At 33.6% G+C, this 60,654-nt stretch overlaps 8 protein-coding genes across 9 annotated transcripts; 1 reads left to right on the plus strand and 7 right to left on the minus strand.

Moving 5' to 3' along the window:
* Positions 1-1,284: 1,284 nt before the first annotated feature.
* LOC122596067 lies at positions 1,285-14,059 on the plus strand. Its single transcript, XM_043768580.1, has 6 exons — positions 1,285-1,388; positions 2,838-3,043; positions 4,436-5,194; positions 8,236-8,356; positions 12,033-12,092; positions 12,536-14,059. The coding sequence occupies exons 3-6, from the start codon at positions 4,473-4,475 to the stop codon at positions 13,733-13,735; spliced, it is 2,103 nt and encodes a 700-aa protein (XP_043624515.1). The 5' UTR covers positions 1,285-1,388; positions 2,838-3,043; positions 4,436-4,472; the 3' UTR covers positions 13,736-14,059.
* A 2,319-nt stretch (positions 14,060-16,378) lies between these two features.
* LOC122596624 lies at positions 16,379-20,225 on the minus strand. Its single transcript, XM_043769235.1, has 3 exons — positions 19,565-20,225; positions 17,676-17,860; positions 16,379-16,926 (listed from the first exon to the last, which is right to left on the minus strand). The coding sequence occupies exons 1-3, from the start codon at positions 20,049-20,051 to the stop codon at positions 16,567-16,569; spliced, it is 1,032 nt and encodes a 343-aa protein (XP_043625170.1). The 5' UTR covers positions 20,052-20,225; the 3' UTR covers positions 16,379-16,566.
* Positions 20,226-21,654: 1,429 nt separating this feature from the next.
* Positions 21,655-23,190, minus strand: LOC122594955 (probable glycosyltransferase At3g42180). Its single transcript, XM_043767238.1, has 3 exons — positions 23,057-23,190; positions 22,444-22,801; positions 21,655-22,326 (listed from the first exon to the last, which is right to left on the minus strand). The coding sequence occupies exons 2-3, from the start codon at positions 22,786-22,788 to the stop codon at positions 21,655-21,657; spliced, it is 1,017 nt and encodes a 338-aa protein (XP_043623173.1). The 5' UTR covers positions 22,789-22,801; positions 23,057-23,190.
* A 3,276-nt stretch (positions 23,191-26,466) lies between these two features.
* Positions 26,467-27,610, minus strand: LOC122597579 (probable glycosyltransferase At5g11130). The gene is made up of 2 exons (XM_043770155.1): positions 27,253-27,610; positions 26,467-27,141 (listed from the first exon to the last, which is right to left on the minus strand). The coding sequence occupies exons 1-2, from the start codon at positions 27,595-27,597 to the stop codon at positions 26,467-26,469; spliced, it is 1,020 nt and encodes a 339-aa protein (XP_043626090.1). The 5' UTR covers positions 27,598-27,610.
* A 1,773-nt stretch (positions 27,611-29,383) lies between these two features.
* LOC122597580 (probable glycosyltransferase At3g42180) lies at positions 29,384-30,796 on the minus strand. The gene is made up of 3 exons (XM_043770156.1): positions 30,654-30,796; positions 30,202-30,559; positions 29,384-30,052 (listed from the first exon to the last, which is right to left on the minus strand). Exons 2-3 carry the CDS (start codon positions 30,544-30,546, stop codon positions 29,384-29,386), a joined length of 1,014 nt encoding a protein of 337 aa, XP_043626091.1. The 5' UTR covers positions 30,547-30,559; positions 30,654-30,796.
* Positions 30,797-33,864: 3,068 nt separating this feature from the next.
* On the minus strand, positions 33,865-35,617 carry LOC122597581 (probable glycosyltransferase At5g20260). Its single transcript, XM_043770157.1, has 4 exons — positions 35,441-35,617; positions 35,154-35,299; positions 34,669-35,026; positions 33,865-34,539 (listed from the first exon to the last, which is right to left on the minus strand). Exons 1-4 carry the CDS (start codon positions 35,615-35,617, stop codon positions 33,865-33,867), a joined length of 1,356 nt encoding a protein of 451 aa, XP_043626092.1.
* A 3,821-nt stretch (positions 35,618-39,438) lies between these two features.
* On the minus strand, positions 39,439-43,159 carry LOC122595892 (heptahelical transmembrane protein 1-like). 2 transcript variants are annotated; one of them, XM_043768364.1, is made up of 4 exons: positions 42,575-43,159; positions 41,175-41,267; positions 40,660-40,708; positions 39,439-40,393 (listed from the first exon to the last, which is right to left on the minus strand). In XM_043768364.1, exons 1-4 carry the CDS (start codon positions 42,823-42,825, stop codon positions 39,710-39,712), a joined length of 1,077 nt encoding a protein of 358 aa, XP_043624299.1. In that variant the 5' UTR covers positions 42,826-43,159; the 3' UTR covers positions 39,439-39,709. The 2 variants fall into 2 exon arrangements, with proteins under 2 accessions (XP_043624299.1, XP_043624300.1); XM_043768365.1 differs by having other exon boundaries at positions 39,439-40,384; positions 42,575-43,157.
* A 2,207-nt stretch (positions 43,160-45,366) lies between these two features.
* LOC122595990 (probable sucrose-phosphate synthase 1) lies at positions 45,367-53,081 on the minus strand. Its single transcript, XM_043768483.1, has 13 exons — positions 52,752-53,081; positions 52,559-52,648; positions 51,602-51,843; positions 51,086-51,149; positions 49,891-50,589; positions 49,183-49,299; positions 48,952-49,083; positions 48,697-48,873; positions 48,544-48,597; positions 48,391-48,453; positions 47,391-48,311; positions 47,172-47,299; positions 45,367-45,879 (listed from the first exon to the last, which is right to left on the minus strand). The coding sequence occupies exons 1-13, from the start codon at positions 52,929-52,931 to the stop codon at positions 45,600-45,602; spliced, it is 3,147 nt and encodes a 1,048-aa protein (XP_043624418.1). The 5' UTR covers positions 52,932-53,081; the 3' UTR covers positions 45,367-45,599.
* Positions 53,082-60,654: the final 7,573 nt, after the last annotated feature.

Genomic DNA, 60,654 nt, shown 5'->3' on the forward strand with positions numbered 1-60,654 from the left:
ATCGAACAACTATCATAAATCTTTCAAACAAACTAGTTATTCAAAATTAAACAAAATGTTTATTTAAAACTTTTCAAAAAAGTTAAAAAACAAATACAGTCATACGCGCGTCATAAAGCAATTAGAAACTTAAAGAGATATGCTAAAATTATATAGTTTATAAATAACATCATAATAAATATAGATTTATAAGATACATGTAGTGCTTTAGTAAGAATCAAAACATATTATTTATGAATAATGATTTTACTATATAAAATCTCATAGCTCTAAAACGAACAACAGACACTTTGAATATAAATAAATTATTTATTTAATAAATCTTTTCATATGCTTCATAAACCAAACTCGAGCCCAATAGTTAAAAATTTTGGAGGACCTAAAAATATGAAAGTCTCAAGCCATTGCCTAATTTGTTATAACTATTGAGCCAACAGTGGCCATAATATATGAAGATTTGTAAGGGCCAAAACACCATATGTTATAAAATTATCATTAGACACTCAAGACAGTATGTTATATTAACCAAGGGCAAATCACCTGAGTTTAATCTATTATTATTCGTACATTACATTAATCTTAGCTACATTTTTTCCATTTATTTTTATTCCCTTTCTCTTCTCACTGCTACCACCCCTACCGTTGTATCGCCTACACCACCATCACTACCACTGTTCTTCCCTACTAACGCCGCCATCACCATTGACAGAAATTATGATTCAGAGTGAAACTCGTCCTTAAGGCTATTAATATAGGGTGAGTGATATGGTTAATAAGTGTTAAGGGATAATCGCTCGGGTGATCGGTGATCGAGTGATCTACCTGATAGGCTCCTACCTTAACAGTCATGAGTCTGTCATGGACTGACTAGTGGATAATGGTAGTGGTGGACTGGTGGTTATGGCGGTAGATGATGGTGGCGGTGATGGTTGTGACGACGACGGATGATTAGAAGTAGCGAAAGAAGTAGAATTGAAAATACGTGGATGAAATTTATCCTATCCTTTATAAATTAAAATTTTTACTTAAATGGCAAATATAATATGTGAGCAAATAACTATTAAACTTCAAAGTTCATAATTGTAAACTTGTAATAGATACACTAGAGATGGGCTTAAACTTATTATGTTATGGGCTGACTTTCAGAATAATCCAATACAAATACATGCTAAAAACCCAAATATAAAAGGCCCATATCATACCATGAGGATTGAAGACCCAGTTATTATACTTATACATTTGGCCGATATTTGCACAACCGGATAATCCATTTATCCAGCTACATTTAAAAAAAAAAAGAAGATAAAATCAAAAATATACAACAAAAAGTACTGTAATATTTTAGCCAGAGTTGCTAGCGCGACAATAGTAGAAGAAGAATAAACAAGGTTAGTATAATTTTGTATTATTTTCATTTATATATATCTTGTATTTATTTATTAATTATTACGCATGAATACTATATGACTTGTTTGTATATATAGGTTTTTTTATTATTATTCTATAAAGTGTATGTATAGTGATTTTTTTTCTTTTCTTTTTTAGGGTTTTGTGAATGATGATGAAATTTGTTAATTAATGAATTTAAGGTTTCAATTGAAATTTTAATGGATAAAGATGTTAATTTTTTTTTTTAAATTGTTTTAGAGATTATAAGTATGAAATTAAATAAATTTAGGGTTTTATTGTGTGTTTGTGATGAGATGAGGCTGCTAGGTGCATAAAGCATTAATTTTTTAATTTTTTTTGATAAGTTGATATACGTGTAATACTATAATATCTTATATATATATAGGTGATGTATATACACACACACACACACACACACACACAACTGTATAGGGAAGAGTTTGGCAGATATGGATAAAGGTGTAAATTGAGTTTAATATGGATAAAAAGATACTGAGACAATATTGGGGGATTCACTATCGAGACCATTAGGCCGTAGCACCATATGATGTTTCCCGTCTGTCTTGCTGTCTAGGAGCCATAAAGGAAACCGAAAGCTGTTTTCTTTGAAACTAATGCTAGATGAAAATTCAGAATTTGATTAGGGTTTTGAATGGGTAAGTTGTTTGCAAAACCCATTTGAATAGCTTACTACGGTGTATATATTAACACCAAATGTAACTCACTTAATTGGCCCCAAAATACGAAAAGTCCTTTTTTATTTGCTTCAAAGTTTCAATACATTGGACTTAGAATAATGAATTGATACAATTATTATGGAAGAGTGTAAAAGTGATTTTCAAATGTTGAAAACCTATTAAGATGAGAATTGTTAGACAAAAGTGATTTTCAAATGTTGAAAACCTATTAAGATGAGAATTGTTAGACTCGTACGAGTCTAGTCAATAAACACTAAATTGAGTCGACTCGGTTACTTTACATATACTTGATTTACATCTAGAACTTATGTAAACTAGAAACAAACTTCAACTCCCTAATGAACTAGTGTCGGCAATACCACTTGACCACAAATGGTGATATGTAAATCAGTTCTTTGTAGGTTTGTAGCTAACTAGAAAAATACAAATTTCGTGAAGGTGTAGCTATTGTTTTTAAGAGGCTACAGGTTTCGAGGGTATTGATATGTAAAATTGTAAATAGTCTTTTAAAAGTTCCTTTTGAAAACACATGTGTACTTGGTTGCTAGAGTTGAGTTAGGGGTTTATGGAATTAGGAAACATTAATTATTCATATCTTTGACAATATAATCCAATCCGTGTTTTATATTATGCGTATACATGAGTACATCTATCTTGAATACTTTTTGTTTTCTTTTTGGTGTCGCACTTTGGACATGGATTACATTTTGATATTTTTTCTTTCTGCAGGTTTTTTGTGGTGGAATTTGACCATATGCATCTGATGTATTTGAAACTGTAGCAAATAAATCTTAGCACTAGTATTATTTTGCGAGAAAAACAGTTTGTAGAAGCTAACTTGCAGAAAATTTAAATCTTTTGTAAATCTGATCTGAGAGGGATTGCAACAAGGAACTAGTTCAGCTTAATGCCTGACAGACGTATTGGGAAGATTGGTATGGCCGTCATTTTATCTTCTAAAAGGGCTTGAATAAAAAAGTTTGAACCCCATTTTTTTTTTTATTGAGGATTGTTTTGAGTAGTTGTCTTTGCCTTTTTTAGTCATGCATGCATGCTTAGGTTGAATAAACCAGCTGAATGTTATCTTTTATTATTAAGTTTGTCACATTATGTTTGCTTCGAAAGACTTGGGAGTCTAACGACTACATGAACACTTATAAATCTCATATAGAATACTTTTTGACACATTCTAAAACTTTTTATCTGAAAGAACCCGTTTAATATATGCACCGTTAATGCCATATATCCGTAGCTGTAAAAAATTGTCTATAGCTTGATAGGTATTGACCGTCCAGTATGTGCATGTCCAATTTGCAAGTTTTTTAATTCTTCTAGCATTAAAATATGAGAAGCAAGCGGTTTGTCATACTCATTACAGATAGAGCTTTAGTTTTTCTTATTGATGGCCAAAATTGGTTCTAGAAATTAGATAGTGTGGTCAAATAACTAGTCTAAAATGTTTCCAACAAACTATAGCAGCTATCAGTACTCAGTAGTTTCTAATATGTAGATTAATCTGTTTTTCAAACAAAGGCACAACTGATGCAATCGGTTTTATAAATACGAGCCACAGATATATGGGAACAGGGAACTAAAGCTTAATCATCATACCTACTTTTACTTCTCAGATGCACTGTTTTGAATTAGCATATTCAGATTTATGGCCATGAGGCAATCCACCAAGAACTAACTCAAAGCCAACCAATATCATGCCCAAAAGTGCACATTTCATTTTAGTCAGAACTCTGATGGATATACATATTCAAGAGCCAACCTTGTGACCATTGACATATAACTTAACTGAAACAAACTATCCTGCTAAATGTGAAACTTTCATCAAGGTATTTTCATAAAGCCAATGACTAAGAAAAAAACGAGAAGGAAATACATATTATTACCTTAGTTTAGCTATCTTGCACCAAACTGAACAAAACTGAAAATGGGACGAATGAAAGTTAATTGAAGGAGAATGTTGAAGGGGGTGGAAGTTTTCCAAGGAAAGATAGGGAGGGGGAGGAATGAAATAATATATCCGTGAGCTATAATGATTAATGTTTCTTTCTTGAATCCCTATAAATTAAAAATAAAATTCAAACTGTTTTTCTTTTTTATTTTTCTATGGAATTGATTACCAGTGACCGTACATGCCGAATTGTAAATTGTAAAGTGAAGCCTGTATATTGCAATGTATAAAACGAGTTTAGATAATCTTTACTAGCTGAGCGATTCTGGAGCTTTAATGAAATTTACTAAAACGTTTCTAAGATACATTGAAGGACCGTGGACCTGTCAGTATACTGATGTAAGGTTTAACTTTCTTCTTTCAGTTTTTGGGTAAAATTAGACATCTGCCTGGTTGGTGTTATGTTGAAGGATAATTGGGAAGAGAAGCATGGTACCAACATACCGGTTCACGGAACTTTTTCACAAGAGTTTCCAGGTACTCCTGTCGGCAATATGAGACTTCAACCTCTTCAAGGATGTCCTCATAATGATCGTCTTGCTGGGTCATCAAGCAGAACAAATGTAGCAGCTTTTACTTCTTCTAAGTCAATGCCTGATAGTTCCATTCCTCCATCATCAAACTTGCAGTCTATTGCTCAACTGGCATCTATGGAACCTGTGAGCTTCAGGCATCAGCTTGACAAACAATTTCATCAGCAAAATCATGATTTAGAATCTAAAGTGAGTTCCAATGAAGCGTTAGATGGTTCTAATTTACAAGATTTGATAAAGTTTCTCTCTGCCAATTATGGACCCATGAAAACACCACTTGAAGTGGGAACTCCTGAATATCTGAAACTTGTTGAGATCTTACAAAAGAACTCTGGTCAACCTAACGGGCTTTCAGGCCAGTTGAGTGCCAGAGGGAATTCTGGTGAAGATGTATCTTCTATTTCCATAGATAGTCAAGAAAACATAACTGGGAATGGCATGAAAAATTATTCTGATCTTAATCCTCCCACGATAGATGAACAGAAGCCACCTTCTCAAAAGGATACTCGTGTATCTGCTGAAAAACTGTGGGAGGGATCTCTTCAACTAAGTTCTTCTGTCACTTTGTCGGCGGTCACCTTCTTTAAAAGGTCTTGCCAATTTACCTTTAGCTATTTAAAGATTCTTTTAGCCCTATTAATTAAGACCAGGAGTCATTTTTCAAGAATTGTTATTATTGGAAACTACTATGTTTGTTTCAAGTGGAATATAGCTTTTAGTTATATTCAAAATTTCTCTTGCTTTTGTCTGGATTTAACATGCATTTTGGATGATGTATGAGTCGTCTTATGTTCAAAATGTCTTGATTGTACATTATTTAGGGTTTATTGATGTCCCTTAGAATGCTGGCCCATTTTCTTTTGAGGCAAGAGATTTTAAGATTAGAAACAAACATTGTGTATGTTTTTCATGTTTTATGAGTTGTGTGTTGAAGATTAGAGATTCTCACATTTTCTGTCAAATTATACCATTTGAGCGGTGCTGTAAAAGGCTTTTAGAGTCACTTGATGCCTATAAGTTAGCAAACACACCAAGAGGTTCAGTTTGATTATATGACATATTATATTCATAAGAACTAGCCATTAATGTTCGCGTTTCCTGTTTCTCTATAGTTGGTACGCTAGACCTAGAGAATGCAATCTAGGCGCACTATGGTTGATACAAGAATGAGACTATTGGTGCCATTTTATGTTGATATAGACCTTTTCTTGATGACTCTCGATTGTTCCTGTTGGATAGAGATAGAGCATTTCTAAGATGACAAGGATAAGGGGTGGACAAGGATTGGTGACTTTGTTAACAAGTCTCCTATTAGTGGGGATTGATATCTACTTACTATGTCCATACTTTCAGCCTAATATATTTCAGAATGTGAGAGAGAGAAGGAAAATTTTGACTCCCTCTCTGCAGGTCCGTATGTTGTAGCGCTACAGTTTGGGTTTCTAGTTTTCTAGAGAACCTCATTTCTTTGGTACCAATGTTTGGAAGCGATAGATTATAGCATAGGTCATGAGATATAGCACCTTGTAAAGTTTATTGCATAGTTTGGTATCAGGTATAAGTACCACCCTGAGACTGTTCATTGTAAAGATTGTTCACTATGCTTAGATTAATTGCCTGTAACTAACTACTAAAGATTATAAGTAGTTCAGCCCACTATCATGATGCTTGTCAATGTCATTTGGGATTCTAGCGATGCTTAAGTAACATTTGTCCAACTAGCTATTTGCTTAGAGCTTTGTAATTTCTCAGGTGACAAACTGCACAATATTTATATTCTGAAGTCTGAACACAAAGTTAACAATAAGAAAAAACCAAGTGCTAAGTTTCAGATCAGTAAGTAAAACAAAGGGAACCACATACTGCATCTCCATTGAAATGCTCTTGAGCAAGTTGATGTTTCCATAATATCTACAGGAAGAAGTTAAGTGTGTATATGCTGAAACACTTTGTTGGTATATGTTTTCTTTTTCCATATGTTGAAGACTCATTTTGATAAACTGAAGCTTAATTATCACAACATGGTCCATTTGTCACTGTATTTTCATGAAGCCTGCTAACAAAGTATGACCAAAATATTCTGGGATAATTTTTCTCTGTTGTCCTAGATAGTCAGCCTTTTAGTGGCAGCACAAAAAGAAAATCTAGCAAACTGTTTAGCATTTATATTAAGCAGCTGCAGGCCGTCAACTCTTAAATCTAAGGAAAATCAGGAGACTGAATCTCTTGAATTATCAGTTAAAATATTATCACTGATTCACTGTTTGATCAACTTTTATATATCTTGCTTTTTAATGACTAAACTTTTTGTCTCCATTATATAGATGTCTTCTATTTGGTGTTCCAATCCTGTATGAAATAGTCTAATCTGAGCCATGGCCCTTTGCATTTGAAAGATTCATTTTCTAGTTTGATAATAATTCTTTAAGTAATTACAAACTGTAAAGTACAAGTGCACATTGGAGTCCACGTTATTTAATATCGTCGTACTGGAGTCTACTGCATAAGAAATGTACACCTCAGATGTGTAACTGGTTTAACTTGATATTCTACAAATTTGGAACACTGAAGACAAGTGTTTGCAAAAAAAGTTGGACATATGGGAAAGTATGTTATATTTTAATGCCATTTGTGTGCAAAAAACATTAGTTGATGACAACATAGTTGTAAACTAGGATGCCACATTAACTTTAGGTGATGGCAACATAGTTGTAAACTAGGATGCCGCATTACCAAAGAAACTGAACCTCAATGTGCAACACACATGCTATGTTTATACAGGATTGGAACAACAGTAAATTACAGGACTGAAACCACCTGGGCATATGTCCAAAGTGCGTAAATTTGTTCATTCAAGTATTTTACAGGTAGAGGCTTGATTGTCTATTCATGACTTGAAATAATACTTTTAACAGAAAACCCAGTAATATAGATTTATAAGAACGGAAGGACCTATTGCCTTAAAACTTTACTTAATAGTTGACTCTTTGACCCACCCAGATCCCTGAGAATACAAGGTATATATGGTTGGCGCTGTAGAATAAGATATATATATTCTGCTAGTAGATCCGGTGTATGTTGCAGTGGCATCTGATGTTAGGTCATAGATACGCTGATAGCTTGGTGATTGTCATTGTCATGATGATGCTGAGATATCATGAAAGGATGCTTAAATTCCTTTTTGGCTCTTTGCTGTCAATTATATCAACTCAAAATAAGTATTAGAACCCACTTGTAAAAACTTTACACCCGTAATCAAATGATTAGGTTTGAGACTTCAAGGGGGTCATTCTTTTCATTAGTTATAGGAACTCATCATAAGATATCTACTAATTTTGTGTAACTTTTTAGGCTTTGGCTTTCTTTGTGTTTGCTGTTTGGTTTACATTGTCTTATCCTCCATTGCTCGTAGATATTTAACTATTGGCAAAAGAAACACCTCGTTTTGGATCATCAATCTTTGTTGAATCTGTGCGTGCAATATTGATGTCTTGGACAACTAGGGCTCTAATTAAGTTAAAGTTTAAACTTAATTGATGATTGCTTATTTAGAGATAATAGGCTATATATGTCATAGTCTTGGAGTTGAGTTATGTAGAGTTTCTTCTTATGGGTAATTGTTTCTTTGTAGTGGTGAGAAATTGGTTGGTAACAACTGGCCTGAACTCATAGAAGTTAAAGGAAAAGTAAGATTAGACGCTTTCGAAAAATATGTTCAAGATCTTCCTCGCTCACGGAATCGCGGATTAATGGTAAGATGTTGTTATTATTTTTACATGAATTAGTCTACTCGTTCTATGCATTTTATGTGTTCCACCTATAACTCGAACTGGTAGTTCCAACCCACTCGTGAATAGATTGACGGTCGGTACATGCCATCTTTATGTTTAACGGGTCAAACATGCTAAAAAGTGGGTCTAACACTCTAACGTGCCTGAAGTATTTAATGCATAAAATCTCCTAAGATTTTTCACGTAAACAGATTAGGTAATTACTAAAATAGTATAATTTTTGTAATCATATAATTAACAAATATGTTATCTTGGGTGAAATGGTTTTAAGCAAACCAAACCCTACCTGGCCCATCTCAACCCGCACCAAAAGTTGGCCTTTTTTACTCAAATCCTTGCTGATCTGTTACCAAATCTGCCAGACCCACCCATTCTACCACCTCAACCTCTAGTTCTATGATTTTTGATGATAGATTACACTCCTAATGCTAAACATTAGAAAGACTTTGCTGTTGAAATTGTTCTTTATTGGTTTAACTTTACTTGATGGAAATCAACATGTAAACTTACCATTAATTTTATGCTAATTATTCCCTGGTCACTTATTTATCAAAAGCTATTGAATATTATAGTGGGTTATACTTATATATACATGCATTCATCTTTTCTAAATGTCATGCGTGTTAAGTTGGAATTTCCGTAACACTGATAGAGATGGATGATTCCTACTCCCTAGTTAATTGATTTGTGGTCCACTAATCAGATAAGCTTATTATGAAATGTGCTAACATGTTGGGATTTTGAAAGGCACGTAGAGATGGAACTGCAACAACGTTTAATTTGAGAATTGGGTATAGTATTTCATACTATAGTTAACTTTACTAATGGATGTTTACATAATTATGTGTCCAAATCATATTTAGGACCAATATGCCCATGTTAACTCCCTTATTACTATATGTATAAAGATAATAATGTGTACATACACACAAGTCTTTCGTATGTGTATGGAAATAAAGAACTCATCCCCTAGGACAAACACATATTTGAAATTTGCTGTAAAAATGATTTTATGCATGAATTATAATTTAAAGTACACAAGGTAAGTTCCCAGAGATCTGCTGAGTCATGTGTACCTCTGCAATAGTTGAATTTACCCGAAGTTCATGTGTGGTCAGCTCGCTAATACTAACAGGGGGATGTGCTATTGGTTACTTTCTAAATTAACATATCAAGTTAAAATCAACTAAATCTATTGTTGTTTCATATTTTGAAAGATAATGATTGGGATGGGTTTCACGCCGGTTAATTCAATGAAAATCATGGTTTATCCCAATGCAGGCTACAGATCAGTTACCATGTGTCTGGAAAAAATATACATGGTCATTATTTGACTATCTTACCCATATTGATGGTCATGTTAACTAAATGACTGTCCAAGTATCCTATAACAAAGAAATTATCAACCTCCAAGCTGAATCAAAATCACAGATGATTGCTTATATACATAATGATGGGCATATCCTAAAAAATCACATCAAATCTGCTTGTTAGACAAGATAGTTATAGTTAAAAGTATCAGGACTAAAGGAGCTGCTGAAACGGTCTTTTTGTGGCTCGCATGGTTTCTAAATGTCAAATTATTCACGCTAAAGGGATCTGCTCTCTGTTATTAAATTAACTTTTGAAAACGAATAGTTTAATTAGATTACAATAACAAGAAATTATAATATCTTCATTGAGCATCTCATGCAATTTAAACGTTGAAGCATTTTAATAGTTCTTAGGCTCTGCCTATCGATTCCTTTGGGGAAAAGAGGCAGAAAATATGCTGAAGACTTGCTTTAGAGGTCTCACTCATTGTAATATTGTATGGGGAAGAAGTGGACTTTAGAAGCACTCCTAATGAGTTAACAGTATCAGATTTTTTTATGGATCGGTTTACAACCTTTAAAGTGAAATAGTTTTCAATTTAAATAAAAAGATCCTCTTTCATAATTCCCTTGAATTCTAGTGGAGAAATGTATTCTATGATTGTAAAATGATTTTTTTTTTCCAGATTCCTCGGAATAAATAGATGTGTCAAAGAAATAGAATAGGGTCCTACGTCAAATAACTTACAATGGAATTCGGGACTTGCCCAATAAAAACTGCAAAACACACAAGGGAAGTCCTAAAACAGCTGGGATGTGTGTTTAACTAAGAAATATCCAAATCTTGTGGTTGTACCACTTTGCTGACCAACTTTTCACGTTTGAAATGAGTTTGCATATGTGCAACGGTAACACATGAACTTAGTCAATTACTCAAGGTACCAATCAACGTGGTAATTGATTGATTGGTTGATTATTGATCAAAGCATTTGATATAAAGTAAAGACTTATTAATCTACCTTAATTCAATAAAAACATCAATGTAATAAAAGCATAAGTGACTAAGTGAGATATATTTTAAATTGGAAGAAGGTAGTAGAAGAAAGCAAGACATAAGAACTTTGTTGATGCAATGATTTCAGAAGTTAGGCTGTCACCCCTCTGTATTGCAAGGCCGTATTTTTCTCCAATCAAGGAAATGTTATATTTTAAAACTGGTTCTATCAATTTCTCTATCGGATCAATGGAAGAACCTGACGGTTTTAAATCTTCACATAACCAATCATATAATGACTACAGATATAGATGCTGAAATTAAACCGATGGTACAAGATGCTCAACTTTCCTACATGTTTCATTCTTTTCACCCTTTGTCTTCGTCCGTCCAGTCAGCGCGTAGCGAATGTAAAAAGCATTCATCCTGGTTTCTCTTCCTCAAAAAATGTCATATCAATTATAACCAGTTAATGTAACACCATGGGCATAGCTTGAAAGGTCACACACTCTCAAGCTCTGACGTAACTCTACAAGAACCACGCCACACTAAACTTCCCCATTAACATCTAAAGTTAAGCTTTGTCCGGTAGTCCCTTGACCTGTGTAGTTTATCTGATTATTACAACCTCAAAAGATTATAAGCAAATCCAAACACTATGCTGTACTCATGATTATTATTGTTTTTACATAATAAGTTTAAAATCGGACATCCAAAGTTTCAAACACACCCAAGTAATTTAGCGGGTGAAATATGAGGTTCATCTCTCTTAGGTTGTATAAAACTGCAGAGAACGCAGCAATTAAAACCTATGCATCTGCATGCCTATAGTATGTAGACGAGGCATGCAGTTAAAGTTGAGATGTTATTTGTTACTTGTAGACCCAGAAAGCTAAACAAATCTGAATATTGCAGTTAAAGTTGTTTATATGTGTTCAAAAGGGTACTATGGAGGGAATCCCTTAATCCACTGTACGGCATTGGTACCCACGTATCCCATCCACAAGGTACCATAGTGCCCGACTAGCCCAATCCCCATATTCCATAGCCCAGTTTTGAACCTGGGACTCAAGGCTATATTGGTCAACTCCTTCACATGTGGGACAGGGTTATCACATGTTGTTATTTGTGTATGACCATAATATCCAGAGGAAGGCAAGGCATCACATTCTGAAAGCTCCCTTTAGTTTGCATTACTTTGGTCCCTGATTAATGAGTTCTTTACTTGCAATTATATTGCTTCTTTTTTTGCCCCTTGTTAGGTAAATAAACACCTTCTTGCTTATTTAATTATCTCTTATTACTAACTTTCACGTAAATGATTTTACAGGTGATCTCAGTACATTGGAATGAAGAATCATCAAACATTGGGCTGGTTGGTATGAAAGAGGTGTGTGCTCTTTAAGCATTTCATAAGCCTAGTACTCCAGTAGATGACACTTCACTTAACATAATTGATTGGCTGAAAGTTAGAGGGCCCAATTCGACCCATTTACTTCTTAACGGACCCATTTGGATTATATTTTATCTATAAAGGTTTCAATGGGTTAGTAAGAAAAGTTGGCTTAAAAAGATACAGGTCAAACAGGTAGAGAATCACCTAAAGTGTGGAGTGCATAGAACCTCCCAAATCATTTTAGTAACAAATAATATTTTTAATGAAGTAATATAACCTGTAATCAACTGATACTAAGCATTGATATAATATTAACCAGACCTGATGTATTGCAAAATTTACCATAATTGACCTTGAGTCTATGACCAGACCTACCCAATTTGCCACCACTAGCATAACGGTTGCGGCTAATTTTCTTCATTTTCCTTCTATTTCAGGTAGCCAAAGGATACAAGAAAAGTTCCAGGGTTGGATTTGCAAACCTTTCATCGGGTATAGATCTATACATATGTCCTCGTAGTGATCCTATTATCACAATTCTAGCCAAATATGGTTTCTTCAAAGGTATGGCAGTTATTGATGACAAGCCTGATTCAATGATTGGTTGTGTTGTGTGGCGTAAAAGCCGACCTGTAAATCCTGTTGGGAACACATCAGAAGGTAAAAGTAGCCCAGATTCTATTCAACTTTTGAATTCCCCACCTGGTTTTTCCATCAGTCAAGGCTCAGAAAAGAAACCCTCACCTGAAAAGCTACCTCCAGAATCCAGTCAACATGACACACGTCTGACTTTACCATTGACAACAAACAGTGAAACTAGCAAGAACGTTGCATTTACTGAATTTGACCATAAGGGGGCTAATTCTTCATCTAGTTCTAGCCTGCTACAGATTTCAGTTAGTTCTGACCCGTCTAATATGGTTAAGAAAAGGCCTTTCGAGGATGATGATCTTCCTGAGTTTGACTTTGGTATTTCTAGTGGAAAGTCTACTCATGTAACTCGGCCTCTAAATCCTGCTAGTTCTGAGAACAACAAATTAGCATTTGTCGACTGTCAAAAGTTAGATAGTTCTCTTTCACCTCAGCTCCCTTTGGTTGCTAGTTCTGAGAACAACAAATTAGCATATGTCAACTGTCAAAAGTTAGATATTTCTCTTTCGAACCAGCTCCCTTTGGTTAATGGTTCCTTAGAGCAGTCGTCGAAAAAGATCAAACTCTTTGAGGATGACGAGGATGATATGCCTGAATGGTGTCCACCAGAGGTTCAACACCAAATGCCGTCACAAAGTACAAGCACAAACTTCCAGACTTTACCTCCATGCCCACCACATCTGTCGCTTCCCCTGCCTCCGCCTCCGCCTCCGCCCCCACCTCCACGTCCTATCCCTCCACCGTCAAGAGCCGACACAAATTCATCATTCTCTTACCAACCATTCCGACCTGCAATCAGTTCTCTACCACCCACTTTTGTTGGACCTCCACCACTGCCGCCAATGCCACCACCGCCGCCGCTACCACCACTACCTTTTAACTCGTTAGGTGGGTTCAATTCCAATCAAGTCTCATGGCATCGGCCAGGTTCTTTCAATGTCAATCTGCCATTTCCACCATCTAATGGAAGGCACTCACAACCTTGAAACAAAGGACCGGAGATGCTAAGTTTCAGTCTGTGTCTATGTTTGTACATAAGTGGAACTTTTTTTTTTCTTCAGGAAAGTCATAGATTGGAAGGTGTATTCATAAATTTCATGTTGTAGATTTTTTTTCCATCAACCCTGTTTGTCTTTTCGCCTTCTTTTTTTTTTTTTTCTTTCTTTTTCTCAGAAAATGTGAAATAAGGTCTTTTAAGATTTTCAGATTTGGAGAAGTATATGTTTCTTGTTGATCTTTTCATTCTTTTGTAAGCACTAATATGGGTAATTCCATAATTGTGGTATGAAACGGGCTAGTTTGACCTTTTATGTCCAAAGCTTCCTGAAATAATTAGTTGATCAATAAAAGCTCTCAAATATTATTGAAAATAAAATTTCCGGGTTTTTATTTATAACTAAGATGAATCGAGATAGCACTGTTTAAGTAAAACCTTGAAGCTAAAAATAATGTATTAAGATCCTCTAAAAGTTGCCAACTATAGAGATGAAGTTAGACAATCATTAGCCCTTGGATTACAATCAACGTTTAAGATTCAAAAATCAAATTTTAATCTTCGTTTTTGATTTTCATTTTAGGGTTTGAGATTTTTTCAATTGATCCAACTTTAAAGGATACTTATCCAAAAGTAATTAGCAAGTCTGAGTACATAATATAGATAGATTAGTTATTTAGTTTATAATTTAGACATCAAAACAAAATCATTTGATTATAAAGATTGTATGTTGCCAATAAATTTGACATGCAATTATTTCCATATTTAATACAAATATAACAAATTTTTTTATAGGTAGAAGAAATTATAACATTTTTAGAATTAGTGTGCTCACCTCGAGTTTAAAAAGTTTGCTCTACCGATATGTTTTTGAAGCTGAAATCATACCTTTTTATCATAAAATATACAGCTGAAATCATACATGTTTATCATAAAACATACAACTATATAAGCATGTAAAAACATATAAAAATTCAAAATTTCCTCACATGGATTCAAATTCAATTCCTTCGATAACATTTAAGAAATACATCTAATTATAAGTTTGATTATTTTTTGTTTTATGTCACTCGTTAAGCATTTAGTTTTTGTCTGTTCCTCTTTAACATCAAAAATCAATATCATCAATATTAGATCAATCATTCCTATATTTTAACAAAACATTGAACAGTATCCTTGAGTATTTGTACTTTTGTAGCATTCATATTCAAACGAATAATTTTAGAACTCAGTTATTAAAATTGCAAAAAGGGTCAACATAGGAGTCCACATAGTAGTCACGTAAAACTTTTGAGTGAATTTTATATTTCCCCTTATTAAACTCTACAAATATCAAATATACTCATCTCATTTTAAATATATTAAATTTATCCAATCTAATTACTAAAATATTAAATTTCCCCAAATCATAAATTTAATTACAACTAAAACTAAAAAATCAATAATAATTATCTCCAAACCATAAAATTACTACAATACTCTCTCAAAAGTGTTAAAAATTCCTGTTTATTTTCATTCTAGTAGCTTACCTGATCAAATCACCAATTATATTCATAATTATGTTAACACTTTTCTTTATAGTTTAGTTAATTGTTTTTTTTTAATTATTATTTTCATTAGAGTAATTGATAAGTTCTGAATTTACCATTACATTGTTGACCACTAATCTATAGTATGTTGTCACAAACATATTTGTTAAAGACGTACAAGATAATTAATTTAGTAGTTTATAAAAGTTTGGGTGCAATCGTGTAGATTTCATGATTAGGCCAACAAAGAGCTTTTTTTTCAATCACATAAACCAAGTATGTTCTTGTATTTGGCATTTCCATAATTATGGATTTTAGAATTCTTTGTATATATACATGGTGCCATTGAAAATAAAGAAGTTGCAGATTCATGATGTTGAGTGTTTCTTTTCTTTCAAAATAAGCAGATCGCTTGGCTTTTAAGAAGACATTGTAGTCATTTTGTGATTAAAAGATAAATATTATGGATTTTTTATATTTAAATCTAATTAAATTAGTGATTTGGGGAAATTTGATATTTTAATATTTAGGTTGGATAAATTTGATATTTCTAATGTTGAATGGGTATATTTGATATTTGTAAATAAGGGAAAATATGAAATTCACTAAAAACTTTATTTGACATGGCATCAGGCTATGAGTAATTAAAATCCTACTATCCTCACACCTCACTTAATAATAACTGGGTGACTTCTGATCACTTGGCCCATGTTTTTGTAAGCAGCCGATTTAATCTGCTAAATATAAAACTTAACAATTAGCAACTATCAAAATGACCACATTTATTTTGTTGTTTTCATCCTGTTACTCTCCAGTCAACTATCACAAATAGTTGAAATGGGTTTTTACAAGGCTATGTTTTGCCAAGGTTTTTTTTGGACAGTGGCGTTTTTTAATCGCCCTATCAACTGACCAGTTTGGGCTAGGACCAATGCTTTTTGGGGCCTCAGGCTACCTGTTTTGTTCATCTATAATATAAACCAAAGATGGACAAATCAAGTGAAATCCCACCGTGGCGCCGAGATACAAACGAGTTTAAAGTAACTAGAAATACGAATAACCAACAAAAGAACATATCATTTACACATGACAGAAACGCAAACACGTTAACCTAACAAATGATTAGAAAGATATAAACCCAGAGCGTAGGTTTTATCATTTACATTGTCAATTTACAAGCTCTACCGACTATTTGACCAAATCATACTATGATATTATAATCCACAGAAGAATATGGAACGCCCAAGAAGGGAAAGTCACAATTATGTAGTAACAATTTTATGCAAACATAAACCTAAAGATCACCATCCTCCACAGCATGCCAGTCACTTGACTCTTCACTTTCTGAACGTCTTTCACGATAAGTTGACCGAATTGTTTTCGAACTTTCACTAAGACGGACCCAATCACTATTTTCACTTGCTGAAGAAAGCCTGGTACTTTGAACATCACTGAAAGATTCATCCTCCTCACGATTCTCGGTTTTTATCCTATTTGTTGCATTGCCAGTCTCAGTAGAGGTTCCAGTTACTTGATGAAGTGGATTCTTGATTACTTGACTACCCGTTTCATTGGGAGTGTCCTCTGAAATCCCTGTGGGTGTATTCTTCTTGTTTCTGAGTTTTTCCAGGAGTACCTCGCGCACGTGAACAACCTATAGTGGAACAATCGAGACAAACTCAAATTAAGAAACATGATTGAGCATAAACTGTGGTCCATTTATCAACAATTTGACTAAAGATGTCTTAAGGGAAGTGTTGTGACTCTTAATCAGATATCTAAAGACCATTTTCATATGAAAGTATAGAGTAAATACATATTAAGACGAGTCTCATAGTCCGGAAACAACTAAAATGGTGTTCGGATGTATGTTGTAAGAAAACAGCTTCTAGGAGATGCTGTATGCTTAAGATATTTGAAGTTGTAATAATCGAATATTAAGTTGTACGATTGTACACATTTTTTTATTTATGAGTCATTAATAATTAACCCTGATAGATAATTAAACCAATAATGGTCCAAAAAGGACATTGTGAGAAAGGGAGATCTCTTGTATTATAAAAGGGGTAAAAGTTTATCGAAAGGTTATAAAAAGGTCAATATATCACATTAACTTGCAGTTTGTTAATCAGTTTTCTTGCTGCTGACATGAACTATTTATGCAAAGTGATTATTCAATTACCAAATAATCAGAGAACCAAAAGTAGTATATGCTTAGACAAACATTAAAGGCTGGTTATTACAACTTTGAAAAATCCGAACACCCCCTATGCTATATCAATTTGAAGCAATGCAAAATTTTCAAATTAACTCTTTCATTGAATGCAAATATAGAAGAAATGTACAACATGCAAATAATGAACATAACAGGAACACAGCTACCATATGAGAATATCATCTTACCTCTGGGGTTGATAGAAGCCGATAGCCATCCTCATCTAAACGTGGAAGCAATAGAATGAAATAGATCATCCAGAAGTGTTCTTCACTCACGTCATTCTGAACTGTGTTCCTCAAAGAAGCAAGGTTTGGTACCAACTGTTCAATGGCTGAGGCGTGATCCTTCTGAGCAGGGGACATATTGAAATCTGTGATCAGACCAAAAGTGTTAGCAACCCAGAGAAAAACAGTTTTAGGCAAATTTCCTGTACTTTGTGTATTGTAACATTATAAAATTTTATACCATGTCTACAAAAGCAGCATAAGTTTTGGCCTAATTGTTTTATAAATAGTAAGTAATACATATGGAAATCAACACCATGACAGATTGGTTAGAAACTCTAAAAGCAGTAAACAACAAGTTGCATGATAGTTTTCTAGTTTTTTAGAAATAGAACCACATAAAAAGTACAAAACATACAAAATCAAGAATATCAAGAGAAGAGTAATAAAGAGTTTAAAAGGAATATTTTCTACTAATATTAAAAAGCTTCATTTGAGTGATAAAAGCGAGCGTGTTATGATATAAATTGTTAGGTAAAACATGTAGTTCGTATAAAAAGTGTATATTTGTACTTCAATGATTCAGTAAGCTTTTATGAAGATCTATAACTTAAAGGTTATGAGTGACCTTCAGGCCATTCGACCAACTTCCTTTTTGGCTGTTTTTTATAATTTTTCCCCACTTGAGCCATTGAGATAAAACAACAATTTTCCAATAAATATTAACGAGTATTTGATGTAATTGCATACAAAAAGATCATGGTTCTATTTCACGCACTAGGGCATGCTACGGCTAGAACTACAAGTGCTAAGGCTGGTCTGACATTAACCCTTTTTAGACACCTTCAATTAAAATCTTGTTTATCAACTGAACTAATATCATTTTGCAGGCTCATAATACATCCAACATATATGATCATATATATTCTTTCAGTGCAATATGATACAACCAGATACAGGCTCCACCCAGTGTACTATTATCAACTAAACTAACATCACTTTATACTATGTAAGTTCATGATATACCCGAATAACAATGATCATATATAGTCATCCAAGAAATTATCATAAAATTTCTACCCAAGGATGTTCATATATTCATATGTAGACCTCCAAAAACACACTAACTATTAATAGAGACAAAATGTACACGAGAAGATTTGTATCGATATCTTTGCTCTCTCTCAGTATTCATGATACATCCATATAACAATGATCATAACTAGTCACAGAAATCTATATCACAAACTTTCAACAAATCATAACCAAATACATCCAAGAAATGATCATAAGTAGTCATTACAATAAAAACGTAGATCAATATCTTGCTCTCTCAACCAAACTAATATCACTCTATAGCATCGTCATTCATGATACATCCACTTAACAATGATCACAACTAGTCATTTAACCAAACGCTCTACAATTCACACCCATATACGTCCAAAGAAAATGATGATGACTTGTCATCAATTAATGTTAACTTGTTAGAATCTTGACACAAATTCATAAACTGATCTTCTACCAAAAATTCATGATGATCATATCTACACAATTAACGATGACTCGTTAGGATCCTATTATACACTTTATTCCCTCCCTAGTCCTGAGGTCCCGAAAGGAAATGCCTGGAAGGATTGACACACGCACACACGTACAGACATACAAACGCGTATACGCGCATACACAATCATATCTACCAAATTAACGATAACTCGTTACGATCATATACTAAAACTTCTAAATCATAATTTGATCATATATACATTCATATCTATATATTCATACTGCAATCCACATATACACAAAAACATAAAGTCTACAAAAAAGTTCAACAAAAAAAATCAAACCTTTATCTTGCAAAGACAATGGGAACTCAATCCAACATTCGGGCCGATTCGAAACCGTCTTAACAAAATCGACAACATCTTTAGTAATTCCAACATCATCATCATCATCATTTTCATCATTTTTTTCAAACTGAAGAAAATTTGAAGCAAATTTAGTAATCTCAGTAACAGTTTTCTTGGGTGATGATAACAAATTCTTAAAACTGCCACCAATTTCCGCAAGATCATTTTTTAAACCTTGTAAAGAAGAAGATGACGGTGACCCATCACCGGAAACCCCATCACCGGAAAGATGATCCGGTGATGAAAAAGGTTGGTGGGGTGGTGGGGCAAGAAAAGTGGCAACGTTTTGTACATGGCGGTTGATGGTTTGTTTGAAGCTGCCGGAAAAATCAGATTTTCCGGCGGCGGTGGGGGATGACGGCGGTGAAGTGTCGTCGTCGGAGTTGAGTGGGTTGGGATCGGAAAAGCAAGAAAAAGATGACATGTTTGTTTAGGGCTGCTTTTTGGGGGATGATTGTGATGATGAAATGTTTATGCTGTGATAAAAATATAGAAAGATTTATGTATATCTATATCTATGATATTGATTCATTCATTCATAAAAAATTAAAAAAAATTAGGATGAAATATTTTGAGTGAGAGTATCTAGGGAGGTTGTTTTTGGATTTTGTTTGGAGTGTAAAATTTGTTTTGTTTATACTTCAAGAAACTAACAAGTTATTATAGGTTGATATGTAATTAGATACAAGTCAAAAAAACAGTCAATATAACTCAATATCAAACTTAATACTCTTAATGTAACATCACCTATATCATACTTCAAATTACTAACATTAAAATCAATTCTTCCCCACCCATCAAATTAAAACTAAATGTCATCAATGTTCTATTTATATTATAGGATTGGCTAACTAGTACCTTAATGCACTAATTAAAAAGCATTTAATAAAACATTTAATGAAGTCCAACTTTCTTAAAATATGAAAATATGTATTAATTATTCATTAAAAAATAGAAATCGCTAAGTTGAATTAATACACATTATATACAATTTTTGATTAATAAGGAAATAACAAGTTTATCAAATGCTTCTTAACTAGTGCACTAGGGGCACTAGTTAGCAAATCCCTTATATTATATACATTTTAGAAACCAGATGACTAACATATATTTTTTTATATATACGATTGATTAATAAACTGAAATATTAATATGTATCATTACAAACTTGTCAAAGTTTATACGGTGGCAGGCCCATCACATAGATTTTATGTATCCTGCTCGATAATATAAATGATGCCCACTAAACCAAAAAAAAAACCTTACGGTTTACGTTTGGATATGAGATTTGCTTCGAAAAGTCAAAAACGTCAAAGATAGGATGGAATCGTTAGTATATATTATACATTTATATTTGTAGTTATTTATATTTACAATATAATTTAATTCTAAAGACTAAATGTATCAGACTTTGATTAAATTTGGGTTTTGACTACCCACTAGGCTTGGACTTTGTAAAAAATTGGTGCCCTTCAAATTCTGAGGCCCTACTCTCTTGTGCCGCTTACACTTGTTCAAGGTCGGGGCTGTATAGTGGTTGACCAGCCTGTACACATAGATGTGTCATTCAAAAACATTATATGAGTAATTTCACAACTAAAAAGTACGAATGACATGGTCATTCCATTGTGTTTGTGGTCTGTTGGTGCCTTTGGAAAGTGAGCAACAACAAGGTATTTAATCACGCGAAGGTTTGTGTTGAGAAGGTTTTTCAAGATGTTAAGTCGATTGGATACCTTTGGTATAAGAGTAGATCTAGGGTTCGGTCGATTGGTTGGGATGACTGATGTATCGTAAATAGTTTGTAATGTATATTGTTGTCACTCCATTGTTATGTGAGTTTGGCGTTTTGTTGTGAATAAAAGTTACCGTTCAGAAAAGAAAAAACATACATAAGTTGTCACTCCACTATTGTGTGAATTTGGTATTTTGTTGTGAATAAAAGTTACTGTTAAAAAAAAAATATACATAAATGCAATGGGTAAATAATGCTAAATTAAGTACAATCAAGGATTACAAAATCATGGTTAATTGATTGTTGCCAAGTGAACATCAAGTCTTCTAAGCCAGACAGAGTGAAGAATCATGTGAAAGAGGTCAAAATGTTTAGCCGGAAAGTTAAGCCTGAAGTGTCGTTGCACTTCAATCACTCTCTTTTGCATTTTAAGATACTTTTCAAAAGGTATCTCTTGCAAAATCTTTTTGAGATCAGGAATTTTATCTACCGGTACTTGTACAGAAAATTGACTCCAATCCAACACATCGCTATATGGTAGGACATAATGATCCTTAATGATCACAGGAACACATCCCATGTAGATTGCTTCGGTTAATCTAGCGCTTGCAACTTCAAAACCACTAGGACATAAGCAATACTTACTTTGACTAATAAACTCGCTGTAGTTTTGGCCTTTTGGAAGGTAAGTGTGAACTTGAATATCTTTATCTTCATTGTTTCCCCAATGTTGAAATAACTTACTTCGTATAGGACCACGAACTTTACCAGAAAAGAAGGCCAAGATTGAACGATTGTGAGGTGATTTGCCACTACCTACACTCGGGGTATTGTTGAATGGCCCGTTGATCTCTGACATTGATACATCTCGTCTTGGAATGAAACCTTCTGATCGATTAGCATTGCAAAGCACTCTTATCAGATTCTGAAATAGTTTTGGATTTCCCTTTGATACAGATGGCCCCTAATTAAAGTATCATGTCAATCATTAATTCATACATGTATTAGTTAATTAGTTAACTATTAATAACTGAATGTGATTATAAAAATCGAGTTAGCTAAGTAAGGACTAATTAAGTACCCAATCATGACAAGAAACATAGAAGTGATCAGCTCCATTGCTACGGTTCCAATAAGGATATCTTTCTGCGATGACTCCAACGTAATCTTCAACTATTGCTTGTATTCGTTTGCTAAAATGATGGATTTCAGATGGCGTGTAAAGGTAGTAAACGATGTTGGTTACACTTATTGGGATAAAGAAGGCATGTGCTTCATCAGGATGGCTAGCAGCCATAGGATTTCCATTTCTTTCCATCTCTTCGATAAAATCACCCTCGATGCTATAAACATATCTCATGGGACCATTATGCACCAAGGGAACATCTCCTTCCTTGTAAGTCCATATCTTGAATGTCTTCATCATTTCATTATGACTCCTAAATGCAGCAAAAGATAGAGTACATATACTTAATTGCTTGTGTATATATATAAAGTGTTGGTATTAACATCAATATGGCAATAATGCTTTAGGTTTATATGCAAAATATAAACATAATTTTGAGATAGGCTAAAAATCTCTATATGCAAACAACTTGACAGTTCATAAACACTAAAATAAATACTTTATTGTATATGTTAGACTGGCCATTGTACACAATGAAAACTAGATAACTCAAATACTCATGACTTACTGAAGAAAGGCGAATGGATTCCTATAAATGCTCTCGTCTGCTGGTATGAAACTCGCGTCTTTTTGACTTGATGTAAAGCTTTTCTGAACAATCGCTTTAAGAATTTGGTCTCGTGCTTTAGCCAACTGTTCTTCGATTCTTTCTGGTTTAATAGTATTCTTCTGATGAACAATTAAATGTTAAAGCGGTTATTGCATATATATAGCTAGACCAAATAGCTAAGGGAGACCATATAAGAAATAAAGAAGTTAAATATTGACTATAAGAAATATGAATGACCATAATACAAAAACAATACCATGTTCTTCAATGCAGCTTCATTTTGCTGAAGTCTGGAGGTTGATATTAATGGCGAATTGGAGAAGGAGCCACTATAATGAATTTGATTCATTGGGGAAGAAAGCACTACAATAAAAAGAAGTGAAATGATGATTAATCTGATGGTGAGTTTGGTAGCAACTACCATTTTTGCTTTCTTCCAGTATGTATATCTTACTACTTTACATGTTAATCTCTTGAATGTACATATAAGATGATGTTGATCCCCTCCTCTTTTCTAGCCCCTAACTAATTGCTAATTTAGTATTATTTTTTATTAAATATGTTAATCAAGTAAACATTAACTTAATCTCCACTCTACTTGCACATTACACACCTACATCTAAGATTTTTTTTATCATATTGGTTGGTTTGATATCTTTTCTCATGAAAGCTTGGTATGTCCCATGATCTATTTCTCAGCATTTTTGACATTTTTTAGTCCATCATGTCATGGCCGTAAGTATTAATTAGAAAATAAACTATAATGAATTTAAGTCCACCATTTTGTTGACTTTGATTGGATCAATAAAAACTGAGTGATATTGAGTTTCTTGATTGCAGCTCTACTGGGCACAAGTTGAAGCAAAGAAGGTAAGGCCTTTAAATACGTGGGAATAATAAATTGGGAACCTCCAAAATGGGAATCCACTGTTAGTATGTTACGGATTGAATCCAACTTTTATGTACATGTCATATATACATTCTTGATCGATGCCTCTCATTAGATAGTTCAGGTTCAACCCAACTAAAAAAAGTATGCAATCTCTTGCGGGATCCTGCATTTAAATTGAAGATTAACAGTTTCAGGTAGGATTTTAATTCAATATTTTTACTAAATCAGCCTAGTTACCAAAACAGTTAGGACACTATGAATCGTCTGCCTGATTGTTAATTAAACTGGTGAATTGTATTGATATTCAAAGTATTTACAATAAAATCAAAGAAACTTGGCCATAATCAGGCCTAATACTACCACAAGTCCACAACCTACAAGAAATTCTGTCAGCAATATCAATATACTAATACTATACAGACCTCAGCCAGAGCATACTAAATTGAATACAAACCAGCTATAACACCTCAAAACAGACCATAAAACTCAAAGTATGCTAGAAAGGGACCAAGTAGCTTCATCTTTCACAGCTCACTATTCCAATTCGCATGCATACTTCAAGACAAAATAGTCCAATATCACCTGCCCATCAGACTGCCACAAAATTGAAGTTAACCCATTTCATCTTCCACTGCCTGATTGTTAAAGTCCAAGATGTCCAACATTTAGCATAAACGTTACATCTGCAACGAACTCTAGCATTTGTATGTTCTGCTAAAACCTCATTTTCGTGCAAGTCAATTAGCCTTGATGATAAGAAGAAGACGAGGAAATTTCTGTGTGCACATGTGAGAAAATGAGTGTGAAAAATGCATCTTATGTTTATGTAGTGATTAGTTGGAAAAGTTTTGAAGGTGCTTCCTAATTCATGTATATGGTCAATGTGTCGATAAAACAAAAAACAAGAAATCGGTGGGACACTGGGACTGTCTAGTTGTTATTCTATTCCTTAATCATAAAAACTAGGCTCATAGAGATCTGATGGGACAATGCAGACCCTGAACCTGCGCATACTACTAAACTATCGACCACCCTCTTAAGTCCTTCAAAGTATATGACTCTATCTGGCTAGTTTTTAGTAAGTTGTGGAAAGTAATATGAAAACTTTAAAGAAAATTATATTGATAATAGGGTTAAATTGGCAAACCTTTACTATAGGCAAGAGGGTAAGAACTAGGCTCATAGAGATGGATGAAGGGGATATTGAGCTTTGTGGTGGCACCTGTGGGTTCATCGTTATCATGTGTTGTTGCTGAGCTATGGCTGCAATCTGTACATTGTTTGGTGCAGCCATCATGGTAAAAGTGCAGAACGGATCTGGTCTGTGGTGGCATTATGGAGTCAGGCATGGAACCATGTCCCCATGGGTTGCAGCTCATGGTCTAGTTGGTACTCCTTTCTGCATCGTCATATAGGCTGTCAAGTGTAAAATTATCCAGCCCTCCAACCTAAATAATCTCCATAAAAAAACCATAGAATCTCAGAGTATAGACATGAACTTCTTGATAAGCATTAAAAACAGGATGCAATTTCTAGCAAGAACAACATGTTAATATTACAATTCTAAATAATCATAACAATGTCAATAAACATATTGGAAAGAAATATTTCTATAGTGAAAACAATGTTATGATTTCTAAATTGACTGATTTATAACAAAAGTTGGGTGAATATGAAACGGGTCAAAGGTCGCCCATAATGTAGTTTTTAATGCTTAGAACCTTCCCAACGAATTTTACTTAGATAATTAGCTTAGCATGAAAAGATATATGTTTTGTAACAAATACGTAATGATAAAACTTCTAATTAAAACTATAGTTTTGGGCAAATGAAATTTCAAGTCAACCCAACCAGAGCTGACCCCTGCAGAAGAAACACCCTTCTTAAAAAAACCTGTTACACCAACTTGCTCGACCCGGCCATTTTGCAAGCTGTAATACAAACATAAAAACAGTTCATGAATCAATGGGTTGAAGTATAGTTGAGACAGATAATCATACCAGTTTAATTGCAGACGTCAATCTCATTAGAGCTTGGAACAGTTATCAAGGCTAATTCCCATGTTAACTTCCATAATTGAGGGCACCAAATGTTGACCTTTCTATATTATGGGTTTTTTATATAAGCAAAGAAGGTGGTTTGTATTTTTGTTTAAACTCGAAAGGGAGCGGCATACTTTGGCAGTTTGGCGGTAGCGTGTCCATGGGCAATAAACACAGCAATTGGGCCTGCTATCCAAGTTACGTTTATTTTCAACATGGGCCAAACTACAAAAGTATGGCCTACTTTTTGGGCTTACTTAAAAATGTGGCCTATATCAGAATGTATGATATGGTTTTGTTTTGTGAATGTTAATTCATAAAACCTAAAAAAGGAATGGTCTTAGAAAAATGGTTGTTTAACTTATTATATGAAGATAATAATAAATGCTTACATAGGATGGTGATATTACATTAACATATATTATAGTACAATCTTAGTTAGGCACATGTCTTAACAAAACATTTAGTCTTCTTAGCCACACAGAATGAAGAATCATATGAAGGACATCATATGGTTTGGCTGGAATGTTCACACTGAAGTGTCTTTGCACTTGAATCACTCTTTTTTGCATTTCTATATACTTTGAATAAGGTATCTCTTCCAATATCCTTTTAAGATCTTGAATCTTATTTACCGGTACTTGTACAGAAAATTGACTCCAATCCAACACATCACTATATGGTAGAACATAATGATCCTTGATGATCACAGGAACACATCCATGGTAGATTGCTTCTGTCACCCTAGAGCTAGCAACCTCGTAGCCACTAGGACACAGACAATACTTGCTCTGGCCCAATAACTCGGTGTAGTTTTTTCCTTTCGGGAGGTAGCTATAAACTTGAATATCATTATCTTCTTTATTTCCCCAATGTTGGAACAAGTTTTCTCGTACAACACCATGGTTTCCACCGGCAAAGAATGCTAAAACTGAACGATTGTAAGGTGATTGGCCATTACTCATAATTGGGATATTATCAACTGGAGTGTTGATCTCGGTCATGGACACATCCCGACTTGGAATGAAACCTTCCGAGCTGTTTGCATTGCAAAGCACTCTTATGAAGTTTTCAAAGAGTTTTGGGTTTCCCCGTGAAACAAAAGGCCCCTGTATTTATTATACATATCAACAAATACATATATATCATTCAATAAGATTAATTGATATAGATTAGCAAAGAAATTATTAACTAAAAGTCAAAAGTATTTTATACTATACCCAGTCGTGACAGGATACAAAGAAGTGATCAGCTCCATTGCTACGATTCCAATAAGGATACCTTTGTGCGATAACACCAATGTAGTCTTCGACTATTGCTTGCATACGTTCGAAGAAACCAATGGATTCGGCAGGTGTGTGAAGGAAGTAGACAATTTTGGTTATACTAATCGGGATAAAGAAGGCATGTGCTTCATCGGGATGGGTAGCCACCATCGGATTTCCTTTCCTCTCCATCTCTTCGATGAAGTCACCCTCGATGCTGTATATGTATTTCATTGGACCGTTATGCATCAAGGGGATATCTCCTTCCTTATAAGTCCATATCTTGAATGTCCTCATCATCTCATTGTGACTCCTAAATTAAATTAAGTACATTACATATTTCTATGAGGAAATTCAAGTGTATATATAAACATGACCTCGCTAATTCTACAAGAAAAAGGTAATTAGCTAGTACATTCAACTTAACTTGAAAAAGGCAAACGGATTCTTGTAAATAATGGTTACTGATTCGGGGATCAAACTCCCATTCCTTTGGCTCGATTCAAATAAGCTTTTGTCAACAATTGCTTGGAGAATTCTACCTCTAGCTCTAGCTAACTGATGTTCAATTCTTGCTAGTAGTGTAGTGCTATCATTATTCTAATGATCATCAGAAACACAAAAATAATTAAAACAGGTTACGAACTGAGACTAGCTAGGTTACGAAAAAAATAATGACGTACTTAAAATATTAACAAGCTAGCTAGGGAGAATTGAAGATCATGAAGCATCGATGGATCAGTAAATTTTTTTACTTACCGTGGTATTGGGTACAACTTTAACTTGCTCAGGCTCATGATGAGTAGTTGTTGCTACTGGCAAATTGACTGTGCGGGTTTGATTCGTTGGAAAAACATAAATTATTATTACAAGAAAAAATAATGCAAGTTGCCCGAATGTCATGCCTCTGGATATTAACAACTTGTACGTAGCTAGATCGAACTTATAAATAATGATGGCCGGAAACGAACGAGATCCAACATAATTGATCACGCCTGGAAACAACATTTATTTAATTTAACGAGGCAAACGTATTAATTATTGTCAATGGCTTCGTTTGTAATTAAATAATTCGAGGTAAACAAATTAAAAAGGCGAAACTAGCTAGCTAGTGCGTACGTATGGAGTACGTTATGGGAAGTGATTGATTGCTAGAGTAAAAGTTTAGCTTTAAACTTAATTGGCCTCCACTCAATCTATATATTCTAGCCTACTAATTAATTGCTTGCACATCACATGATACATTTTACTAACATGCAATGCACATATTTTCTAGTTTTTATTTTTGACTGAAATTTGTCAAGCTAGCTAGGCTTTGAATCTCACAATATCTTTTAATTTAGCCGTAAGTTACCATGAATTCGATTTCTTTAAAGCATTAAAAAATACTCCAATTAATATATACACTGTCTGTTAATTAATTTGTCAAAAATTGCCGGTCATGATATATGCATGCATGCATGATTGCAGATCCGATCGATGGCACGAACAATAAGGGCAAAGAAGGCGCAGTACGTTGTGGTATGTATATATAGTAGTAGTAACAAATACCGAGTAATATATATTCTAATTAATTTTAGTATTTTGCAAAGGAATTAAGAGATTATATATTATTTTATTCTGTACGTACTTTTTAGTATTCGATGGGCATCAAACTTATTCAAAACGTACGTATTCATAGTTGATTAAATCCTATCTGTGTGTACTAAATTTCTTGAAACTAACCACGAATTAGTCATGATACCTCTTTCTTTTAATTAGTGTCCGATCTCCATGGATCTCTTTCATCGATCATGTTTGGCTGTAAAATAATACAGTAGAAAATTTTGGTCGAAAAGCAACCATCTCGAGTCAAATAGCTTAACCAATTAAATTGCCTTAATTAACCTCACTAATTTACAAACATGTACGTACGTTCTGTGTAAGATAGCTTGCTTGTTTTTACAAAGCCAACCATGCATGTAAATTTATGATGTTAATTAGTTAACTATATGGTTAATTAATTAGTACATGTAAATGTGTATAGTACGTACGTAGTACACTAAAATATTACAAACAAGATTTCAATATATATTCGATCAATTAATTAAGGTCGGTCAACAAGAACGTTAAGTCGTCTTAGCCACACCGAGTGAAGAATCATGTGAAAGACATCAAAGGGTTTAGCCGGAATGTTAACCATGAAGTGTCTTTGTACTTCCATCACCTTTTTTTGCATTTCCAGATACTTTTCAAAAGGTATATCTTGCAAAACTCTTTTCAGATCCGGAATCTGATCTACGGCTACTATTACAGAAAATTGACTCCAATCCAACACATCACCATAAGGTAGAGCGTAATGATCCTTGATAATCACGGGGATGCATCCTACGTAGATCGCTTCCGTTGCTCTAGCACTTGCAACTTCGTAGCCACTAGGACATAGACAATACTTGCTTTGGGTCAGTAGCTCGCTGTAGTTTTGTCCTTTCGGAAGGTAATCGTAAATTTGAATGTCATTATCTTCCTTGCTTCCCCAATGTTGGAACAACTTGTTGCGTACAAATCCATGGTTTCCACCCGCAAAAAATGCAAAGATAGAACGATTATAAGGTGACCGCCCACTGCTTACATCTGGGATGTTGTTGTATGGCCCATTAATCTCTGTCATTGACACATCCCGGTTTGGAATGAATCCTTCTGAGATGTTGGCATTGCAAAGCACTCTAATGAGATTCTCAAAGAGTTTAGGGCTTCCCCGTGAAACAAGTGGCCCCTGTACGTTATATATACACATGATTAATTAGTTAAGATTGTACATGCTACCAAGAATCTGATTAATTAATTATACAATAAGTAGAAGATCGATGCATATATCTAATTAAATGAAGTAACTTTAATTTATAAATGAAGTAATGCGCGTACCCAATCATGACAAGAAACATAGAAATGATCAGCTCCATTGCTACGGTTCCAATAAGGGTACCTTTCTGCGATGACACCTATGTAGTCTTCGACTATTGCCTGCATACGTTCGAAAAAACCATAGGATTCTTCAGTCGTGAAGAGATAGTGTACAATTTTTGCTACACTTATAGGAATGAAGAATGCATGTGCTTCATCTGGATGGTTAGCCGCCATAGGATTCCCTTTTCGCTCCATCTCCTCGATGAAGTGACCCTCGACACTGTATATACTTTTCATCGGACCTACATGAACCAAGGGGATATCTCCTTCCCTATAAGTCCATATCTTGAATGTCCTCATCATCTCTGTATGACTCCTGATCATGCATATATGGATTTAGAATAAATTTGAGATAGATTTGCTACAAAAGTAGAATAGAATTTCCCTTAAATAAATTAAACACACTTAACTGGAAGAAGGCATATGGATTCCTGTATGTGGCTCCTCTAGTAGAGTTGATGAAGCCTCCAACATTCTGACTCGGTTCAAAGCTCTTTTGAGTAATCGCCTGGTGAATTCGGCCTCTAGCTTTTGCTAACTGTCCTTCTATTCTTGCTAATCTAATACTCGTACCACATTTCTAATTATGTAAAAGTGCATAACAAAAACAGGTTACACAATTACGAAATAATTAGTAAATTTAATAAGTACATTGAAGCTATATATAGCTATAATAAGAAATTAAAGGAGAATGTGATCAATAAGCACTTATAAATAAATCGCTAGCAAAAAGAGCATAATGAAAAGAAAAAAAAAATACTTCGGTAGTCTTGGGTGCAGCTTCCTGCTGCACAAATTTGGAGGCTGAGGCTAAAGAAGCCACAAGAAGAACAAAAGAAAAAAGGGATATTATGACGGAGAGATTTTTAGTAGCTGTCATATTTGTTCATTCTTTAATTCATTACATACATCAGCTAATTGATCAGCCAGCTAGCTTCTACTGACTTGCCTATACATTACTCGTGTGTCGTGAGAAAGGAAGAGAGATTGATCGATGCCAAAGGATAATAGAGTGCGTGTAAGGCGGAGCTATATATGTAGAAAAACAAGAGATCGAGTTAAGTTGAATTATATTGCTGAAGAATGTATATATGTATCATCATCATATATATTTGTATGTTGGGAGAAATTATCGTGTACTTGTTTTTGACACAAGTAGTGTGTTGGGAGCAGGGTTGGCTATAAGCGTATAATAGTATAATGAATCATAAACATGAAATCCTATTCGTTTATTGGTAAATTATACGAGTATTGAGATTAGTTATAATGTACGTTTATGATCATAATCGTACGTGGTATTCGCTTTAAACTAATTGACTTTTTTTTTTTTTTTGAGATCTACACATATAACCTCGTAATATCGATCTCATGGGTCGATGGGTTTGCAATTGGTATTATATATTTTTAAATGGTATACTACGTTACGTTGGAATAAAGCTTTAAATTGTGTCCGTTCAACTTGCACATTGAAAACCAGATGAAGAAATTAATGTTATACGAGGAAATTAATTAAGTAGAACAAAAGAATTACGGAGTAAAAAAATTGCTACTCGTATTTGATCAAAAAATAGAGAAAATAATATTTTAAATGATTTGATTTTTTTTAAACGGCAAATTTGGACCACTGACGGACCACTGAAGTATCATCATGTCACCAGGGTGCCACCCGATCATATCCTCACTAGGCAATAATGTCAATACACCAATTCAGGAATATGAAACTTAATAAATATGAGAAAACCCCCTATGTGAGTTTTGAACCCATGATCTTATGCTCACTAGACCTTATCCTATCATCAAGATGTCACTAGGCTATTAAGCCATGGACATATATTATGGTCCTGTTATATGAACACTTTAATTCGACATATATAACACACACCATATGGGAAGTATATGTCAATACTTCACGTATGGTATTTTTGAGTTTTCTAGTTGAGTTTATATATTGAATTAGTGAGTGTGTATATACGTTACTTATATATATTAAAAGTATTAAAGATCGAAATTGTTCAGTATAATTTTGCTTGAGGACAAAATGCTTATTCACATAAAATTAGCAGAAATTTGTTGAATCGACGAATTTAAGGACCAAAGTTGCAGGAAATTTCAAAGTACGAACTAGTACAATATTAAAACTTAGAACCAAAATCGTGTTACATTATAAATTGCATATATAGACTATCATTGTATTTGATTTTGGATTTTATTGCTCGTAGCAGTTATGACTAACATACAGTAAGTACATGTGTTGTACGCAAAAATTATATATTCTCTTAAAAATAATTTTTCAAACGTATAATATTTGCTTGCAGCTATGCGGCCTGTGCATCATAGTCACACTAGGTAATACTTTAATGGGTTGTTATCATTTGAAAACTAAAATTTATGTTGAAACCAGTAAATTGTTTGAACATATTGTGATTTAAAACTTCCCACCACCAGCACCATTGCCAGAATTGTGATATGGTACGGGCGAAGCCTTTAATCGAATGATTGCGCCTTTCAAGGAGGCTTCGCCCTTCTCAGCAGCCTACCTCGAGGCATTTATAAAGAGGTTGGAAATCGGATGCATATGAGAATGGTGTGGATTTGATGGGCGGCAATCCAAGGTATCATGTGGTGGTTAAATATTGCCTTTACTACTACGATTCCACCATGACGTAGGAGGAGGAGGAGGAGGAGAGAGAGAGAGAGAGAGAGAGATGATGGTGGTGATGGACAACTATAAATATATTATGTTAAGTTTAAATCACAATGTGTTTAGTTAATTTGTTTGTTTTTATACAAATTTTAGTTTGTAATAAACATTTCACATACTATAATAGCAAAGTACTTTGATTTTGTGTCCATATGAACGTTGTATTTATTTTAAAAGTGATATTATACAATTTATGTATTATCGTATATGTGAAATTTAACCGTTCGTCAAACATACTTATCAGCAAAGTTATCAAGGATATCATGTAATTCTATACTCGTGTAATAGCATTTTGGGGTTTGCTAAGATGCGTAAATTATATGTACATTTATCATAAAATTATATGAATTTTTAATATGAAAGGTGCAAATTTTATATACACGTTAGATACAGCCATTTATAATCCACGAATTCATGCTTGTTGAGTTGTTGCTTAAAAGTTAAAAAGCTGACAAATGAATTAATTGACACGTTTCTCAAATATAAATACGAGGATTTTAGTTTAATTTGACTTTTTTTTTTACTTCAGTGAATAGATTCTCGGATTCTCATGTCCAAATGTCCAATGCAAGTAAGGATGCGTACGCTATGGGGTCGTCAAATTAGTTTACTTTTTTTTTCTCTTTTATTTTAAACAGCCAACTGAAATACTCCGTACTTTATTAATGAAGCTAGCTAGCCGGATGGTAGCTCAAAATTACGATAAAAATTACTCTATATTAGTTTACTCTCCTTTTGAAATTATGCCAAGAGATTTTTAAGTTTCTAACTTTTAAGTCAGATACGGTTTTTTTTAAGACATGAAAACTAATACAAACCAAATTTTAAAAAAAAATTTACATACTTCCAATCCTTAATTAATTTGGCAAATTACAACAAAGTTTTACAAAAGTGATCGAACATGCATGCACTTGTTCCGGTCATGAAGAATTTAATAGTAACTGAACGTTAAGCCTTCTTAGCCATACCGAATGAAGAATCATATGAAATACATCTAAGTTTTTAGCTGGAATGTTAACCGTGAAGTGTCTTTGTACTTCCATGACCTTATTTTGCATCTCCATGTACTTTGAAAAAGGTATCTCCTCCAAAATCCTTTTCAAATCCGGAATCTTGCTTACTGCGACTTGAACGGAAAACTGACTCCAATCCAACACATCATGATGTGGTAGAACATAATTATTCTTGATTACCACAGGGACGCATCCCATATGGATTGCTTCTGTTAACCTAGCGCTTCCCACTTCATAACCGCTTGGACATAAACAATACTTACTTTGGCTTAATAACTCGGTGTAGTTTTGGCCTTTGGGAAGGTAAGAGTGCACTTGTATATCATTGTCTTCTTTGTTTCCCCAATATTGGAACAATCTATTGCGTACGAAACCATGGTTTCCACCTGCAAAGAAGGCCAAGATTGAACGACTGTATGGTGATTGGCCACGACTTACAAGTGGGATATTGTCACCCGGTCCATATATCCCTGCAATTGACACATCCCGCCTTGGTTTGAAACCTTCGGATGTGTTGGCATTGCATAGCACTCTTATGAGGTTTTCAAACAGCTTAGGATTTCCTTGTGAAACAAATGGCCCCTAAATTAAAGTAAATACTATTTAGTAATTAATATCAATCAATCAATAAGTTGGCATAGATTAATTAAGTACGTACAACATATGATATATTTACACTACGTGATACATATATAAGTTGTTTGCGCGTACCCAATCATGACAAGCAACATAGAAATGATCGGCTCCATTGCTACGGTTCCAATAAGGGTACCTTTCAGCAATGACGCCAATGTAGTCTTCGACTATTGCTTGCATACGTGGTAAAAAATCAAAGGTTTTGGAAGGAGTGTAGAGGTATTGAACAATGTTTGTGACACTTATCGGGATAAAGAAGGCATGTGCTTCGTCCGGATGCTTAGCCAACACAGGGTGCGCTTTCCTCTCCAGTTCTTGGATGAAGTCACCCTCGATGCTGTATATGCATTTCATCGGACCGTTATGTGCTAATGGGGCATCTCCTTCCTTGTATACCCATATCTTGAATGTCTTCATCATCTCGTTATAACTCCTTATAAAAGATCAAGTATAATAATCTAGATTATTTTGTTTGAGAAAGAAATGTAAAGGCATGATTATATATCATGCAAGCTGGATAAGTCTAATAACTCGTTAATTGTGGATGGTTTAAAACTTACTGAAGAAAGGCGAACGGATTGTTGTACACCGTTTTTTCTGAAACGAAGGTCTCATTTGACGCCAACCTCTTCTCAACAATAGCTTTGCGAATTTTTCCTCTTGCATTAGCTAGTTGTTCCTCAATTAACAATCTAATTTCGTTTCTCTAACAAATTAAAAGTTTGCATACTAATTAGATGTGTTCCGAAAACTGATAATTAATTAGTAACGAATTTGTATCAAAAGAAGAGTAAGAGATTGAAAGTAAAATAATGAAGAAGATGTAGAAATATACTTGAATGTTGGCCTTGTTAGGTACGTAGTCTTCATGTTGCGCAAGTCTGGAAGTTGATGTTAATGGCAAATTGGTGACAGTAGAAGTAAGATTACGAATATGATTATTGGGAGATATATAACTTACAAGTAAAACTAAAACTAGTGATAATAGGATTAGTGAGATTGTGATTTTGGTAGCACTTGCCATTTTTGCACTCGCTTGGATCTTCTACGACTACTATACATGTCCTACAATACTTGTAAGTGTATGCATATAGAGAGGCTGGAAGATCAGAAAGAGAGAAGATGAGGAAAATAATACAATTGGTTAGTTACCTAGTTTACTATAAATAAAGAAAGAAGCAAGTTGTTCAAAAAAATATATAATATAGGAACAATTCAATTTGACATAAACATACGCACGTATTATAGTGAGTATGCTCTTATGCGCGAGTATACTTGAAGGTACATATAATGTACCTATACAAGATTCAAAGATACATGACTCAAAGATCAATCTATGCAAGACTCAAAGATGAAGCTCCAAGATGAAAAACACACTTGCCAAAAGTCTTGTATTTTGTAATGGTATATATATAAATAGAAAGTTTGGTTACAAAATGTAACTGATGTAACTTAGAGGGTAAATATTGTCAAATTACAATTATGTGGCGGTTAAGATAGACACATAGGTTATATGTATAGGTTAGAAAACTTATATTACATGATGTATTTTCATTTTATTTTCAATCTGAAATAATATTAGAAAATCCAAAAATCCTCTCTAAAAATTCATCTTGATTTCAGTTTCTAATAATACTCACTTTGACCATATATAAAAGTCAAAAGCTCCATATGTGCTATGTCAATGTGTACTATGGTGGATGTTTATATAGTCAATTCGATCTAATTTCTCATAAGGTATCTACCGAATAATGTTATAGAAAGAAAAACTTTTATATAAAAGAAAATTCTTAACACGATTAAATCCAAGTCTCATAATATATCGTTTTGCAAACATATATATTTAAGTTTAAGCGCTTATTGGATGGTACGACCTTTTTAATCTTTTTTCACGGATGCTTTACTAGCTTGGGGCATATTGAGTACTAAACAAACCAAGGATTTGACACGATCTCTTTTCTTAATGGATAAAAGTCTTGTTATAATAAACTGAGCAAATTGTACGTTATACTCTGCTAACTTCAATACATTCGGGTCTCAATGGCTGCAGATCCAATTTGCACGTATTTGGGGGCAAAGAAGGTGGAGTACGTTGTGGGAATGGCAAATTAATTTATTGTTATTTTCTTAGGAATTGTTGAAATTAAAGTACTTGTATTACCTTTGATTTATATTATCTAGAAAATGGATCATGTTGTAATAACTTCCAATATAAACTCAACGGATATATTTATTATTTGAAAAATGCTAAATTAAACCCCTAGACTTTCACTTAACTTTCACTTAACGTGCATAAAAAGGTCGTATGTTTTCATATCAAAATTTCACCCCTGATTTTTATGGTAATAGTACAACTATTTAATGCACCTTAACGAAAACTCTTATGGCATCCTTTCTACGGACCCATAGGAGGAAGATCGATTCATTTTCTTAAACCGGTTTCGTTCCACCCGAGGTTGTTTCTAGCCATTTTCCTAAATACTCTAAAGATATTTATTTAGAACATCCTTTAAAGTTTTAAATCAGAAACCTTTTGTGAAGATATAACATTTTTTGTTGCTAACTACTTGGTTGGTGATGGTTGTAAGTACATCATATTGACTACGACGTTACATTGTTACAGTATTGTTAGTATAGATCCTTCGATATATTCAAAATATCATTTTATCATTTCTTTTTTTTTTAGTCGGCATACTCTTACAATTCTTGAACTAAAGTTGTTAACATTTACAAAGTATATTTCGATGCAGAATTGCAGATTGTAATAATAAAGCTCTAATAATAATTGGGCCTAACGACGTATACCAAATGGGCTGGAATCCAGTTCAACAACTAGAATAGCCAAATCTTAGGAATCTGGAGTCCATTATTTTTTAAACTAACAATTTGTTCACAGAGACACAGTCACAGACAATGAACCCAAGCTATGGTTCGGTTTAACCCATTGAGTATATCCTTTTCCCTAAAAGAGGTTGTGCTTATTTTGATAGTGTCACACTGTCACAGGGTTTTAAAAATAAGAAGTAATATTGGTAGCATGACATGTGATATAATTATCATTTGTAATTTTGTATACAATACTGATACTGTATCAGTGATACATTATGTTAGAAAAGTTAAACATTAGGAAATTGAATAAGTATATATGGTATATTTATCACCTCCTTTTAAAAATTCGTCGATATCGTAAGTTTACACAGAGATAAAATCGGTGTTACAAATATTGTGCTGCGGATCATGTTCAATCATGACTCGGTCACCAAATATAAATCAACTTTAATTTCACATGATCTAATTTCTTAGCTAGTAATAACATATTACAACTTTTGTTACTAGAAAATAAAAAAATTTAAATAAAAAGTAGGGAAAAAGCCAAATTTGGAGTTGGTCCAAACAGCCATAAGTTGGTTGTCATAGTGTATCGTACGGCCCGTCACAATCATTTCGATGGCTGCTAAATAAGCTCCACAATTCCTTTTTTGACTTGTCAAAACTGTACCTCCACTATGTATTAGCTTTGTATATAATTATCGATTTTAAGTTGCAGTACTACTATACGCGGTCAAGATTGAAAGCGAATCAAACAAACGAACTATGAAATTCTTTTTTTTTTTATTAATATTTTAATGTATGAAGACTAGTGTTTGGTATGAAAATGAGAGAAAAGAATGAGAAAGTCTTTTTTTGTTTGATTGTAGTTGAGAATGAGAATAAAAATGGATTCTCTATAAGAATTAGTAAGATTGGGGGAAAAAAAGATAAATTTGTTTTGATGATGACATATGTATTAATTTTAATTATTAATTGAAAATTTGAATTTTTTTTATATTTCATAATACACTTTAATTTGGACCTTTGCATCATAGGTGCATATCAATATACAAATAAAACACATGTATAGCATGCCCAACACAAATAAAGTATGAAGTAATACATGCTAACACAAATAAAATACATGCATCATGCATTTATAGCATGGCCTAACAGCCCAACACACACCTATAGTGCCTACGTTTCGCTTGCAGCCAATACAACTACAACCTAGCTTGCACAAGATTCATCAACCGAAGTTGGGTTCGGCTGGGATCGGCACCCTTAGCGAAGAATGAGAGGTTACTAAAAATCAAACTTCACATAATTGATTTACACGTTTTATTGATTTGCGTATGTTTGATTTTTTAGAGGCAATTTTTTGCTTTTTTTGCAATAATGTATATCATGTGACAGCCTCAAAGAAATGTAAAAGTGATCATCTTTTTTTCCAATCCAGTAAAAAGTGACATGTCACTTATTTTGTAAAATATTATTAGATAAAATGAAGTTTCTGTATTAAAAAAATTGATATCCTTTTGTGAAAGAAAAATATTCAAAGTTAGTAGTTAGTATACATCTGTTGATGGTCAAGGGTTGAAAACTTATCTTTTTTGGTCTTCAGAATGTTCCTAAAATAGCTCACAATCAAGAAAGGTGTGCTTTGACTCATCTCCAAAAGGGTCATGATACTTCTGATCGGTTTTAAGGGGGTTTTTTCCCTCTTACAATGGGTGATCTTAATCGCTTTGCGAGCAGATTAATCTTAAGACGACTCACTTTGTAAGCCCCTAGTCATAACGGGTGAATCTCCGTGGCTACTAGGGGGCTTATGCCAAGGATATAATTTGTGACCTCCATAAGTACTTGCCAATAAACCACCTATCCTTGATCTTGTCAAACTAATGCTCTATACTTGTAAGGAGCACTAGTATGAAAAACACTTGTCTATGACATACAATGTCAACAATATCCAATTCTCCCATGATCACGAGGACTTGTTTACAAGTTACCATAATAAGTAAATAGAATGTATTAAATAAATGAAATAATCTCTATTCACTCAGCTACAACTTTTACATAGTATGCCATCCCAATGTGATAACAAAAACATTGAACAGATTTTTGGTAAAATATATTGAAGAGAAAAAATAATAATAATAACAATCACTATACAAATCTAGTACAATAGACCTCCTGCTGATGTTTTACAATGTGTATCCGGATGATCCCCACGGTCAACATACATGTTCTAAGCAATTCAATCAAATGACTGTCCATTAATTTGATGGTGTCACTGCACTGATCATTGGCAGGCTGCTTGACCCCAGGACTCGAGAAACACAACTGCTGCAGCATAATGAGACAATGCACCCATAATCACGAAACAATGAAAGATTTGATGGCTATGACCAGCCAAATCAAACCAACCAGGCTTCCATCTTTCTGGGATTCGAGTAACATAAAACAGGGTACCAATCAAATAGGAGAGCGCCATAGCTGATTCATACACCAATGTCGCGTTTCTCTGTGGTTCATCCCAGTTCAAGATACAAGCATGAATTGAGGGAATTAACCCGAAAAGGCCCATTGACACAAAAAGGAAAGCACGAAAAGAACGGAATTTGCCACTTGAGAGTGCTGGGGATAATAAGGTTATAATAGTGAAAATGCCCATGACAGTGATCCCCCCTAGGTAGATAAATTGCCAGATGGGATCGCATTGGAAGATGTAGTAGATTGGTGGAAAAAAAGAGGTGATGATCATGACTGTGATGCCGACATAATCCAGTTGGAGAAGTTGAAGGTTTAATCGATGGGAGTGGCAGCCAAAGAGATGACAGGTGCTGCTGGACAACAGGCAGAACATTGCTCCACTCAAGAATACAAAGAATGGCCACCGTGTTGCTGCTATTAGTGGTGGAGCAATGTCTATATCAAGCGGTGTTCCGTGCTTTAAGTCTATGAGTCTTGGCGTTTCCTGTAATAGCTTCACACAATTAAAATTATCTCAATATAAAGTAACAGAGAACAGTATAGTGTGTTGACTTTTTCACTCAAATGGTTCTATTATTCCGATTAAAGTACAACAATCGGATAATATTTACGAAGGTTATAAATGTTTTGATCCATTGTTCATTTTATAAAGTGTATCTTTAAAGTATTTTTCACAACATTTGAAATACTCAGAAATATCTATTTTAGTGATAACAAGTCAAACACAGGAATGGTTTCAATGTCCATATAACTACTTACCATCATTGAATTATTCAAGGCATTTGCAGCAGGATTCAACGGGAACGACCTGCAAAATAGATAAAATTTAGAGACAGTTCATAATAGAAACTATTAAACAACTAAAAATCTTTAAGAGCTCTATAATTATTTGCAATCTAATGATCACTCAATGCTTTTACATTACAAGTCCGATATATCAAGTGAACGACACCACAATCACATTATCAATTTTTTACTCAAACTACGTAAGCATGATGAACAATGTAACCATCACTTCCCAACCACCCGTTCATTTTCAAGCGATTAATCTTGTAAAAAAAACCTCTTGAGACCATAGAAGGATAATACTTCATTATTGATTAAAACCTCACTTTCCTATACTAGTTTTGTAACTCTTGAGCCACAATTTGTGTTCTTACAAGCTGAAGTAAGCGCTGATCATTATATATTATATATCTTCTTTAATGAAAAGAAAAAACATCTATTGAAGAGTAGAGTAAATGTATCAAAGAAATGATGGAGTCTTTACATACCATGTTAATATATTAAGAAAATCTGAGACTTGAGGGACATGCATCATGTTTGAAATAGTTAACCCAACGAAAACAACAAATCCAATCAAGTGTCTGCACATGAAAAAGAACAATCAATACATTATTAGTAATAGTCGCAGCTTCATTCAAATAAGTAAACCTATTCAAGGTTTTGACAAACTGATTTTAAAAATATGCTGGTTATAACCTTCAATTCAAGAACGTAAATGCTCAATGTGATTTCTACTCTTACAGGTTATGCAGCCTCTCTAACTTACTTGATAGAGTAAAAGATAGCTTAAGGGCCTTCGCGGAATACATGGTATCTACATCACTACTCATAAGCTATGACTAACATAGTGAATTTGTAAAAACTACCGTTAAATTTTAGTTATTCTAAAGATCATTTCCACTAATTATCAAGTTATGCACCCTCTAAACTTATTTCATGGACATACTGATAGATTTAAGGAAAAATGTAACAGAAAATGTGACCAAAAAAAAAAATCTTGATAACATGAATGAAGCATTAACATAGTTGCATATGTACAGGACATAATGCTATTTTACTCTTTTGGGATGAAAGCTGATGATCAAAAAGGTATATTTTTTCTATTTGAAAACGACAAGTCATAAAGCATATGTTACAATTTTTAGTGCAGAAGAAATTAAGAATTCTAAAATTGCTCACAATTGCCAGCCAATTATTAAAGAAAAAAACTTGCTTTTGCAATAATTCAACCCCATAGTCTCAATTCCCCTCAAATGAGAATTATAATGAGAGTTGCACAAGTCTTTATGCACATTGTACAAAGCTTTTTGCCACACCAAACCCATTGAATCTTTTCATGTTATCAAACATGTCCCAACAAATTTTTTGACCATTTTCATATTCCCTAAACAGCTAATCCTCAAGAAGAATACAAACCTACAAACTATTCTTGTACAACAGCAACAAGATTCATAAATTATTCTTGTAAATCATTAATTAAACGTTTAATAAAATAAAGCTCAAAACATCAAAATTCCGTAATGAAAATCACAAAAAGGAATATATATATATATATATAAATGGTATTTTATATAGTAAACAGCAGTCTGTGAATTTTCTAACCATGAAACCACAACCTCTTATACATGCAATTTGGTCATCAGGGTTGTAATCAGCAAAATTCTATAAATTTCTAAACTTTCAACAAAATTAAGCTTAAAAACATCAGAGAATCATAATAAGAATTCAAACTTTGTAAGGATAAGAGAAACCCAAATTAAACTTCTAAAACCCCAGATAAAAAGTTCTAAACTTTCAAAAAAAAAAATTAAGCTCAAAACATCAAGAATCAAAATAATAAAGATTCGAACTTTATTAAATAGAGATATATAGAGATAAAAATACTTACGTCCATACATTGAGAGTTTCATTATGCCAATGAAATAAGCTGAAAAATGCTTGTTTAGGAGACCATTCAGCTCTATAGTAATTCAAAATAAACTCATTATCCTTCATATATTCTGGTAATTCTTCATATTTACATAATGGTTTATTCACATTTTGAGTCTTCTTTTCACAAAGATTTGATCTTTTTTGTGAATCTTGATCGCCAATTGCCCTGGATTTCCTCATTCTGACAACCCCTGCATTTTCTTTCATCTTTTTTGGATTTTAAGAAAAATTTAATTGGAAAATATAATCAAAAATCTTGAATTTAAATAATCAAATAATTTCAAAAATGGAATACTTTCCTCGATTTATAACAGCCCAAATTGAAAAAAGAATAAAACTTTTAATGTAAACTATCAAAAAGTTTACAAATGGAAGGTTTTCTTGAATTTGCAAAAGCCCAAATGAGAAAAGATTAAGGCTTTGACTTTAATTTATCAAGATTTTTCAAAATTGGAATAGTTTGATTTTTGAGTGTATTTGGGAATGTGAGGTTTTGGGGGTATTTAAGGAAGTTTTGGAACAACTGCTGACAGCAAACAACATTGAAGGCAACCAAGAAAACCAACTATAAAATTGAAGGCAAAATAAAATAATAGAAAATAAATAAAATATAATTTAGGAAGTTCAAATGTGTATAGTTGTAAAGTTTTTGTGTGATGACAATTATTTTGTGAGTGTTATTTTTTATTACAAGGATAGTTGGATGGATACCATACCATAGAAGTTATGTATAATTAGGTTATCAATAATATTTTTCAACATTGGCACCCACCTTTAGGGGTTGAAAGTCAACTTCATATCATTTAATCATATTTGTTAACTTTTTAAATGTTAAAGTAATTTGATTTGTTATAATATTATTATAATTCATAAAGATTGTATTATTTTATTTGGAAGAAAAAACGGCTAAAACTTTGAAATAAAAATGATTATTATATATGTATAACAAGAAATGCAGTTAATCCATTAAACAAGTTTTTACTTAAGATTTACTAATAATTTCAATAAGATGGAATTTTAAGCATATTTAGAAACAATGGGTTCGATCCTCATCCCATGCAAAGGTTGGAGGGTCTTTTATACCATTTAGGTAGAAACTGGAAGCAGCCTCTCTACTTAGGTAGAGGTAAGGTCTGCCTACATTTTAACCTCCCCATACACCGTCAAGGTATTGAAGCTCAAAACCCGCATAAGGCAGCACTGAGCAATTACTTACTTTTCTATGTAATAGAATTAAAATCAACGTGTTGATACATTAATTTACATACAAAACAAGGATGGTATTTGTATTAGAATTCGATAATATTACATTGCGTTGGATGGAAAATGATGAAGTCGCTAAATAGTAAAGACAATTAGTAAATTAAAATTTTGACTTGATAAGAAAAACAAGTTTGACTATATGGTAAGTAGCAACATGTGTGACTGTGTGTCTTAGACACATATCTTCAAAGTTCAAATGACCATAAATGAAAAACAAGTTGGTTGGGACTTGGGACTGTCCGCGTTTTTCACACTTCGTCTAAGGTATGATGTTTTGGGATTTCAATATCGATCTTATATGTTTGAAGGGACAAGACTATACTGTATTTTCATAACTTCATATCATAAAAAAATAAAAAAAAATAAAAAAAAACAACAACAACACTCAGTAATCGACATGACCACCCCTACACATAAGAAATGACATGTTTTATGTGAAGTTTTATAATATATAAAAGCCTATATAAAACTATCTCCAATAAGAAGTCCATACCCTTAGATGTCCATAGATATCCTCTACTATTGAAGTTTGTTCAAAAGGCGAGTGCCCGATCGAATTGATCGGGTTATGTAGGAACAAGGTTCAAGTCTACCGCTAAAGATTTTTTGTATATGTCCTTACCTAAAGGTATGTCTTTCACTTGTCTTAAACTAAAGATTTTTTGGTATATGTGACTTTTTGATTTATGTAAGGATATATAAGGATTTTTGTATAGTTTTAGGTAAAATTAAAAGATTTTAAAATTTTATAAGGATCTTAAAAGATTTGGAAGGATGTGATATGACAGCTGAAGGACATTAGGCGTCTTTAACACTTAACACTGAAAATAGCCTAAGTAGAAACAAGAAGACCCTCCCAATATACATAAAAAAAGTTACAAACTCATGCTTATGGTCACATTTTCACACAAAGTTTGATAGTAACTTGTGGGCATAAATTGGTTGACCATTATTTAATGTCCATTGGAATGAAATTTGGATTTAGAAGTTGACCTAATTCTAATTCTGAAAAATTGGACTTGCTGTCACCGGAATTAAATCATAGGTTGAGAATCTTAGGTTTGAATTTTACACGTAATTAATGTACTTAATAATCATAAAACATATCAATAATTAATAAATAGTAATATAAATGCTATACCTTTTATATTTCTTTGTTTAAGTCAATGACTACGAGAGAAAGGAAACCCAATGTGTAGGTGAGTGATAGATGACCTATCTTTTATCATTTGGTTTTAATCTCCACCACTTCTTGGTTTCCCTCAAGAAACCTCAAAAGTTCTTAGCTTGTAAAATGTAAACCTTCTAGCAATCTCTTTTTCCAGCGTGTCCTTTTGAAAGCAATTTATCAACCTTAAGGTAAGAAAGAACATGACCATTTACATCTCATATCGACCCTTGGATAAAAGCATGACGATTTACGTCTCACCTTACTACACCATCTACAGAATAAGTCTCGCTTGTCATCTATCAAACTCTTCCTCATTCAAGGTTGAACAATTAAACTATAACTTATCAAAATATAAAATGCTCAAAAGCACAACAAATGTATAAAGTACAAGTCATTATTATTAGTAGCTTTATTCCTCGAATATTTGGTCATTCTCGCTTCCAAAAAGCAGTCCAGCTTCTGTACATTATAACTTTTAAGTGGTATAAACTTGTTGAATTTGCACAAAAAGAACAAGATGAACACATCAGCCGAACATTGTGCTTCTTTATTCTTTGAGAACTCCAAGTTTTCCCAATGACCCACGAATGTCGGCAACGCTAAACTGTTCGGGAGTCTGAATAACATTAGGGCTGTCTGTGGGAAACACATCGGAAAGTGGGTAGACTCTGTTAGCATGAAGCTGGTTGCTAGCATTGGCACCAACTCCCTTTAGTATAACAGATTTATGAACACCGCCAAGAAAACCTTCATAATCAGTGTCGCCACTTTCGCCAATGAAAACCACTACTTTTGATAAATCCATACCCCATCGGAGATATAAGTACCTGAAAAAATATCGTGTCACACAATATTACTAAAACAACAATCTGTTTAAGGGGAGATTCATAATTTTAACCACTGTGTGTGGCTTTCCGTTAAAACTAACCATTGTTATTGTAACATGTACCCAAAAGAAATATGATGAATCAAATGCAAAACAGAATCACCATCAAATGCAATGGAGACATAAATGCAAAAAGGATCCTCTTATCACAAATTGTAAAGATGAAACTAGTCTTCAGATTTTCTGTGCAAAATTACTCATCAGAAGGCGTGAATTGTTTATTTCCTTTTCTGTGTAAATCCACCACCATGGTGGCCTAGTTGTGAACATCATGTCATCTTTTCAAGAAGTTTGCAAAACTCACTAGGTATAATCTTTGGGGTGGACAGAGAAGGGTTGGAAAACGGCCACAGAACACTCCAGTCGGGCCGCGTACATTTGATTCAAAAATATCGCCCTCCCGGGCTAACCCAAACACAGAAAACCTCATTCGTTTACTGTTTACATACTTTGGCGGTTCCTACCAACTGTTAAAGTATCACTACCTGTTAAAAGCGTGAAAGTGCTCATACAAGCCGTGTGACAGTGGTAACAGAATAGCATATAAAATTTGTCCTTAATTGATATACCAGCGGTGTCAACGTTTAATGGTCATTTAGATATATAAAATCTTTTATTATTCTGGTGAATGCCTATTATACCCTTCATAAATAATGAAAAAATATAGAATAATTTGTGTTGGTAAACAGTAAACACCTAACTGTAGATCAAAGATTATACAAGAGAATACGATATATGTTGGTTTTCCTTTCTATTTATAGTTTTCTTCATATCCACGCGGTGGTGGGATGAGACTTTATGGCTGCTAGAGTTGAGAAAATGGTCAAACAACCAAACTTAGTCCCATGACCTGGCCCTTATCCGGTTCCGCGATCCGGTATTCATTGCATGGACTGGTCAAGCACTACTTATGTCATAACAAAAGTATTATATAGTAATAACTAAAAGCATAAAGCTATTACTAAAATCAACTTACCAAAACTTCTTTAAAAGAGAAAGATAAGACCACTAGATCCAAACAGGCGTAAGGTTTTGGGTTAGTTAAAGCAAGTTAAGGCCCAATAAGTTAACACACTCAAACCAGGCCTCCAAGAGAGTGTCCTTCTGCATCTCTATAGGCTAGCAAGGTTTATCTAAGTATATAGATTGAGGTGCACTCTCAATATAATCTTGCTATTCCCATAAATCATCTAAGCATATAGAGAAAAATAAATTTACAAAACAGATAAGCACCTGAGGGCTTGGGAACGAGAAGCCAACACTGGAATAACATTTATCTTCCTCCCATTTTGGCAGTAAATAACATGACAACGAAGAGCTTGAATTCTCATCATCTTCCGAAGTTCCTTTGCAGGAGGAACCTACAACCATAAAGTAAAATAAGAAATCGCAGTTCTTTAAAATCAACCAATTTTGACCAAAATTGCCACCCTTGGTAATAGATATACTTACAAGTGCTGGATTGTGAACATTGAAAGCATAACAATAGTCAGTTGAAACAGATTCGTCTTCTGTAACAACATGTTCCTGTTTTTTATTCTCAGCTTTCTTGTCAATTATGGAAGAAGCCCATCGGACTAAAGTCTTCCTGAGCCCTTCGCCGCCCCACCGGTATTCAATATGAGAATGGTAATACAAGTCAAATACAAAGGGATTATCTTCTGAATGCGAAGATGTGTAATAAAGATCGGCACCACTATTGCAAATAAAAGCATCAAAATCAGAAGGATTAATTCCTTTTGAGACCAATAACGAATGGACTTCAGCCATCTGTAAAGATGTCGCCAATATAAATCCAATCAAACCTTCATTTTTCTCCTTAGCTACAGCCTCGAAAATCGTTATAACATTTTCGGAAAGTCCGTTGATATTATCATCATCAATTGCAACTACAAAGATATGCTTGCGTCTTCTCAATGCAGGGAACTTAGCTTGGTCGGGTTTTTCTACAGACGTGGTCCTTGAAGCACCTTTCATCATACCCTTTGAAATCGACATAACAGCATTCTCAAGTTTACTCTTTCTATCTTCAGAGTCAAACGGGCTATCAGAATATCCCTTATCACCATCCATTGAAAACTTCAAGTTCAGAGATATATCCTGCATATCTCTTAAAGAATCACTAGGTGATTCGGGTTCTGAATTATCATCATCGTCATCATCGTTTTTTAACCACCCCGGTTGCCTCGGTTTGCAACTTGCAATCCGTGAAAGATAAGTTTTACAATGTTCGGTCCATGAAAACAAGTGAATGTTTCTCAGCCCGTTTGACCTGCATTTTGACCAAAGTTGCTTATCTGCCACGAGCTTTAACAAGGCATCGGCAACTGACTGCTGATCATGGGGATCAACAAGTAAGCCATTGTCAAGTACCTGAAGTGGTAACACAGTCACTTTGCAGGTTGAATTAATTCTCTCATAAAACATTATTTGTAAACCACATACAACTTACACGATGTATATCTACAGGACCTCCATTTTTTGTGGCAACCATTGGTAGCCCATGGGCTGCAGCCTGATCCATCACATTGAGTAATATAGTAAACTTATAGTAAAATAAAACAAAAACTTGAGAATCTAATCTCTAAAGATATCAAATAATAACCTCAATTAAAGTGAGTCCAAATGGCTCTATAAATGCCGGATTGATGAAAACGCCCTGCCAAGAAATGTAAAAGCAAGATGAGCATATCTCAAAACGTTTAGGTATTGGTTATCATACCATATTACTCATATATCTGTATATTGTATAACTTACCTTCGTCCTTGCGGCTAAACTGTAGATATCAGGTACCTCATTCTGCTTATGATGTTTAGGATATGCCACTTGACCATAAAGATCATACTTATCAATCATCTTAATGATTGAAAGAAGCATGGAAGCACTGGTGCTTGACATTTCGTCAATGTTATCTCGGTTACCCATTATCAAAGTCTGTAAGATACAATTAAAAGTTAAACCCTAAAGACTAAAATAGCAGTAAAATCCCAAAATTATGTAGCCCAGACATACAAGATTGGCAAGCTCCCGTAATGGACGACATTCACCAAATGCTTTTACTAAAGTTGCAAGGTTCTTTTTAGGGTCAGGCCTAGCGAGTGCAAGTATCATAGGCTTACGTGGGTTAGTAAAGAACCGCATTATCTGCACCACAAGAAGGTTAAGAATTTCATGAATTAATAACAAGGTATCCTGATGAAGAAAAAAAAAAAGAATCAGCCTTCCATGAGATATGGCATTAACCTCAGCCCAGATAGGTGGGTCTGGAGAAGCCTGGCGATCTTCTGTTCCTTCGGTTTCACCATCCATATCACCATCATGTGGAATAATATGATTAAACTCCATTCCGGGAGGAATTACCTGCCAGCAATTGTAGCGGTTAGTTATGCTCAGACAGTATTAAGTATAAAGATGGTGAAGTTGAACTTTTGACAAGCGTAGGAAGGGCTAAAAGGTGGTGAAATGGGTTGATAGAGCTGGTTGTGTAACATGTCAAAATGGGCTTAGGTCAACACATGGTCAAAAAGAGCCAGATTGACCAGAACCACTTTTTCCCGGAAATTTTGAAACTTTTATAAAAAAAATTAATATTATTTCGAAAAAACTTAATCTCTCTGATAAACTACTTCAGATGGTCTATGCATCAAAACTACACATTTAAGGTGTTGGGTGACTTCCAATCTATTTTGACACATTTGACCAAGCTACGTGTTAATCTATTTTTACTTTACCCATTAAAGATAACACAAAACCCAATTAAACCCATTCATGAATAAATGGGTCGAATTTCCGGCTCTAACAGTAGCACACAACTAAATGATGGTGGACTTTACAAGTTGAAGCAATATGATGCATATGTAACCGCTAACAGCAGTGAGCAAATATGTGTATATAGTAGGCACGAAGAGGAAAATAGAATCTGGATAAATAGAAGCAATGCTTGGCACTTACAACCATGCGAGGCATGAACCTTCCATAACAGCTCACGTTGCGCCTGATCCTAGCTCGAAGTTTACGTTCTAGAACCGGGTCAAAACCGTTATATAAGCGCCACTGTTCCTCTATTTCTTGTCTGGTACTGGTTATGACTACCTCAGAGGCATCAAGAGTCAGCTCCTCAGCCTCTATCCTACGCATTATTTTATATGTATCATTTATTTCATCTTTAGATAATCTCCCTTGTCTTAATAGTTGTTCCAATTTATCTCGCCCAAGAGAGTGACCAGTGAAGAGCATAGGTACATTTAGAGCACCGGAAAGAAGAGCAGCAGAGTCACCAGCATCTGCATAATGACCATGGATAGCCACGGGCCAAACAGGTCGCCCACCACCAACTTGCTCACCCAAAACTTTGGACATCTGGATTATATGACCAAGTGCACCATCAACAAATTCAGGTATATGAGGCCATAGGGACTCTTTGGGGATATATTTATCTTTTGGACCAAATGGAATACGGATGATATATGCACCACTACTCTCTCCCATTTCATCTGACAAACCATCAGAATTATGTGGAGAGAGCATCTCTGTTGGTTCACCATAACTCCAGTCTACTTCTGGAGATGCTACTTGTCTAGTAAATAAATCGACTCGATAGACACCTGGCATCGAAGCTAAAGCCCTGGCAAGTTCCACAACATACTTAACCTGGAAGATGGCAAGAAAAAAATAAAAATTGATGTGTATTGTCACAAAAAAGTCGAGGTGGGTTCTTTGGCGAATCGGGTTACAAGTCAAAATTTTATTTTTCGGGTCAGGTCAGGCTGAGCAAAAACAACTTTAATCCAATTTTTTAAATGTTTATAAAATTTTCATAGAATATGATAATGATGTAATTTATGTGATAAAAACGATATTAAGAGGATTCAAATTTGTGCAATAAAATAACACTTTGGTTGACCTTTAACCCTTTGACGGTTTGACCCATTATCCCACATTTTAGCTATTTTTTAAAAAGAATTATTAAAGTTAGAACACGTCACGAATCAACCCCTTTTTAAGTAAATTGGTTAAAACTGCCACCTCTTAAACAAATCTAGGAAAAGCAATTTCTATAATACTAGAATTACTCCAAATCAACAAGAAGAGCAAAAGCTAGACAAAGATAATTACAAAATCATAAAGTCCACCAGTATAAACATACCTGACCACCGGTATCAGAATCACGACCCAGCTCCATATTTTCACCACGTATTAAACCGTGAAGACTGTAAAAGTTGTTGGTTCAAGGAATTATATATATTTTCAGCAAAGCTAGCAACGGGAAGTGCAGGATATAAAGCATTATTTGATATAATTTCCGCTCACTATCTAACATTCTAACATGTGGCGCGCTGATAGAAATCTATAATCATTATATACAGACTTCATTGAAATTCTATTATAACAATGTGGGACTTGTAGTGATGCCCTACAATTCTTTTTCTTTACAAAAAGTTCTATGCAATATATGTACCATACTCTCGCAACAATTTTGGCAAAATATTCTGGAAGTGTGGAAACACGAAACAGTACAATGTCTTAATGCTACAATTGCATGCATAAACAACGATAATATTCTTGATCATTTCAAATTCAATGCCCATAGTTAAAATATTATCTGGTTATTTAGAATTATGAATTTACTCAAGATTTGACGTTAACAAAGGATATACCCTACCTTATCAGTACAAGGTACAGTTTTTTCCCCTTCTGTTGATTAGCCCAAGCCTCCATTGCATCCGCTGAGCTAACTCTGGGCAAACGACCTTTGTGACCATCACCGTGAGCACTTACATCACTGACAGTGTCTCCTTTCTCCCCCTCTGATAGATCTTCTGACATATCAGCCACAGCTTCCCTCCGACCCCGTTCGCGCTCAAGGCGACGTTTGGTCAATCTTTGTGCTTCCTCACCCTCAAGCTAGCAAACAAAACGGGAAGCACCTTAACGTAAGTAAAATGCAATAGCATACAGCATATACATAAAGGTACACGGTAGGGAGGGCGAACCACACCATCCCCATCCCCATGGTGCTCCTCATCATGTTACCATGCCCTGTGGGGTTTTTTAATTAACTAAAATTAAATTGTGGTCCTCACCATGGAAAAAACTGTTTACTCTAGTGCTGATGTGACCAGTCTTTGCGTGATCACCTCAGGGTGATTACGCCAAGCTCTCTAATAATTGATACGGAGTAAGATATATAACTACAAATGGTGATTCCCATACACTAGTAAGTATAAAGTGATTACTGCTACAAGCATACCGGTTGTTTAAAGGCACCACCTTTTAAAATACTTTATCAACTTTGAATCGCCTATTCAACAGGCGGCAAAACGACAACGATATACATTTCAAAATCCATGTTCTAACATGATTATCCTTAACATATTGTTCATGAAAAAGGTTAATCAATCCAAGCTTCAAAGTTCAAATTAACCTTTTTTTTTTTAATAAACAAAGTTTAGTCCAAAAAATCAACACAAACAGACATTGTACTACATAAAATTTCCTTCAATACTATTAAATACAAGTTTTTAAAAAAAGACCAATATTACTATATTAGTATATAGTAAAATAAAAATTACCATAAATTATTATAAACGAAAATATTTAAAAGGAAAAAGAAAAAAACCTGTTTTTTCTGTCTGGCCAAATTCCAAATCCTCCAACACATGTTCTCAAGCCTAGTATTTCTCTCTTGAGGGCTCCTTGTTGCTTGTGCCTGTATCAATCCACACACACACACACATACATATAGATACAGATCAATATATACATGTACAGAATGATTAACGAAAAAAGATGAAAAAAGGAAGAAACTTTGCCTTGACCCAAGAACGATGAAGATCAGTTTCATCAAAACCAATAACATTATCAACAAAATAACGAGTAGGACTAAACCTCCCTCTTTCACGAAGAAGCAAAGATGATTTTGCATCGTCAAGTCCAGGACCCACATCCAGAATTGCTTCCAAGTAACTGTTTATCCAGTCATTACCCGCCATTGCGGTGTTTCTCTGTGTGTGTTTAAGTGTGTGTGAAGAAAGATGATTTGAATGAATGGGGGGTGGTGAATGTGAATGTGAATGATGTGTGACGTTGGGGGAAGATGAGAGAGGGACAGGGGATCTGGTTACACGCGGCAGGGGGAGAAAGAGAATTATACTGCTGATATATAGGGATCTGTATCTATCTATCCCTTTCTATTTTATTTTTTTTTTAAAAAGTATCCTTAGTGACCACTTATTAAAAAAACTTTACTCGGGTTTATTGTACGTAAGTAATCTGTTAAAATTGAACGAATCATGTAAGAAATTAACATGGCATCACCAGACATCTGATACATAGCCTAATGAGAAACCTCCACATTAACTTGTTTACACAATTCATTCAGTTTAAATAAGTTACTTACATACAGTGAACATGACTAAAGTTTTTTTCATACAAAACATAACATCCGTTATTGTAACTTCTCTTAAAAACTTAAACAAAAGTTAACATCCGTCAGTTCTTATTATAGCTTTTAATATTTGTAAATGTTAGGGACCATTAATTTAAAAGTATTTAATGATAGGGATTATATTCGTCAAAAAAGTTAACATTTTTTAACGTTGGGGACTGTTACTGTAAGAGTATTTAACGACAGGGACTATAGCCGTCAAAAAAGATGCGCGCACAGAAATCGAGCGACGCTATTTATATATATACTAGATATGTCCCCCGGGCGTTGCCCTGAGAGACGTAACGTTTATTGTATATGATAACATGTAAAAATATAACGTGTGTTAGAAACATAAACAACAATAATGTAATGACCTAAGAATTGATACGATTTTTATAAGGATCCTATTCCGAATGAAATTGAATGGTATCCAAAAAAACTAAGTGAGGCTAGCGTTTTTAAAAGAAATCTCTAGCCAACCTTTTTGCAAGAGATTTTTTTTGTTTTTTAAAAGAGCTTTTGTAGAAAAGGGATAAAAAACATTAGACAAAAAAAAACAAGAAAAAAAAAAGAAAAATTTCAAAAAGAAAAAAAAAACTGACGTTAATGATATTACGCAATTAATAAAAGATGTCGAATTATCCACCGAATCCTATATTTCATCCAAGTCAAATGTGCCTTGGGTTTCACCTTATGTGATGGCCCCACCAAAATACCTAACTAAAAAGGTTTTGTGAGATGTCACGAATTCCGATTAACGGTATTTAATATATATAGGGGTTGGGTATTGTAAAACAAGTATTAAAGTAAAACAAATAAGACGTACATGATCTTGACCCTTGGATCATGGTTAAATTGATGCACGAAGATTCACGAAGCAATTGATGCACAATGATTTGCTGCACGATGATCTTCAGTGAAGAAAAACCTATTGTTTTATTTGTTTTACTTTAATACTTGTTTTATTTTACCTAAAACCTATATATATATATATATATATATATATATATGTAGTGAAAATATCTTTAAAAATTATAAAAATGATTTTGTTTTATCTTTTGAGAGTATTTTGATGTCTTTGTTCCAAAATATAAATCAAGAAATTTTTTATAGTTTGCACAATTATTAGAGCGTATAATGTTGTGTACTAAGACCAATGTTTTTTGTTCATTAACCTGATAATGTTCTTCTCAAGGTAACAAGGAGATCATTTCTTTTATGTGATTATATGAATATTGTTATAATTTTTGCTATAATTTAAATTGTATTTAATTATTTAATAATTATAAAGTAAAAAATAATTGTGATTATGAAGTTAAATGCTATTATTATAATCACAAATTGTGATTCAGAAACATAACATAATATCTTAACACAAAAAACTGATTGCTCTCTTATAAGTTAAAAACTTATCAATTTCTTTGAGATAGTCACAAAATTTATCTCAATAATTACAATTATTATTATTATATTATATATTATATAATGTAAATGTATAGCATTATGACTTAACGTACAATCTCATTATTTTTGATAAAAACCTAAGTGAATTTGAGAAGAAAAAAAATCAACTCTATTTTAAAATAATAATTTTGAGAGAACAATATCTACGTATATATTTTTTTATAAATAGTCTTTGTTATGACTTCATAGATAAACATAATCTATTGATTTCCTTACTTTCATCAAGCTAGTGTCAATGATATAGTAATTCGAAAGATTAAGCTAATCTTTTTTTAAAAATTATCCATGTCAACTAATGTAGTGTAAGCTTGCATGGCATATATATATATGCGTTTAAGAACCATAGTCATGGTGCATTCAATAACCAACACTAGGCCTACCATTTGACGATGCACTTTTGGACTTTTTGGAAATTCAATTATTCCACCAAGAATATTCTATTTTAACAATTATTCATTGAAAAAGTTAACCAATGAATAACTTCTTAATTTTAATATTAAAATGTCCAAGGCGGGTCCTGGTGCCATCCATCGATATCACAACTTATGTGTTAAAATTATTCAATCAATCATTTTAATTAGGATTATACTTGACACATGCATTCGATACGTTTAATGTTGGCTTTTTTATGGTTCTCACTTCTCAATACTTAAATTTTTAGTTGTGATTGGATATATTGTTTGTTGTCTTCATATGTCTTTGAACCTAGACATGCTATATAAAAAAGAGGGATGATATATATAGTATTATAGTATATACTCTAGATAAAAAAGACGTCTGGTGACCCGATCAGTTTTTTAGTAAAATGACCACACTTTTTACAGCGAGGGTCGCTGCAAAAAGTCCATCATACGTAACCGTACACTGTGGACTTGATGGTCCACAGTGGACCATGTGGACCATCAAGTCCACAGTGTACGGACAGTTCTATAAATATAAACTATATGAGCGTCATTTTCGTTGTATCTTTCAGTATTATTATTACCATCTTTCGTTCTATCTTTCGTTCTAATATTATATCGTTCTTCTATCTATCTTTCAGTATTATTATTACTATATTTCAGTATTATCTATCTTTTTATATATATGTTTCTTCTATAGTTCTATATATATGTTTCTTCTATATAAATTGTAGATCTTTAGTATTATTATTATAGTTTATTATTATTTCACATGGATTTTGAAAGTATATGGGGCGAAATGGGTACGGAAGGTTTTGAGCTTCACTTAGAAGAACCTGAAGAAGAATTTGAGATACCAGAGGCGGCCCCTCATTTTGACTACGACGCTAGGGTTTTCCACACCGATCAGGTATCCTTGTTAACTTTAAAAAAAACTAATTTAGGCAAATATCATTATTAGTTTATATTTAGTAGTATTTAATTTGTGTTTTGTTGTTAAATTTATTGCATATTTAAAATGTTAGATATTTATTAGTATACAAATTAATGATAATTTAAAAAAAAAAAATTAATTTAGGCAAATATCATTAATATATTTATATTTTAGTACTATTTAATTTGTGTTTCGTTGTTAAATTTATTGCAATTTTAAAATGTTAGATATTGCATATTTAAAATGTTAGATATTTATTAGTATACAAATTAATGATAATTTTTAAAAAAAAAAACTAATTTAGGTGTTCGATTCACACGAAGAATTGTTCAACTGGGCCAAAAGTACAGGATTGCAGCTTGGTTATGTGTTAATCAAACGACGAACAACTTCCAACTTAGCTGGTGTAAAAAATAAAGTGACGATAGTCTGTAATCTTTCTGGGAAAATGGATGATATGATAGGCGGGCTCGTTAAAAAGACACTTAAATGTCAGTGCCCCTTTAGATTAATCGGTCGTTTGACTGATGATGGCTGGAGGATAACCGTTGTAGACGACACATATAATCACTATCCAGCTGAGAATCTGGAGGGTTACGCGTACGCAAGAAGGTTGACTGAAGAGGAGAGATTATTTCTAGAAGAAGAATATCATCGCGGTACTACGCCCCGTAAGATGTTAAAGCTATTGAAAGAAAATTTTCCAGGAAACTTGACCCGCAGTGATGACATTTACAATTTCCAAAAAGCTATGCGGAAGAAGGCGGCCGAAAAACATGGGAACACTCTAATGCAGGTATATTATATCAAATTTACATATCTTTTTATTTATTTACTATGATAGAGTATCTGAAACGACATATGTACGCCGTATTGTTCAAACGAAACAGGTTATGTTCAGTTTGCTTAAGCATCATTCTTTAATTTATACTTTTAAACACAAGTATATGTATTTAATACATATATATCATAAGAAATATACATTATTTAACTTATACTTTTAAACACAAGTATATATATTTAATACATATATAATTCATAACTAACCTTCTCCTGGTGGACGTACTGAGAGTAAGACTTACGACCATGGGTCCCCGCAAGAACTTGCTTGCCCCTGTTCGTGCTGTTTGTCGCCGACTTCTTGACCCGGTCCTCCCTCTGGTAATACCCTAACAAAGCTCTCCAGTCCTCCTGTGACATACCCTCTGGGGGAACAGCTTGTTCCAACTGGGGAACTGCATCCAGGCCCCCCTTTTTAGAAAAGTGGGCTCTCTTGAACTGGCTCTTTCGGAGCCGATACTGATCTGAGCAGTCCCTATCAACACACAGCCTGAACCCCCGCCTGATAGGATCCTCGGGGTTAGGAATCTGAATAAAGTGGTCCAATTTGAACCGAGTCTGCAATTTATAAAAGTAAAAGTTAGCGAAATTAAAAATTGATACAAACATCAAATAAGAAGTTAAAAATTAATAATATTTTACGTTCAGAGTCGGGATGATAAACTCCTTTCTTTCAGCAGGCACATGGTCCCAGGAGTCGTATGTCTGAGGGATGTGGCGGACCAATGTGCCAATGAGGCTCTTATACATAGAATAGTTTGGGTCAATCGCCTGCCACGTTTTTAAGTTGCTGGTGTCAATGTCGATCGACAGACGACCTTTTTTCGCGAACTCGGCCTCCAGATTTTAATTCTGACAGGGCCCCCTCCCCTTTCCCTTTCGTGGGGCTAGCAAAAATTAAAAAGACAAGTTAGTAAAAAAATATTAAATTAAATTATGAATTATAAAGAACCAAATTCTAAAAAGACAAGTTAGTAAAAAAATATTAAATTAAAATATGAATTATAAAAAACCAAATTCCTTACCGCCGCTGCCTTTGCAGCCCCATGTAATCTTCCACCATGGTCTACGTGGGTCTTCATTGTCACCATCACCGCGATGGTAAGTCGCCATTTATACTGCAAAATATAAATCATATTATACGTTTTTTGCAAAATACAAATCATATAACAAAATTATCACAAATTTTATTACTTATATATATATATATCTTTTTTACTTTATAATAATTTTTAGAACTCCGTTTATACAATATAAATTTACTTTTATACTTTTAATTTTAACTTTATAGTAGTTTTTAATACGTCTTAAGTAGTTTATTTAATCAAAATTTTTAATTCAAATTTTTACATAATTTTGGATATTTAGTTCAATACATATATTTTTAACATAATCTTGACTATTTATAATTTTGTGCCTCAATACTAAAAATGCTAGTCGAGATACGGAGCGCGATAAAAAATAGTGATTATGTATGGCATTTATTATATGAAAGTCATCAAGTGATCCTTCGGAAAAAAGAAAAAGTGTGAAATATAAAAGTTAACGGACTCGATTACACCATTGTCACATCATCTTGGTGTAAGGTCATACCGAATTACAAATTTGGTGAACATCTCAAGTAACACATGTATGATTGATTAATGTTCTAATAAAGTTTTAACATAAAGTTATTTGTTCGATCCCTTTCTTATGTTGTTGAGGCACAAAATTATAAAAGTGAGTGTTAAATTACAACTAGTAATTTTCATACCCACGTTACGAGTCCCCGATTGTATTATCTCGATTGTATTATTGAAACGGTTGCATTATTTTAATGTATTTACGTTGAAACTTTAACTACTTAATTAAAAATTATTATGTCATGAATATGTTTGTTTAAAAGTGTACGTGTAAAAAATTAAAAAGTAATCGATAATAGAAAGTCGAATGATATGACAAAAACATCAACATAATAGTTGAGCATTCAAGTGAATGTGATGTAGAGACGGCGGCGACAACGGGTGATGGGGACAACGGTGGTGGCGTCGACGGGGGAAAACAACAACAGGTGTGGTGACAGTAGTAGCGATGTGGTTATTAATATAAATTAATTGATGTAAAAAAAGATAGTATAATTATTTAAAGGGTCATAGAAATGTAAGTTGTAAATAATTTATTAAGGTTATTACAACTATATTAGATAAAAATATTGAAAGAAATTAATAATAATGATAAGGTAGTTAAATAGGATTTTCTTTCAAAAAAAAAGGGCTGGTTTTTATTTAAATGTGTAAATATAGAAGTTTGGAATTTTATATGATCTTGCTACGAGTATCGATAACATACATAAAAACCTATATTCTTAAATATTTTTAAAAAACATCAAATAAATTTTATGATAAAATAAACAATAATATTATTTTATGTCAATCTAACGTGTGGATGGCAGTACGACACATCCACATTGTAGATGAATTTATCTTCATGAAAACCTCCATTTGTAAAAGTACACAATGATTGAAAAGGAATAAGACATTGCGATCATACGAGTGGACCTATGTTTGTAATAAAAGTTAGCCATCTTCTAAATGTACGAGGGTGAGGGTTTGAGTGTCTAACTTCGACGTTAGTGAATAAATTTGAAGTTATGGTTCTCATTATTTCTTTTCAACTAAAATATCGAATATATACGAATAGAAAGCAATATTTTGTGTATAGAATAATTGTGTGACCTATGAAAATACATACCCTCAGACTATTAAAAAATTTCAGACAATGACTCTTCAATAAGTAAGCAAACAAATCATTGAATACAAATAAATAGCAAACAAATCTTAAGTTTTAGTTAATATTCTTGTTTTTAGAGATTGAGAATTTGAGATCAAGAGTTCAATTTTTACCCTGTTTAACATTCAAAAGTCCTTTTCTATAATTAAAACCTTACTAAACATTATCTTAGATATTGTTTTTAATTACAAATATTAATAATAAAAATACATATCAAAAAAGTGTTTGCAAAACTTAATTTCATTAGAAATGCTATTGGAAGGTGTCATGCTAAGGCTTATTAATCGATTTAGATTATCACTTCAGACATGAGAAAGTTTGTCATGGGAAGCACAATTGTTTTTGCTATGAGATTTAATAATCTGAAGACTTTTAACCAATGGTTGCATTTGAAGGTTTAGCTCGAAGTGGTTGGTGAAATCATTTACCATATGCGACTCGATTACAAGAATTATTATTATGTTTTGTATTTTCCTCAAAGTCATATGTTTGAATGTGCAAGAAAGAAAAGCATGCAGTGTTGGAATTATGACTAACAATACACGAATATGTAACACCCGTCATTTTGACCGGTCAACTCTAGTGAACTCGTAAAACGGAAATTTGGCAAATTTGGCAAATTGAAGTAAATGAAGTTTTGTATTGAAAAACTAGGCATCTGAATAGTCATTAGGAGCATAATTTAAAAATATGTGATATTGTGTCAACAAAATATTTGAACAATACTCGAGTTAAAAGTTTTAACTAAATGAATAGTTCACTATTCTATGATCACAACAAGTGCCATTTTTATCCATTATAATCATACATTTTAGGCGTTTATCAGAGAACCTGCATAAACACATCATTCATTAAGTTTCAATAGTTCCGAAATAGTA

Source organism: Erigeron canadensis, chromosome 4, assembly GCF_010389155.1.
Source record: "Erigeron canadensis isolate Cc75 chromosome 4, C_canadensis_v1, whole genome shotgun sequence".
In the NCBI taxonomy this organism is placed as follows: Eukaryota; Viridiplantae; Streptophyta; class Magnoliopsida; order Asterales; family Asteraceae; genus Erigeron; species Erigeron canadensis.

Coding starts and splice junctions, on each gene's coding strand:
- LOC122596067 (XM_043768580.1), top strand. CDS start 4,473: ATGTTGAAGGATAATTGGGAAGAGAAGCATGGTACCAACATACCGGTT. Junction 5,195..8,235: donor GCGGTCACCTTCTTTAAAAG/GTCTTGCCAATT, acceptor GTTTCTTTGTAG/TGGTGAGAAATTGGTTGGTA. Junction 12,093..12,535: donor GGCTGGTTGGTATGAAAGAG/GTGTGTGCTCTT, acceptor CTTCTATTTCAG/GTAGCCAAAGGATACAAGAA.
- LOC122596624 (XM_043769235.1), bottom strand. CDS start 20,051: ATGTCATCTTTTTCTTGCTTTTCCGATCCCAACCCACTCAACTCCGAC. Junction 17,861..19,564: donor ATTGTCTTTGCAAGATAAAG/GTTTGATTTTTT, acceptor GTCTGATCACAG/ATTTCAATATGTCCCCTGCT. Junction 16,927..17,675: donor GGCTTCTATCAACCCCAGAG/GTAAGATGATAT, acceptor GTTCCACTATAG/GTTGTTCACGTGCGCGAGGT.
- LOC122594955 (XM_043767238.1), bottom strand. CDS start 22,788: ATGATGAAGACATTCAAGATATGGACTTACAAGGAAGGAGATGTTCCC. Junction 22,327..22,443: donor ATGTTTCTTGTCATGATTGG/GTACTTAATTAG, acceptor TACTTTAATTAG/GGGCCATCTGTATCAAAGGG.
- LOC122597579 (XM_043770155.1), bottom strand. CDS start 27,597: ATGATGAGGACATTCAAGATATGGACTTATAAGGAAGGAGATATCCCC. Junction 27,142..27,252: donor TTGTATCCTGTCACGACTGG/GTATAGTATAAA, acceptor TAATAAATACAG/GGGCCTTTTGTTTCACGGGG.
- LOC122597580 (XM_043770156.1), bottom strand. CDS start 30,546: ATGATGAGGACATTCAAGATATGGACTTATAGGGAAGGAGATATCCCC. Junction 30,053..30,201: donor ATGTTTCTTGTCATGATTGG/GTACGCGCATTA, acceptor TATAACGTACAG/GGGCCACTTGTTTCACGGGG.
- LOC122597581 (XM_043770157.1), bottom strand. CDS start 35,617: ATGGCAAGTGCTACCAAAATCACAATCTCACTAATCCTATTATCACTA. Junction 35,300..35,440: donor AAGACTACGTACCTAACAAG/GCCAACATTCAA, acceptor TTAATTTGTTAG/AGAAACGAAATTAGATTGTT. Junction 34,540..34,668: donor ATGTTGCTTGTCATGATTGG/GTACGCGCAAAC, acceptor ACTTTAATTTAG/GGGCCATTTGTTTCACAAGG.
- LOC122595892 (XM_043768364.1), bottom strand. CDS start 42,825: ATGAAAGAAAATGCAGGGGTTGTCAGAATGAGGAAATCCAGGGCAATT. Junction 41,268..42,574: donor GAAACTCTCAATGTATGGAC/GTAAGTATTTTT, acceptor TTTCATGTGCAG/ACACTTGATTGGATTTGTTG. Junction 40,394..40,659: donor CCTTGAATAATTCAATGATG/GTAAGTAGTTAT, acceptor AATTGTGTGAAG/CTATTACAGGAAACGCCAAG.
- LOC122595990 (XM_043768483.1), bottom strand. CDS start 52,931: ATGGCGGGTAATGACTGGATAAACAGTTACTTGGAAGCAATTCTGGAT. Junction 49,084..49,182: donor ACCCACCTATCTGGGCTGAG/GTTAATGCCATA, acceptor CTTGTGGTGCAG/ATAATGCGGTTCTTTACTAA. Junction 48,874..48,951: donor TACGGGAGCTTGCCAATCTT/GTATGTCTGGGC, acceptor TGTATCTTACAG/ACTTTGATAATGGGTAACCG.